This window comes from Choristoneura fumiferana, chromosome 22, assembly GCF_025370935.1.
Source record: "Choristoneura fumiferana chromosome 22, NRCan_CFum_1, whole genome shotgun sequence".
NCBI classification, from domain to species: domain Eukaryota; kingdom Metazoa; phylum Arthropoda; class Insecta; order Lepidoptera; family Tortricidae; genus Choristoneura; species Choristoneura fumiferana.
This window is the reverse complement of record NC_133493.1, coordinates 1,409,850-1,481,938: the sequence shown is the minus strand read 5'-3', so window position 1 is coordinate 1,481,938 and position 72,089 is coordinate 1,409,850. Positions and strand designations below refer to the sequence as shown.

The following is a 72,089-nucleotide window of genomic DNA, read 5'->3' as shown; positions in this document are numbered from 1 at the left end:
ACCTTAGCGGTTCTGGCACTTCGCACGCCGCTGCCGCGGCACGCTCGCTTCGCTCGCTCGGCTCGTGCGTTGTGGTCACAATTCATACTAACCACTCCTCGCTTGGCTCGTCGTATCTATTTTTTTTTTTCGGCATAATTATCACGATGTGGCCGGTAAAGAACTAGGAATATCAACGAATGCGTTACTCTAATCGATCTGCCGTATTGTTTCCCAGGCACATCGTGATATGCCAGGCCAACTTTTAGGCATTTCGTGATCTGGCGGATTTTACGATCGGCCGCCGAGATCTACACTAATACTATGAACCCTCTATATAAATAATGCATATTGTTTTAAACTTTCGAAATTTTGACACATACATAACTAATATTTCTCGCGATTTATCATTTCATATATATTTGTCATTTCAAAGTTCAATATGTCTAAATAGGCTGAACCGATTTTGCTAAAACATGTCTAAGAACTATTGCTAGAAAACCTGCTTTCAAATAAAAAAACCCGCGTTCAAATCAGTCCACCCGTTTAAGAGCTACGGTACCACAGACGGAAACACAGACACACATAGCGGTCAAACGTATAACACCCCTCTTGTTGCGTCGGAGGTTAAAAAATCACATCGAAATCGGTCCATCTGTTTGAGAGATACAATACCATAGACAGACATTGGCATCAAACTAATTAAATCTAAAAAGTTTACTGAACACAAAAAGAGGGGTGTTATAGGAGTGTCTGTCTGTCTGTCTGCCTGTGGCACCGTAGCTCTTAAACGGTTGGACCGACTTTTCAGGTGGTAGGACCTTGTGCAAGGTCTGCCCGGATTGCTACCACCATCTTGCTCGCTAATCCTGCCGTGAAACAGCAGTGCTTGCACTGTTGTGTTTCGGCGTGGAGAGTAAGACAGCCGGTGAAATTACTGGCACTTGAGGTGTCCCATCTTAGGCCTCTAGGTTGGCAACGCATCTGCAATCCCCAGGTGTCTATGGGCGGTGGTGATCTCTTACCATCAGGAGACCCACTTGCTCGTTTGCCATCCAGTTGAATAAAAAAAAAGAAAAAGTCATTTTCAAGATATTAAACTTTGAAGTGACAAAGTCGGGGGTTTTCCAGCTTTTTTGTTGGTTATCCTCCAATTCTTTTTAAATTGAGGAAAAACTTTCACTACAATTTTTACAGAACGTTTACAGTAAATGGTAAATATCAATCCAAACTGACAACACCCGTCTTATCGCATCGGGCGTCAATAGCTATTTGTGTCACAAGGGAGCAAAATGGTGTATTTACGGTGAGGGCGTACATTGAATCCAGAATGTAGCGAAGGATTCTACAATAGAATCCTGAGCGTAGTGAGCTCAGGATTCTAAAGTAGAATCCTGAGCAAGAATCAAGAATCCTGATTCAAGTGTTAACGCCCAAGATGAAAATAACTTTGCTCCCGAGTGGCTCATACAACTTTTCACACCGAGCATTAAGAAACTTGAAAAGAAAAATCTAAATCTTATTAAAGAACAACCCGCATAGAAAATGGCGTGGCTTTACAATTATCAAGTTCAAAAAATGGCATTTGCAATAAAACACAGAAAAATTGCACTTTGCTCCCTCTCGCCAGGGAGGAAAAGTTACTTTTCTGAAGGAGAGGTGTGAAAAAACCGTTTGTTGACAGACAAAGGTCTCTACCCACTACTCATCATACTATGACCGTAATCAGAACGTGTGTCGGAATGTAACCCGCATACATGATACGCGACGGCGACGGTTGGTAAGAAAACGTGCTAGTGGGCTCATAAATACATCAGTCATCATCATCATCATCATCCCAGCTTATATACGTCCCACTGCTGGGCACAGGCCTCCTCTCAGAACAAGAGGGCTTGGGCCATAGTTCCTGTGACGTTTTGTCATTTATGTAAGTAGTGGCGGGTAAACGTAGATTTTTACATGAATAAACCAGTCAGTCGATAGCCTGCGCCTTTCATTGACGTCACACTGGCGACGAGTCTGGATCAAATAACCGTTTTATTTTTGTGTTTCGCGATTAAATAATATCGTAATAATGCCAATCGGAAAATTGGAACCATTTAATTTAAGCTCCAAGCAGTGGCCGGCGTATATCCGCCGCGTTAATCAATACATCACCTTAAACGGGATAAAGGAGGAGCTGAAGGTGGCTATGTTAATAACGGTGGTTGGCGAATCCACCTACGCGTTAATGTGTGACTTGTGTGCGCCAGATTTCCCGGAAAACAAATCGTACAGTGATTTAGTGCAGTTAGTGACCGATCATTTAGAGCCGCAGCGGTCGGAAATCGCTGAGCGCCACATATTTAGACAGCGCCGGCAGCGAGCTAATGAGTCATTAACGGAATACCTACAAGCCCTAAAACACCTAGCGAGTACATGCAATTTCAGTACATGTGCTAATTGCTCCTCACTCGAAGATAATTTGAGGGATCAATTCGTCTCGGGACTTGCAAATGACGCAATGCGATCTAGAATTTTCGCCGAAAAGAAAATAAAATACAAAGAGGCGGTAGAACTAGCTCTGGCTCTGGAGGCCGCAGAAAAACACGCGGAGGTGAGCGGCGCTTCGGGAGCGGCGGCGGCAGCGACGGATTCACGAACTACAGTGGCGGGCGAAGGCCTGCATCATGCGCGTGCGCGCGGGGCGCCGCGGCTGGGCGCTGGGCTGGGGCCGGCGGGCCGGGCGTGGGCGCGCCGGCCGCGGCCACCGGCAGCGACCCGCGGCCGCGGGCCTGCTGGCGCTGCGGCAAGGGGCATGCGGCGGACAGGTGCCGCTACAAGAACTATAGCTGCGATGAGTGCGGCCAAAAGGGACATCTCAAGGTAGTGTGCAAACAGGGACGCGAGAAAGGCGGTCGGCATAATTACGTGAGTGATGAATCGGACGATGACGGTATGTTTAACATTAAAGTGTCGGCCCGAGGTACGAAGCCATTTTTTATTACATTATTGGTAGACGACAACAGTTTAGAGTGCGAGATTGACACGGGCAGTCGAATTTCAGCAATTAGTGAACATATGTACCGAAAAATGTTTTATGAAAAGAAAATTATAATCGATAACATAATGTTACGTGATTACTCTGGTACACAAATCCAATCGCTGGGTTACATTGAGGTAGAAGTGTGCTTGAATAATATCAGAGCAAAATCCTTACGATTGTATGTCATTAAAGGGGGAGCCCGCCCACTTTTGGGCCGGGAATGGATAAAAGCCCTTAAAATAACACAAATAAACCTCAATTTAATCACCAGCGAGCCATTTGTAAACCAGTTGTGTACCGAATTCCCGGAGGTATTTTGTGAAAAACTAGGTACGTGCAGGCGTGTTATTCGTTTACAGCTGTGTGATAACGAACCGGTTTACGTGCGCGCGCGGCCCTTGCCGCTGGCTTTACGTGAAAGGGTCGAACGCGAACTAGCCCGCCTGGAGGCGGATGGATCTATTTACCGGGTGGACTACTCGGACTACGGAACCCCGATAGTCCCAGTAGTTAAGGCCAATGGGGAGATCCGCATCTGTGGCGATTATAAGGTCACGATTAATCCAAAGCTTAAGCGCGACTTTTACCCTTTGCCGCGAATAGACGAGTTATTTGCGAATCTTAGTAATGGCGAGAAATTCACAAAGATAGATTTAAGACATGCATACGAGCAGTGTTTACTGGCAGAGGAATCGCAACCTTATACAGCTATAACCACGCACGTAGGTACATTCGCGTATCGCCGCACTCCTTACGGGTTATCGTGCATACCAGAAAAATTCCAAAAAATTATGGAGGAGACGCTGCGCGGAGTACCTGATTGCGTGGTTTTCTTGGACGATATATGTGTCACAGGTTCCAATGATAGGGAACATATTAAAAATATAAAAATGGTACTAGCGAGATTGCGGGATGCGGGACTTACTGTTAAGTTAAATAAATGTAGTTTTATGAAAGACAGTGTAAAATACCTAGGATTTGTTATAGACAAAGACGGCTTGAGGCCGGACCCAAAAAAATTAGATGCCATTTCCAGTGCACCTCAACCGAAGAACGTGACTCAATTGAAAAGTTTTTTAGGTATGTTAAATTATTACGGCCGTTTCATCCAAAACTTGAGTACGTTATTACATCCCTTGCACAATTTGTTGAAGAAGGAAGTCGACTGGAAATGGGACCTAAATTGCGAAAGGGCGTTTTGCGAAGCGAAGAGAACCCTCTTGAGCGAGCGGGTGCTGGCACATTACGAGGAGGGGCGCGAACTGGTGTTGTCGGTAGACAGCAGCGCGTACGGGCTGGGCGCCATGCTGGCGCACCGCTACGCAGACGGCAGCGAGCGGCCCGTCAGCTGCGTCTCGCGCACGCTCAGTGCGCCCGAGCGCGGCTACAGCCAACTCGACAAGGAGGCGCTCGCCATTCTGTTTGGGGTGACGAAGCACCATCAGTACCTCTTCGGGCGGCGCTTCACGCTGCGGACTGATCACCAACCACTGGCGTACATTTTCGGGGAGAAAGGGGGCATCCCCCAGACGGCAGCTAGTCGCCTGCAGAGGTGGGCGGCTCGCTTAGCAGCGTATGATTTCAAGATTGAGTTCGTTCGATCGGCGGATAACGGTCCGGCTGATGCTCTATCGCGGCTGCCGCTGGCTCAGCAAGGTTCCTCTTCAGAATCAGTGGATTATTTAAATATTGTGGAGGAGTACCTGCCTATTTCTTTCGGAGACGTTGCGAAAGAGGTAGAAAGGGATCCCCTATTGTCTAAAATTAAAGGTTACATTATGTTCGGTTGGCCATCATCGGGAGCACGTTGCGAAGGAGAAAACCCGTTTTTTAACAGAATGAACGAGCTAATAGTAGATCGAGGCTGCATTGTTTACAAATATAGGATCGTCATTCCAGACAGCTTACGCAAAAAGGTTCTATTGGAAATCCATCAAGGGCATTTAGGTATGAACAAAATGAAAAATTTATCACGTAGCTATGTTTACTGGCCTGGCCTAGACCGCGACATAGAGGAACTGTGCCGCGCGTGCGAGGCGTGCCGCGCCGTGCGGGACGCGCCGCCGCGCGCCGCGCTGCACCCCTGGGAGTTCCCGCTGCACCCGTGGCAGCGCTTGCACGCCGATTTCGCAGACTGTGCGGGGGTGCGTTACCTCATTTTAGTAGACGCGCACTCGAAGTGGATCGAGGCGATACCGATGCGGGCCACGGATGCGACGTCAACGATTGGCGTGTTGCGAACGATTTTTGCGCGTTTCGGTTTGCCTTCGCAGCTTGTAACCGATAATGGACCACCTTTTACATCTCACGAGTTTAACGAATATTGTAGTAAGAACTGTATTAAACATGTCACTTCGGCCCCTTACAGACCACAAGCTAATGGGGCCGCTGAAAACGCAGTCAAAACAATAAAAAAAGCGATTAAACGCGCATTACTCGATGGGGAGGATGTGAACGCGGCATTAACTAAATTTCTTTTTCAATATCGGAACTGTGAGCATGCGACGACGGGTGTTTCGCCGGCCGTGGCGCTGCAAGGACGGCGCCTGCGCAGCCGGCTGGACGCGCTGCGGCCGGACACGGCCGCCGTCGTGCGCGCCGGGCAAGAGCGGAAAGTCGCGCGTTCGCAGGGTACCGACCGTCAGTTCCGAGTGGGAGACGCGGTGTTGGCTCGCGACTATACAGCGAAAGGGGAGAAGTGGACCGAGGGGAAAATTATAAAAATTACGGGTCCACTCTCATATAAAGTCGATGTCGGACAGAAATCTGAATGGAATAGACACGTGGATCAGCTTATTTCAGTGGACGGTAAAAATAGATATTCACTTTCGCGATTGAGTACGGCACCCGAGGTAGAAGTGAACGATTGTGGAGATAAGGCGGCTGACGGTGACAGGTTTGAAGATGCGGAGGGCGGCGCGGACGACGAGGCCGGTGGGTCGGAGGAGCCGGCGCCGCCGCCGGAGCCGGGCTCGCCGGGCACCCCGCCCTCGCCCGCGTCGGACGCCGCATCTGCTCGGGCACTGCGTGCGTTCAACCGAGCCAAACGCAGTGTTATGAACTGGCTAGCGTAACACAGATTTATTAAGTATAAGTTAATATAAGTATTATAGTACAACTAGTGTAGTGTAAACTGAAGACGTGTAAGTTTTAGATTTAGAAGGGAGAAAATGTGACGTTTTGTCATTTATGTAAGTAGTGGCGGGTAAACGTAGATTTTTACATGAATAAACCAGTCAGTCGATAGCCTGCGCCTTTCATTGACGTCACAGTTCCCACGCGGGACCAGTGCGGATTGGGAACCTCACACGCACCATTGAATTGCTCCGCAGGTTTTTACAGGTTTCCTCACGATTCCTTCAAAAGACATCAATACAAAGAATATATTTTTGACTGACTCCTATCACGGCCATGGTACAGTGTAGTGAGTAGAACTTAAGAGGTCTTAAGTTAAACTATCGCGGGATTATAATCATGTCCATGTTAGGATTTCTGCACAAAATCCCGCCGAATTCATCAAATGGAGTATGGAACCTCAATAACACTTTTTATTCCTATTCAGTTGAGGGGATTAAAATTCAAAATGGCGCGAGTATTTTCGACAGCTGTCAATGGGTGAGGCTTTGATCTATGGTACTTGAGCTCGATACTTGGATATCAAATTGGATTTCGTTCAGTTCGGACCGATTGGGGCTTTCATTCGAAATATCAATAAATGAGTTGCAAATTAACATTCGAAACAGATTTTTTATCGTTTAAAAGGCTCCTAAGCAGAGAGCGATCGAACTTGTTTTGTGTACTTTTTATAATCCTACCGGCAAATTGTAACTTTTATGATTTTGCGATTGTGTTAATGTTTACGCTCGCTAGCTTAGATAATAGTTTATGTATGTAATATTTCTTTCTCAAGTAAGTGAATTATTGTTATTCTTTTGAGAAAATAAAGATCTTTAAACCGAAAAGGTTTTATTTGACCAAAATCATCGTCATCATCTCGACCTACATACTTCCTACTGTAGGGCACAGGTCGCCTCTCAAAATGTGAGGGCTTGGGCCGTAGTTCCGCTCCATTAGCAGAGACTGTCAGTGTCAAAATCCTACTTAATATTATAAATGCGAAAATTTGTGAGTGAGTGAGTACGTTTGTTACTCCTTCACGCTGAAACGGCTGGACGGATTTGGATGAAATTTGGTATGCAGATATTCCCACGGGATAGGGATTTACCCCCTTATTCATAAACGACAATCAAACCTATTTTAGTTAAAATGCCGCTAAAATTCGTTTGTCCTTATCTGTCACTTCGACATTTGTATTTGTTAGAAAGGGACAAAGCATTTGTTAGTTAACATAGGCTTGTTAAGTTTTATGAATAAGGGGGTAAATCTCGAAACGACAACTGCTGGGCTATTTTGAATTTTTAAATTTGAATTTTGAATTTGAATTTGCTGGGCTAGCGATAGCGATAAGTCTTGAAATTTGACATGATTGTTTTGAATGTAACGTCAATGAAAATCACGATTTAATTTAAGGGAATTACCGGGACAATTTTGAATAAACCTTAAATTTTAATTCAGCTGTTGGATCAAATGATTTACGTTTGCAAAGCCGTTTAGTAAATACTGGTTATAAATAATTATCACTCATCAACTCATCCCAGTCTATATACGTCCCACTGCTGGGCACAGGCCTCCTCTCAGAACAAGAGGGCTTGGGCCATAGTTCCCACGCGGGCCCAGTGCGGATTGGGAACTTCACACGCACCATTGAATTGCTTCGCAGGTTTGTGCAGGTTTCCTCACGATGTTTTCCTTCACCGCAAAGCACATTTGATAAATAATTATATATTATAATTATTCCTGAATTTATTCCTTTTGCACGATCTCAAAATCCTCTTTATTATTTCTTCGGGCAATCAGTTAAAATCACACCCCCAGTTTACAAGAGTTCAGTAATGGACATTTTAAACTTTAAAGGTTATCGAAAGACTTCGAGGACGTGTGGAACTAGAATCGATGTTTTATCGTTTCTCGAATAGCGAAGGAGAGCGCCTGGTTCACACGGAAGAGGTGTCTTTAAAGCGGACAAAAGTTGGAATAGAGCACTTAATTTTTACAGAACACTTCAATTGTAAACATATTTTCTGCCCAAAATAAACGGCGACTGTCTTTAATAAACTAAAAGAATTTCTTTGCTCACCCGCGACCTTTATGCAAGATATGCGTGTTCCTCCATCTCCAAACTGTAAGAACACACACAAATCACACAAGCCCATCTATCATCACCACCACACTAAACTGACGCGTTCCGAACTCAACCAGAGCTCATCTTCAGAGCAACACAACCGTACACCATGCTTCCAGATGTTAGAATGTGGATGTTTAGTCCTAAGTTTGCATACACTTAGCTATCATAAGGTCGCGGGTGAGCAAAGAAATTATTTTAGTTCACTTCAATTGTAAACATATTTTCTGCCAAAAGTTGCGACTAAAATTTCCTCTTCTGAATCTTTCTTAATCCTAAAAGTAGAAATATTCCTTCTCTGCATTTCACCACCGCCGCATCGGTCGGGCGAGCCGCGCGCTCCATCTATATTGTCGAAATACGGGACATGTAGTAATACGGGACGGGATGATCAATTACGGTGACAGTCCTGTATAGTATATACGTGACGTATAGCAACCCTAACTATCTTTAATGTGCTATTTCGACGCGTACCAGCCTGGGTCGACATTCCAATGTAATACAAGTAAGTTATTATCCTAAATTCTAATTAAATTAGTCCGTTCTTTAGATTATCAGAATACATTGGACACATTTTTTCTTTTGTCACAAAAAATAATGAAGATGCTGTTGCCCGCGACTCCGTCGGTGAAGAATTCAGATTGGTTGTTGTCCCATCAATGGGACAACTCAATGGGACTAGTGGGATAGACGGGGTTTTTTGGAATCTTTTAGTATTTTTTATTTCAATTCCAAATCACCGGGGTTCAGCTGAAAACCAGCGCTGCAGCTCTGGTTTCAGGGCATATGCTGGGAGTCACATCACAATTTATTTTCCTCTCTTCTCCTATTTATGTTTTTACTGTGTTTTTGTTGTGATGTAGTTGTTTTTCTTGTTTTTCTTGTCAATAAATGTTGTGAGTTTGAGTTTGAGTTTGAAATTTTTACTTTTACGGTCATCCCGTTAAACCTAAATTGAAAATACAAACTGAAATATAGATGCACAGAAAAACCAGAAAAATAAGACCATCACCGGGAATCGAACCCAGGTCCTCGGTATTCCGTACCGCGTGCTGTACCTACCGCTACATCACTGATGGTCAACGGTACTGCTTAAGTGGCTAAATAAGAAACAAACAAGCTGAGATATGGGGTGCATAGGGAAAATTTGTGTCGGTACCGTTGACCATCATTGGTGTAGCGGTACAGCACGCGGTACGGACTACCGAGGACCTGGGTTCGATTCCCAGTGATGGTCTTATTTTTCTGGTTTTTCTGTGCATCTATATTTCAGTTTGTATTTTCAATTTAGGTGAAGAATTCGTTTATTGATATCCCTCGGGAACTATGCAACTTTCCGGGATGAAATAGTTTTTAGGATAGTTCCCATTTCCTTTCCCGGGACTTGAACTATCTGTGTACTGAATTTCATTTCAATCGGTTCAGGGGTTTAGACGTGAAGAGGTAACATACAAACAGACTTAAGTACAAACTTTCAGGTTTGTTAATATTACTGGGATAGCCAGTTAAAGTTGCTCATTTCGTTACGCTATGCGACACCATTAAGTTTTACCATTAAAGCATGTTTTTAGTATTTTAAACTATATCTATACTGGTGTTTACCCACGGCTTCGCAGGCGTAAACCATTAAAACCAACAGTTGATTTGAAATTCCGGGATCAATTAAATTCCCACGGGAATTCCCAAAAAATACATCGTGGATTTCATTAAGGTTGTATAAAACACATCCGTGCCACATTTCATGATTCTAAAAACCCACTGGCCGAGACTTTATCCCTTTCCCCTGGGAATATCGAGATAAAAAGTAGCTTATAAGCGTCCAGCTATCTGTATACCAAATTTCATCTAAATCTGTCCAGCCGTTTTAACTCGAAGGAGTAACATTCACACACACCACCACATTCACAACCTTTAACATTTACGTATAATTTTAGTAGGATTAATACTCTACGTAGTTCGGATTAACTTAGTATTAAGTTAGCGTACAATTACAGCGCACAATCCGGTAAGTTTTAATTCCTCTTTTTCCCGCTCAACCGTATCTAGTGTCTGGCCATAAGCCGGCAACTTAGACGTGCCTTAAGACGGACTTAAGGCCAAATAGTCCCGGGACATGGCAAACGAGATAGAGACAGTAGGAATGTTAGTTTCCAGCGTAACTTGTGATGCTTTAAACACTTTTTAGGGTTCCGTAGCCAAAATGGCAAAAACGGAACCCTTATAGTTTCGCCATGTCTGTCTGTCTGTCTGTCCGTCCGTGGCTTTGCTCAGGAACTATCAATGCTAAAAAGCTGTTATTTTGCAAGAATATATATGTAAACTATGCCGACAAAAGGGTATAGTAAAAATTCAAAAAACTTTTTTTTAATACCTCCCATAGACGTAAAGTGCGGGTGTTTTTTTTTCACATCCAATCTTGTAGTGTGGGGTATCGTTGGATTAGTCTTTTAAAACCTAAAACGATTTTTCGATTGAAAATATTGAACTTTAAAGTGCAAATTTTTATTAAAATCGAGCGTCCCGTCCCCCCCTTTAAAATCTAAACTGGTGGGTGCTTTAAAATCTAAACTACGAAAAAACTCAGGATGGTATTACTACCATAATATATACCGTATATGAAACTTACAAGTAAAAACTATAACGGTTTAGTTTAAGAGTAAATAGCAGCGTAAGGTATAAAATATACCTAAACTTGGAATATTCCGTACAAAATACGAAATCCTTAGAAAAATATTACTTATTTTTTTCGTAATGGCTACGGAACCCTATTTCGGGCGTGTCCGGCACGCTCTTGGCCGGTTTTTTATATAAAAGGAGGAAAACGAGCAGATTATGAGTCAGTGGGAAGCAAGCAGAGCCGTTCATGGACACCAACGAAACATTGGGTGTCACAGGTGTGTTGGCCCTTTAAAAGACTGATAGGCACGTTTTTAATGGTCCCTAAGTTCGCTCTGGGAATACAGCAGCGTTTAATAACCGAACCAACAAAAAGCCTGAAAACCCCCGACTTTGTCACTTTAAAGTTCAATGTCCCAAAAACGGCTTAACCGATTTTGATGAAACATGTCTAAGAACCATCGCTAGCAAAGCAAATTTCAAAGAAAAAAACTGCATTAAAATCGGTGCACCCGTTTAAGAGCCACAGAAAGAAAGACAGACAGAGACACATAGCGGTCAAACTTATAACACCCCTCTTTTTGCATCGGGGGTTAAAAATGGTATTATGTGTAATTCATACTTGTAAAATCCTGCTATACCTTTCTCCACTATAGCTCAGTAAGCCTTCAGTTCAACATAACCACGACTCGGAACTTTGCAGGTAAATGAGATGATACTTTTCTGAACTTCGGAAGCTTAAAAAAGTTCATTATTGGCGTGGTGCGTCTTAATAGTGGAATAGTAGGAAGTTTGGAAGAACATCTTTACTAGCTACTTATATCTGTAGCAGTTATTAAAAAAGTTGTAGTATCTATACTAATATTACTAAAACTTTTAAACGAGCAATTCGGGGATCTCGGAAGTGACTCCAACGATTTCGGTGAAATTTGGTATGTAGGGGTTTTTGGGGATGAAAAATCGATCTAGTTTGGTCTTATCTCTGGGAAAACGCTGGTTACCGAGTTTTGGCCCGAGCGGAGCTCGGTCGCCCAGGTACTTATTATTTAAACCTGAAACTACTTTGAGACTCACTCATGTTTCATGAAACAAATTAAATACAAACAAAATAAATATATTGTTATTATAACCCTAAGAATAATAATACTTATATTTAATACAAAGCCTTAAATAACAAATTGCCCGTAATGTCTATTTACTTGGACTTGAGTAATTCACTTTGTCATTTCACTTTGTCGATCATAAAATCCTGCTTTCCAAGTTACAATGCTATGGATTAAGATGGATAGCATAGCATTTAGCTGGTTTGAAAGCTATTTAAAGGATAGACGACAATGCACTGAAATTGCTAAAATTGCTGTAACTGATAACACACTCACAAAAAACATATACAGATCGCAGTTTCGTACCAACAATTCAGGCGTTCCCCAGGGAGGTAATTTGGGTCCAGTGTTGTTCCTGATTTACATAAATGACTTACCACTAGCCACATCACCAGAGCGGATTTTTTTTCACACATAGCGGTCAAACTTATAACACCCCTCTTTTTGCGTAGGGGGTTGAAAAGCGATGACACCGCCATGTCCTATACATTGATTTAAACGTTGAGGATCAATAAATGATCTAAATTCAGGTTAATTGAAAATGTTACAAAACAAAGGTTTTTAAGTTATGTGAGTAGAATCGAGACGAATTAAAAGCCCCATGGTCAGAGCTAGACAATCTGTATTATATCGCTACAAAATCTGAAGCTAAAGCTTCAAAACTTGACTTTGATGGAATATAAATTCCGGGAACAGTGTTAATTCGTTGATGAGGGGACGAGATTAATTTGGCAAAGCTATTGTGCGAAAAAACAATTTCCCTTGTTAACTTAATTGGCAGTTTGATTTGAATTTGTGACAGGATCGTTTGGCGGCTTTTTAAATATTAACAGCGTGTATCAGAAGGAACTAATATTTTGAATTTGAAAGATTTTGAGTGTGTGTGTCATATGCTTGTTACTCATTCACGATAAAACGGCTGGACGGATTTTAATGAAATTTGGTATGTAAATAGCAGAGGTTGTGGAATGATACATAGACTGCTTTATATCTCGAAATGTTCAACCGTTAGGTTTAGAGTCGTGAAATTTGGATCCGTTATTTTATGTGCATCGTTTATGAAATCCACTTTCAATTTCAATTCAGCTGCCAGATTTAATTACTTATGCGTGCGAAGCCGCAGGTAAAATCTAGCCGGTCCATTAAATAGAGCAGGCAGGTGTTTCGCAGGTTTCGTCACGATGTTTTGCTTCACCGTAAAGCCTGTGGTGAACTAATATAATTTTGTACAGGACGTAAATAGTCTGAATTATTATTCTATCAAAATAAAATTAAAAACAGACAAGAACTTATTTCAAATTTAAATAGCTCTTCTGTAAAAACAGCACAACACCGAGAAACAATATTGAGCATTTCAAATTCAATTATGAAATTTGGCCGAATCGGAATGGTGGCGAAACGGAACAACATCTAATTAGACGCCGGACAGGGGTGGCCAAATCCGGTTGATTTAATTTGTGACGTTTGTGGTGTCGACAACATTTTCTCGTATTAAATAATTATCTTTAGGCATTGGTGGTTTGCTTGTAATGAATCAACATTTTTTTTGTAAGCTTGTTTAAGTTTTAAGAGTTTATTTTTGATACTCTTTGATAATATTACCGACGAACTACTTAGTTTCCGGGCATTGTTGGGACTGCCTCGCCACTGTAGCGCATCAGGGATGTTTGCGGACAGCCTTGACTGTGACTACATGTCACACTGTGAGGGACTGCATTCCCCTACCAGTGTGATACTGTGGTAGAATGAGTAAAGTTTTATTAATTTGTAAGTAACTACTAATTTTTAGAAACTATGCAACAACTACTAACATAATATGTGTACCAGTTACATGAAATAAATGATATTATTATTATTATATTTATATTATGATTATTATTATTTTAATATTTTGCAGGTGGTAGGAGCTTGTGCAAGGTCCGCCCGGATTGCTACCACCATCTTGCTTGCTGATCCTGCCGTGAAGCAGCAGTGCTTGCACTGTTGTGTTTCGGCGTGGAGAGTAAGACAGCCGGTGAAATTACTTTCACGTGAGGCATCCCATCCTAGGCCTCTAGGTTGGCAACGCGTCTGCAGTACCCCTGGTGTTGCAGATGTTTATGGGCGGTGGTGATCTCTTACCATCAGGAGACTCATTTGCTCGTTTTCCATCCAGTCAAATAAAAAAAAATAAAAAAATATTAGTTAGATATTATGTATTATTTTTTCCCAAGAAAATCCCTAATTTTTATGTGAAAATAAATGCAAATGTTATATGTAATAACGCGTAAATAACTGTCGAACGTATAGCAGGAGGCGGCGACCGTGACAAAACGTTCCGTTTATCATAGCGAGCAAAAAACAGAGAGCGGCTTAGTTCCGCGACGCGTGTAGTTGAACTGTACAAAAAGACAGTATAGTACTGTATCAAACGTTACATCATTACATAGGCCGAGAGACGTACACATAAAATACTAGTAAATTTATAAATGCCAATCCATCCATAGAAGCCGTGGTGGACCAGTGGTTCGATCTATTGTGAAGCAGAGAATCGTGGGTTCGCGCCCGGGCCTCGCGCCTCTGAATTTTTTGAAATGTATGTGCAAAGAAACACCTGCGAAAAAAATTTAATGACATGTAGGAAGTTCCAAATCCTCACAGGGCCCGCATGGGAACTATGGCCCAAGCCCTCTTATTATGAGGAGGACTGCTCTGCAGTGGGATGTATACAGGCCAAGATGATGCGTGCGTGTATGAGTGCGTGTGTGCATTCGTGCATTTTATAACCACGTGGAAACCGGTTTTTAGTCATCATTCAACAGCCTCAAAAAAGCCCCCCCCCCCTTAGAACGCCATCATTGTCCCCGCTTGCTAGTTTGCCATCCAGTCGAATAATAAAAATAATAAAAAATGAAGGGCAACTCGTCACTTGGATCCACCGATTCCCCACAACTCTGGCGACTCTTTTTAACAATTTATTTTTATTATAATTGCAAACAATTAAAAGTAAAACTTAATTACTTGTGGTTTGTTTCTAAAGAGTATAAGATCTTATCTAGATACCTTTCACACTATCTCTAGACTATCAACAGCTATTACAGATTGTATTTTTGGAGTTCCGTACCGCAAAAAAAACGGAAACCTCATCACGACACTCGCTTCTGACACAAACAACTGGCTCTGAATGTACAGAACCGAATAGGTTGAAATTTGGTATACTTAAGTATATGCATTTTGTCAAAAGTAGGTAAAAAGGGTGATTGTTTATTGAATATACATTCCTTTTAAGGGCATGTAGTACAACTTATTTGCAGCAAAAAATCTCATGTGGTACCCTGTCCGAAAATTATTACTTAGTTTCCGAGATATTGGCGATTTTAAGATTTTTCACAAAACTGCTGTCAGAAGAAAAAATCGTAAAAAAATAAATTTATTTTATTGCATTTTTTTTCCTATGCGTGAAATGTCAACAATTGTATTTCATGGTAAATAACTAAAAAAGCAACACAAAAATTCATGTTAATCAGCAAAAACCACTTGAAAAAGGCCCAAAAAAGTAGTCAATTCTATACAACCAAATAATTAAGAATAAAATTAAAAAAGGTACTTTATATTATGCGTATATTTGGAACCCTTCTTACTCGTCCAACTCGCTACCTGCTGGTTTTTAATCGCACCATCTCTTACACTATTTCACAAAGAACAATCGCTCCCATTAACCCATACTATACTCTTCCGGTAAAAGGAAATAGACCAATATAACTAGGGATGTGTTACGCAAGAAGTAACATATGAACTAGAGCTGAAGATACATTGGTTGATAGGTATTACATAAATCGAAAAACAATCGAGCGAAGGTTAATGACCCTGTAATTTTCAAACACAATACCTGTATTTTATTGAATAAATACTATGACTATGGTGAGTACATTATTTTAGACATGTTAGCTTGCTGTAGACATGATAAATAGTTTTAAACTATGAATTAATCTAGTTCTTTGCCAATGTAGGACAGTCATCTCATCTCCACATCAGTCTCCAGCATAGAGGTGGAAAAAGTACTATAGGTTCAGAAGGAAACTGACTTAAATCATTTGGTAAGCTCAATATACTTAAAGGGAAAATTACTTTACAGCCAAAGCTAAAACTTTGTCGGTCCCTTACTAGCTCCTCTCATCCACTCAGAGATTGATTGGTAGAGACCCCTTGAGATGATATCTATACATCACAAGTATTTAACACAACTTTATTTTTAACACAGTAGGTTCGCTATTTGAAGGGATCGCTAATGCGGATCGGACTTTATAATACGCCTTAGATATTAATGTCTTCTTGACAATAGATGTGATTTTTGTATCTGTTTTATTTTTAATATTTTTGGAATTTTATTACAGAAACGTATACAATCATATATCAAAGTCATAGGTCGGTTAAATCACTAGATGTGGCACTAATAGTGCATAAACTTAACAGAAAAATTGTATTAACTTTGTAACGTAAACTTTCATTTTGAACGCGATCCGGCAGTCTAGAAAATTGCCCTCTACGCTTGTCAGTCGCGCATTAAGCCGACTTTGTACAGTGACACAATCTCTGCCTTAATGGCACAACGCAGAGCATCCGTGTCTTTTCGGAAACAATTTGTACATGGTGAACATAGCGGCCAACAACTTCGAGTGTATCCAACGATAATAGTAGAAGAGCTAGAGCAACAATAACAACCTTCAGTCATCTGTTTAATAAATAAATAGTAGATTGTACAACAAGAGCATAAAACGAGCCATTTTACCCAAGACGTTCATATAGCCGAGCCGGTACGGAGAGGGTGGATAGACATGTCGAGGGGAAAATGGATTTAATGCTCGAGTTTTACACTCTGCTTTTCACTTAGATTGCGAGGAAATGAAATAGCAAAAATGGAAACAATTATTCACTATTTATGTACCTTTTATTTTTTATGCATTATTATATAATTTCATTTTTTTTATTTTACTGATTTACTTTGATTGATTTGATTGATTTTTAGTTTAATATAAATTAAAAATTACTAAAAAATATATGTAGAAACTTTTTTGTTTGTAACTGTTGACACCTGATTACCTTGGCCTTAGACGAAGATTTTATTTTATGCACTAGAGCATAAAAAGTCATTTTATGTCGCCCAGATACAGCATAAACACGAACTTTACTAGCATGAGAAGTGAAAAACGATGGTTCCAACGGAAGACCAGCGTCGGCCGCAAGGTTGACATCATGCTGAGTTGGGACCATTTCGTGACAATTTATTTCCTTTTTCTTTGTCTTTTATTTGTAAAAAATGTCACGAATAAATGTTTTTCTTTCTTTCTTTCTTTCTTTCTTTTCTAAAAAGCATTTTATCAACAGACTTCAAAAAAGGAGGACGTTCTTAATTCGTCTGTATGCTTTTTTGTGTTTGTTACACAATAACTCCGCCAATTGTCGGCCGAATAACAAAATTCTTTTTTTTCTGTGTACAGACACACAAGCTACGGGTGTAATATTAATTTTGTAGAATTTCCAAAGGTATTCTCTCATAAAAACAACTCTTTATTTATCAGTTAATGTGAGCATACCACAAAAGATGAACGAATGGAAAAGGAAAAAATACAACGGAAGTTTGAGTTACATTATGGTCTAGAATTACCTCACATATTGCGCAATGTATTATGTAGAAACCTTTCCAATGCATTGAGCAAAAAAGCCACCGTACGTCCATACATTTTAAAGTTCACTCTCCTCGAATCAGCTCATTCAATTGGGGTTCACTAGGTAAATAAACTAAAAAACCTACAAAAAAAAACCACGATGAACTCCCCTTGTACCACAAAACTTTCGGAACGTGCGACGTCAAATCAAGTTAGAAATCCATTGCTTTGTCAATTCAAGTAAAACTAAAAACATTCGCTTGCATCCCGGCAATGGATGCAAATCAAATATAAATGCCGCCGTTTAGTTCATCATAGCAAGAATTGATGATATAACTTAACCAAATTACATAGAACTATCAGATCTTGAATGGTTGATACGATCAAGGATTAAGATAGGTTGGTTTGATAGGAGTAGAGCAAAATGACCAAGTTACCTAAAATTGGAATGTACTATGATAGACTATAAAACGGCGAGTCGGGAATTGTGACATTACTTTCATTTTTGCAACCGTGGTGTGAGCAGCAAAATGTGTTCAGTACAAGCATATGTGAGTGTTATGTTTTTTTAATAACATAATTATATTTTAAACAGCATTTGCCCGCGGCTTTGCCCGCGTATAATTCGGTTATCGCGCGCTGTTCCCTCGGGAACTGTGCATTTTTTCGGGATAAAAAGTAGCCTATGTCACTCTCTGGCCCATAAACTATCTCTATGCCAAAAAGACGGACAAACATACATACAAACACAAACACTTTCGCATTTATAATACCTATCAAGTATGTATTATCAACTCAGTGTTTTGGAAATTTGTCCGACCTCTTTCAGAGAGCTTAACGGGAATTTAAAAAGTTTTTCGGAATTTTTGATTGGGATTGACCGATATTCCCGTCAACCTGTTTGATTCCCTGGCCACCACAGAACAGTGTCGTAATAACATTTAATGTCATTCAATAAACATTGATATTGACAAATAAAATTATTTACTCTGATATGATTCCATGTTGGCCTTAATAACTTGTAATGAATGAGCCCGTCTTTATTGTAGGCTTTATTTACCAAAAAACCGCTGAATCGATTTAGACGAAATTCGGTATAGAGATAGTTTGAGTCCTGAAGAAGGACATCGGATAGTTTTTATCCCGGAAAATTGCATAGTACCTACGGGATAGCGATAAATAAATCTTACACGGACGGAGTCGCGGGCAACAGCTAGTAGACGTTATAGCTTTTTATTGTCATCTAAGGGCCAGTACAGAAGGACTGCACTCCAACTGCAACCTAACCACAACTGCCGACTGCCCATACATTTTTCATTGCAGTTGGCACAACTGCACTCTGACTGCAATTGAAATACGTTTTTATAATAAAATGCCAAAAAATATTACAAATGAAACGGATACAAAATTGAGATCTATTGTCAAGAAGACATATCTAAGGTGTATTATAAAGTTAATGATTATTATCATGAACCGGGATATTTGGAAATAATTCCGATCCGCATTAGCAATCCCTTCAAATAGCGAATCTACTGTGTTAAAAATAAAGTTGTGTTAAATACTTGTGATGTGATGTTTAAAAGATATACCTCGTTGAGTTTCTTGCCGGATTCTTCTCAACAGAGGTTTTTTCCGAACCGGTGGTAGATTTTTTTTGACATTCATAAGTGCTTGTTTATAGCCTAAATTGAATAAAGATATTATTATTTTGACTTTGACTTGACTTGAAATGTATGGGCAGTCGGCAGTTGGCAGTTACGTTTTTTTTTTTTTTTTTTATTCGACTGGATGGCAAACGAGCACGTGGGTCTCCTGATGGTAAGAGATCACCACCGCCCATAAACATCTGCAACACCAGGGGTATTGCAGATGCGTTGCCAACCTAGAGGCCTAAGATGGGATACCTCTAGTGCCAGTAATTGCAGCTGGACTGCGCAGTCTGTCTGTAGGTACCGGACCCAAAGTTCTTTTTAATTGCATTTTGACATGAATTGGTTGGTGAATTGGTTTATGTAGTAGAGCCTCACTGTTACCACTTGCTGGCTGCAGTACGATGGACCGGCTCGACCGGGTTAGTACCACACTCCCACAGAATACCGGCGTGAAATAGAAGTTTTGCTACTGTGTTTCGTACGGTGAGTGGGAGATCCGGAGGCCCAACTCTACCTCGCCCCTTCCCCCCCCTCTTTAGGCCGGCAATGCACCCGCAGTCCTAATAATGCTGTAGGTGTTCATGGGCGGCGGTGATCACTTACCATCAGGTGCCCCGCATGCTTGTTTACCAGCTATTTGACTAAAAAAAAGAAAAAAAGTTGTTACAACCGCCGAATTTTTTTGCTGTAGTTTAAAAAGCTACGAACTCTAACACCTACGATTTAAAGTGCCCATAACGACGGCCGGTCGACAAAATATATCGTCCATGCGGTAAACGGTACGATATATAATGGGCAGTAGCCAACAGCACTATATCACGCTATATCCGACAATGTTAGCCAACTGCGAAAAGATTTATAATGCTTTTGTGATGTGACATACGGGTGTGTTTTCGTTTTGGAAACGCGGTGTTTTTTTAACCGCTTTATGAGTGGGTGTCTTGTCTGTGTCGTGGAGAATTCACCAGGAACAGAAATAGTCTACATTTATTGTTATTAAAATTACAATTTTATGAAAGAAATATGGTTTCTTGGATATGGTATAGTTTTCACTGGAAATTTATTCTTACAGGCAATGCGGATTCCGATATTCTGCTTTTTAATTTTGTAATCTCACGGTACCCGCTGACATTGTGATGTTCAGTAAAGAATATTTGTATTGCATTGTATGTAAATGTTATTGGTAGTTAAAATACTCTATCTAAGTTGTATAGTCGAGATCAAAGATAGCTTTTTATTTTAGTACCTTCTCACTGCATGTCACCAGACAATTTTATACAAAAATTCAAACATGAAGTAACAGCGATGATGTACAATGTTTTAGACTATAGCGGTCATTACTAATTTTATGATTTAAATTAGGGTTTTGTTCTGCGTACCTTGATTTCAAAGAAACTCGATATTACGGCACAGTCGTCGTCTCGTGCCGAAATATCAAGCTTCTCTAAAATCAAGGTACACGGAACAAAACCCGAATTTAAATCATAAAATTAGCGACAAGGTAGTAAATCTTTGCCCTCGACTGTACATGATCATTCCCAGTAGAAACTATTCAAATAGCTTGGTGGGTGAGTCAATAAGAAATGCAGAAGACGAATATGATGATGAAGTTTTCTGTAAACTAATTAACAATAGCTACAACTATGCATATTGGTCTCCTAATTTAAAACCGCCGCGTGACCATCCGCAATATGCACCTATATGTCACATAATCGTCGGCGTGAAATGACACGGAGCAAAAATACGACAAGCGTGATATACGGCGGTTTGAGATGCCATCTTAGTGGGTTCAAGTCCAGTAATGGCAATATTGTTATCATGACAACCTGTTAAATAATAATAATAGTTAGAAAAAAATGGGCCAATTGCGAGTAACAAAAAGTACGTTACTTATATGGGGACCCTTTTTATTTTGACTTTTATTTTACTTATGTAATAGCGGAGATAGTATTTCAGTTCAAAACATACAGACATACGGACGGACACATAGTGAAACTAGTACTTAATAGGATCCCGTTGACATAATTAAAAAAAAAAAAACTTTATTTTTAGTCAAGGGCAAAGATATCGACATGGCCAAAGTTGCAAAAATATGTATACACGTCGGTAATGTTAAGTGCATAAAGTCGTATATACATATTTTTGTAACTTTGGCCGTGTCGATATCTTTGCCCTTAAAGTAGCTTTTATTTCTCTATTCAATTCTATTCAAGCTTTTATTTCGCTCTTTATACAAGCTTTTTATTCTGCGTGATAATACTGAAAAGTCTTTAACCAACTGTGTTGCCAGTGATGACATATAGATCCGAGACGTGGTGCTTAACTATAGGCCTTATAAATAGGCTCAGAGTTGCTCAGCGCGCTATGGAGAGAGCTATGCTTGGGGTTTCTCTACGGGATCGAATCAGAAATTAGGAAATACGTAGAAGAACAAGGGTCACCGACATAGCCAAGCGAATTAGCTCGTTGAAGTGGCAATGGGCAGGCCATATAGCACGGAGATAGCCGTTGGGGCCGAAAAGTTCTCGAGTAGAGACCGCGGATTGGCAAGCGCAGCGTAGGACGTCCACCAACGAGATGGACGGATGACCTGGTAAAAGTTCAGTAGAGACCGCGCGATTGGCAAGCGCAGCGTAGGACGTCCACCAACGAGATGGACGGATGACCTGGTAAAAGCCGCATTTCATAATCAATTTCACTAATATTTCTTAGGCAGATGCACGGGATGTTTTTTCTCTAGTTTCTATTTATGAACTGAGCCTCTATCAAATTCAACGGAAAGAAAAATACGGTGCAAAGTTTAAAATAATGTTTTAAATAAATGCTACACACTAATGTTATATTGCAAAGGAAGCCTGCGTGAGCAAGATAGCGACTATTATAGTCACTCTGTCAAGAGTGCAAGACGGCGGTTAATAATGTCCTCGGCGTTGCGACGGTTAGATAATGTTCGTAACTAAATATGCACTCTGAGACTCACATTAAATAAACTACTCTCGCGTATTGGACTTATTGTCAGAAATGTAGACCATAATTGCCATTTAGGACCTCTTATATTTGCATGAAAGTGTTGCGTCTTGATGCTTAGTTACGCTAGAACGAGGGTTTTTTGTACCAATGATTCGTTTCACAAATGTTTCATTTGGCCAAATGCATTTTATTCTGAAACTGTGAACTGTTCGGGACTTATTTCAAGACGATTGTGAACCTATAATCCTGTAACACTTACAGTTTCAAAATAAAATCAATTTGACGAAATGAGACATATATGAAACAATCATTTGTAAAAAAAAGTTTTGGTGAGACATTAGTGAACCAACCAGTATTAAGAAGTAGGTACGTAAATTAAAATAAAAACAGCACCTTTATACAGTAGTATTACTAATAAAAATACTTAATTTATTTATAAATTTGACGACCTGCCAGTGGTTAATATAGCTTACGATAGGAGTTGGAGTACCAAGATAGGATTATTTAGTACCGAGGTAGGATTGTAGGACGAGCATAATATAATAATAATAATAATAATCATGGGACACTTGACACCAATTTACCTAGTTCCAAACTAAGCAAAGCTTGTACTATGGATACTAGGCAACGGATAAATATACTTATATAGATAAACATATAAATATCTTTAAAGATAAACATATTTAAATACATATTAAACATCCAAGACCCGAGAACAAACATTCGTTTTATTCATACAAATATCTGCCCCGGCTGGGAATCAAACCCGGGACCTCAAGCTTCGTAGTCAGTCTTCGGTTCTCTAACCACTTGGCCATATATTATAAATGCAAAAGTGTGTGTTTCTGTGTATGTTTGTCCGTCTTTCACGCCGTAACGGAGCGACGGATCGACGTGATTTTTGGCATAGAGATAGTTTATGGGCCCGAAAGTGACATAGGCTACTTTTTATTGCGAAAAAATGCACAGTTCCCGAGGGAACAGCGCGCGATAACCGAATACCACGCGGGCGGAGCCGCGGGCAAAATCTAGTATAGCTATATAGCTTAGTGGTAAAACCTGACTACGATGCTTGTGGTCCCAAGTTCGATCCCCGGCCGAGGCAGATATTTGTATGAAGAATACGAATGTTTGCTCTCGAGTCTTGGATGTTTAATACGTATTTAAGGGCTGCTTAGGTCATTTCCCCAAAATCGTTATTTACCTTTAGTGTAATGAGGGCTATCGTTTTTTGTCTCACTAGATGGCGCACTGTTGCGTGAGGTTTTTAAGTATGGCTTTCAAAGTCTGTTATTACGGGCGTGAAAACAAAGTTTAGATTAAAATCATATTTAATACACCTTAAAACCGTACCATGAAAATATCGAGCATGCCACAGTGTTGCATAGTCCCCGTTTTGTTCGGAAAAAAGGGAGGACAAAGGTTTACGAAAGACAAAACTGTCTCAAAACACAGACATTCATTATTGCCCCGGAACGCATATTTGCCATAATTAATTTCAGATATTGCAAAATATTCACAAAATTATTCTAATTATAAATAAACCCGCGTAGCTCACCTAAAAACTATGAGATTTGACATTTCGGAGACCTCACGCTACACTAGCGCCTCTAGTGGCGAATTCATACGCGATAGCCCTCATTGGCGTCAAATCTCCCATGACATTATTTTTTTTATTTTCTCGTTACAGCTACTCAGCGCGTTGGTGGTAGCGGCGTTTGCGCAAGATTCGTGGAACCCCTACTACAACCATTACGCGCGGTATGCTCAGATGCAGGCCCAGGCGCAGGCGCAAGCGAGGCAAGACCAACAGGTATGTTGTACTCAGGGTCATATTGGACGTTCAGGTAGCCCAGTAGTCGAGAACCTGACTACAAAATTCTTGGAAAAATAACCTAACTATTTTTTTTTAATACAAGCTTTTTATCCTCACTGTACTTTTTGTTGACTGGACTTGCATTGTCACCCAAACTACATTTGCATACCAAAGTTCAAGTCGATGCTATTAACCGTTGAAGAGTTCCGTCCCGCGGAGACGATCCTGGTAGGCTGTCACTACTAGATTATGGTATTGTCACGCGATTTACATAAGTATTCCAAATTCCAAGTCAATCTGACTACTGAAAGTTGGTCAAATTTAACTTGCAAGATTTCATTACAGACAGATAGACAGACAACGGGACAGGTGAAACTAAATAAAAGCTTGTAATATTACTTGTTTAATACGAATCTAGTATGATTTTCTCGTAGAGGCTACGGAACTTTATCCTGGGTGTGTCCGACACGCTTTTGGCCGGTTTTATTTAAGTATGTACAGTCACCAGCATCAATATTCTGTCTGACACAACAAAGGTGCCTAAATATCTGATACGACTCTATTTCTACGCGTCAGATATTTTTGCATACTCCGCACGTAAATCAAAAACAAGTAGGTCGGAATGGTTAACATTATGGACATAACATGGTTAATATACTTACCTATTATATAATTATGTCGGCGGCCGATCGTAAAATCCACTAGATCACGAAATTCGCATATCGTGAAATGGCGCCATTTCATGAATTGGCTAAGGGACATCCGCTATATCGTTCAAAACTCACCGTTTAACGATTTGCCTAGGGACGTTTAGGCAGATCATGAAATTCCTAGGCATATCATGAAACGCCGCCATTTCATGATTTGGCCAGTTTAGGCAGATCATGAAATAACTAGGCATATAAATGAAATGTCACCATATCGGTTCTGGCACTTCGCCGGCCGCTGTCGCGGCACGCTCACTTCGCTCGCTCGGCTCGTGTGTTGTGGTCACAATTCGTACTAACCACTCCTCGCTTCGCTCGTCGTACCTAAATTTTTCTTTTTTTCGGTATATCACGTTGTGCACGGTATAGAGCTAGGAATATCGACGAATGTATTGCTCTATTCGATCTGCCGTATTGCTTCTCATGTTTGTGATCTGGCGTATTTCACGATAACGAATAAAATCATTCATATTTGTAATAATAATAATATTGCACAGGGCAAAGCGGCTTGTTCTCTGCGTAAAATGCAGTTTTGGAAGTAAATTTCGTCGCAATCTCAACAATTAACTGAATTCTCAATAATTTGGGTCACTTTTACCCACATTATCTCTCCAACCCAACTCTTGCTCTACGACCATGATAGACCACTTGCCACCTGGTGAGAATTCTAGGCAATTTTCCAAGTCAGGACCGACAGATACAACTAAACATTTATCGTGTCCGATTAGATCATGCTTATTCAGTCTATTAGAGCACGTTTCAGCTCCTGTCATGAGTACTTTAAGAAAAACGGTACATCCCGTGATCGCCTTATATCAAAGAAACTAAAATGCTTAGGTTCAACGACACAAACAAATAACAGTAACTACGTCATAGTTTCGAGTGCCAGTATAACCGTAAGGTGGCATCCTAAGGATTAATTTAGCACAATATTACTTAGGCACTTAGGACATTTTCTTTGTGAGTAGAAATAACACCCGCTTGTCCTTCATTTAAGAATTCATGAGGTATCGTTTAAAAAAACTGAGAGGGAACGGTCAAGAGTGTTCCTTACATTGGAAATAGAAGTATCCCGTCATACTTTTAACCTTCGGATTAGCAAGGCTCGCCGTTGACGGATACGTCAAAGAGAATGTCATCATCATTATCATCAGTATCATGACAGTTCCAGTATAGACGCAAAAAACCGGCCAAGAGCGTGTCCGACACGCCCAAAATAGGGTTCCGTTGCCATTACGAAAAAATTAAGTAATATTTTTCTAAGGATTTCGTATTTTATACGGAATCTTCCAAGTTTAGGTATATTTTATAGCGTAGGCTGCTATTTACTCATAAACTACTAATAATTCTCAAGCAAACTTAGCCGTTATAGTTTTCCTTGAAAGTTTGATATACTACCATCCTACCATCCTGAATTTTTTCAAATTTTTCCACCCACCGGTTTAGATTTTAGAGGGGGGGGCGCTCGATTTTAATCAAAATTTGCACTTTAAAGTTTAATATTTCGCAAACAAATCACTGAATCGAAAAATCGTCTTAGCAAACCCCTTATAGTTTAAAAGACCTATCCAACAATACCCCACACTATAGGGTTGGATGAGATAAAAAATCACCCCCACTTTACGTCTATGGGAGATACCATAATTTTTTTTTTTTTTATTGTACCATTTGGTCGGCATAGTTTACATATACATATATCCGTGCAAAATTACAGCTTTCTAGCATTGATAGTGCCTGAGCAAAGCCGCGAACGGACAGACAGACAGACATGGCGAAACTATAAGGGTTCCTTTTTTGCCATTTTGGCTCCGGAACCCTAAAAGGTTAGGTGCATAAAAGTAGATTATATTAGGTTAGAAGTTCCAACTTAGAGTTATGTAGATCCCAACCGTCACAAGAGGCCACCAAAACTATTATTAAGTATCAACAGCAGCATTACGTGTGGGAATAAAATCATAAAATGAGCTATTATGATCTTCTTTGTTTGTACTAGCAACAAATTTATTATGAACAAAAAATAATTATGAAGAGAAAAATTAGGAGGAGTAATTACTATAACTACAAACCAGTGGCAGAAAAAGGATAAAGAATTTTCTGGCGCCCAAATCTGTTTAGCTTTTTTAACGGGGCAGTGTAACGTAAACGTAAAGGGGCTCACAAACTTTCGCATTTATAATATTAGCAGGATAACTTTCGGCACGTCCGCGCTTGTCGCCATCTCCTGTGATAAATGCTTCGTCTCACCCAATGCTTTTAAAACAAACAAAAGGATCTCCAATTTATTCGCAGTACGATTTTCGATCCTTTTGATGTCCTAAAAGTGAGATTTTCCTATACATTAACAATTCAAAGGCCTTTACCTTTTTCTCTTAGTTGCATAAGCCTCGGTACCTACACTTTTGTTTCTGCATAGTTTCGACGAACGACTTTATGCTCAGAGTGTAATCTTCTAAAGTACATTAGATATTAGTTACTTATTATGTTGAGTTCACGAAAAGATTTTTGCCGGCGGAAAACAGACTTGCGGCCTGTCTTGTGGCAAAATCTAAAAAAAAGGTTTTTTTCTGCAAGGACGCCGCAAAGGGATCTTTTACATGTCAGTTTTAAACTGCCAGCGCTTTCGGAAAAACCATCATTGCCAAGAATAATGCGCCGCGAGAAGCTTGGCAGAAAGACATTTTATTTTTAAATAAAATACATACGAGTATAAATTACATTAAAAAAATACAGAACTAGTGACTTCTTAGGTAGGTTTGGCAAAGTCAAAGTCAAAATAACTTTATTCAATCTAGGCTATAATAAGCACTTAGTGAATGTCAAACAAATCTACATCCGTTTCGGAAAAACCCTCTGTTAAGCAGAATCCGGCAAGAAACACAACGAGGTATATTCTTGTGTCTTGTGTTATGAATAAATGTATTTTTTGTCTTTCTTTCTTTCTTTTTAGGTATAATATATTTATATTTTTAAAGATTTGCAATAATGCTATTTCATTACTTCTATTATATCCTTCTTGTTTAGTAGTATTTACAGTCTGCTCACGACAACCATTAGATCTTCTTCTACCAAATTCTTGGTGTAGGGCTCCTTCAACCTCTTCCACTCTGGTCTATTTTGGGCAGTTTATATCGTCTTTCCATCTCATTTGTGGTCTGCCCACTGGTCTTTTCTGTTCCCATGGTCTCCAATTCAGAACAGCTCTACACCACGAATCGATTTTTCGGGCAATACGTCCCGCCCATTGCCATTTGAGCTTCGCTATCCTTCTACCAAATTTCCCCAAATGTCCACCATTAGCTGATGTGCCACTTGAATTGAGGTTTTAAGTTTTTTTGGCGATTAAGTGTTTTAACGTGTCAAAGTTTAACGTTGTTTGCGCGTGGTATTTTAAATTGTTATTTTGTGTTTTTGTGCGTTAAAATGCCGAAGATTATACATAGCCTTGGAAGGAAAATAATTCACAATGTATAAAAGTATTTGTCATAGAAAAAGTCTGAGGGATTAGAAAATCCTTTAAATAACATCACCGACACCGTTGTCAATATGACTGGTAGGTATCCTATAGTAAGCGTGTGAAGAATGTTGCAATATAAAACGCAGGAGTGCTGCCCTCGCGTCAGGTTTTTTATATTCCTGGTCAGCCTTTAATATTTTTTATTTTATACGTCTTGGCATGCTTTCGATTAAACATATGCAACAACAACAAACAACAAGTATCTTAAAGTTTGTCAATTGTATTTTGTTAATTTTCTTTTGTACAATAAAGAGTTTACATACATACATACACATACATATGCACGTAGTAATATCCCCCTGTAGATAACCTCCGTAGTATCCTCAAGCTTAAATTATAATATCTCCAATACGGTTGTACTCTAAGTCCCCAGAGTTTTATGTAAGTGGGACAGCTTTATCGGAGCTGGCAAACTTTTGCCAATTGGGTCAATCCACAGACAATTGACTGGCAAAGTTCCGTAGTTAGATTACAGATACGCCATTAAACGCGTCTAGACTTGTCATGGGTAGCCAGGATAGTTAATTGGCACTGTTTACTTCTCGAATGGAAACCAAAGAATCTACGAATCTAAGAATAACGTGAAGTTTATCAAGGACTGGTGGAAATGGCCCTTGTCTATTTAAAACTTATGTTATCATTAGGATATAAAAACTAATTTATTGAATCAGGCGTTACTTTGCGGAGGTCCATATCAATGAACTAAAAGAATTTCCTTACTCACCCGCGACCTTACGGTAGCTAAGCTTATGCAAAATATGCGTGTTTATGTGTTGAGGTGGAGGAACTGCATGAACAAGCATATTTTGCATAAGCTTAGCTATCGTAAGGTCGCGGGTGAGCAAGGAAATTCTTTTAGTTCATATAAAAACTAGCTGTTTTCTTCGACTTTGTACTATCTTGTAGGAACTTTGTAAGTACTTTTCCGGGACAATAAGTTCAGTTCAACTACACATAGCAACTTATTACTTCTGTTCTAATTTATTGTATCTGGCGTTACTTTGTGGAGGTCCATATCAATGGACTATAAGAATTTCTTTGTTCACCCGCGACCTTATGATAGCTAAGTTTATGCACAAAGATATTAGACACAAGATCTGGTAGCATGGTGTACGGTTGTGTTGCTCTGAAGATGAACTCTTATTGAGTTCACAACGCATCAGTTTATAGTGTGGTGCTGGTGAAAGATGGGTTTGTGTGTGTTCTTACAGTGTAAGTAGAGGTGGAAGAACTGCATGAACACGCATATTTTGCATAAACTTAGCTATCATAAGGTCGCGGGTGAGCAAAGAAATTCTTTTAGTCCATTACTTCTGTTCTATCTGCAAGAAAGGCATTGTATTATTTTTTTTTAACAGAAACTTATTTATAACTTAGCAGATTATACAGCCTTAACATTGATGTAAATGGCTACTTTCATACGCAATAATCTATTTTTACAAAACAAGCAGCACTGTTTTAGCTTGTGATAAAAGTTCGTTCCGTGTCAGTCTGACGTAACTGCTGCGGTTATTCAATAGTCTAACTGGAGCGCAGATTGAAAGTGAAAAAAAAGGCAACTAAAAGTTTTCTTTTGAAGTGACGCGCAGGTAAAGTAGTTTTTGCGGTCGCATTTTACTTGACAGTTACGTGAGCAAGGTACTTGGAACTACAAAAGCCTTAATAAAGGAGGTAACGCTTTCCCCTATAATCATAGAATGTGACAGGTAACCACATAGGCCATAGGAAATATTTATAGGCCAAGAGCTAGTAGATATTTTGGCATGACATAAATATGATGATAGTTGTCGATTTTTTATATTATTTGAGGCAGCGTAAAAACTTGAATGCCTGTTACATCTTTTTCGATATGTAAATAAATAAACATAGAACTGGCTGAAGATTAATGGAGATTAACTGGACTTTTTACTTGTATCCTAACATTAACGATAACATGGCTATATAGTTCCTATGCCACACTGAAACAAGCTACTTTTTATTTTGAATATTGTTAATTTTCAGTTGCTAAAATATTCGATTAAAATTTCAAAGTTTGAAGCACTTTTTTGTATATTATTAAAATATCGTTTTCAAAACACTTGTAAGAAACTAATTATAAATAACGGCCGATTGTATCACGATAAAATAATCTCAACAGGTATTTTGAGTTATGATAAAAAAAATACCCCATTTTGCTTTTGTTACAGCTCCAAGCCTCGGACTACTCGAACGGTTATGGTCAGAACTCTGGATTAGATGGTCAATCTGGCCACGACTTTGGACAAGATCTTGGCAGCCACGACTTCAGCGGCGGCCACAGCTACGGCGGTCACGAACTAAACTCCCACTCCTACCCCGTCCATCAGCACGTGGAAGAAGAAAATCCTGAACCCATCAAGCATTACAAAGAAGTAGTGGTCCCTGTACCCAAGAACGTAGAGTTCAAGATTAACCAACCCATCCTCATCCCAGTACCGCACCCGGTACCTATCCAAGTACCGGTACCTAAAGCTGTTGTCATACCTATTATTAAAGAAGTGTCAATCCCCGTTGAGAAGTCGGTTCCTTACAAAGTAGAAAAAACGGTACATGTACCGAAAATTAAGGAGGTGCCGTTCGAAGTTGTGAAGCACGTTATTGTTACTGTTGACAAGCCCGTCCCATTCAAAGTACCGGTGTATGAAACGATTATTCACACTAAGAAGGGATCGCATAAGATTTAAATTTTTAATTGTTATAATATTTCTTTGCCCGCCTCTTATCTTATTCCAATGTGTGAAACCATTTGTTCATTCCTGGTCTGACCTTAACATAACTCGTAGAAACTTTCGTGTTATGTTTCTTTTTAGTTTTTTGGTACATATGGGTTATCTTTTCAAAAAGCATAAATTGCATAAGGACAATAGCAAGGTAGGCAAAATCTATCAAACGCCAGATCTGTATTTCTCTTAGCAAAATATCAATATAACCAGCATGTGGCTTAAAATTAAAACTGGTACTTGTACCAAAGGTATGGTAAGATGTGACAGTTTTGTTAATTATTTTATGTTGTACAAAGTTGTTGTTTGTTATGTACAGAGTGTTCTGAGTGTGTGAATGTGTGTTGTTGTTAATGTTATTTCGTTTTAAGGTAAATAAAAAACTTTTACAGATTTTGGTATTTTTCTTTAAAATCTTATTATTATTAAAAAAACAATAACAATATGTACAAATACTTAATTGCAACTACGCAAAGAATATTTCTAATGTACGATCAAGGACTCTAATAAATGAGCCACCATGGAAAGTTTTCAAAGGAAATGTCATTACGATTTTCATTGTCAATTAATGCGACGTCACTATGGTCACGATTTAAAGTCCTTGGCCGTACTAACGTCCTAATTTGTTTAATGTTAGCGAAGATTTTTACAGAAGACTGCTCCTACAAAAATCCTTACCGTTGTTATCAAAGAGTTTACAAATTTATATTCTTAATATTTCAACAGACACTTGGGTTAGTTTGATTAAACGGTCATGCATGTGAGATCTTAACACAGTAGGGACGAAATATTTAAAATTGAAATATGCAGAATTTACGTAGGTACGTATTTTCCTATCTTATTTATATCATATACAGGGTGGAAAGTTGAGATGGGGCAGCAATACTTTAGTTACAATGTTCAGTTTTTTGTTGTCTACATACTGTTTAAGGATTCATATTCGTAAAAAAACAACATGTGAAAGTTTCACTGCAAATTAGTACCCTACGAACTGTATGGAAAAAGTTTTTTTGATTTGTGGGTGTTCTAGTACTCTAACCTTAGTTGGCCTCAAAGAGTGTTTTAATCCTTGATAGAAATGGGACCGATTGGCATTTAAATAAAAGTCAAATCTGACGATTTTCTCGCTGACTGTACATTATATCAAAAATCTGTTACTGTCGATTGTCATCACTCAAAAAGTTAGTAAAGGTGCCCTTGCTGCCTCATCTCAACATTCCACCCTGTATCTACAATCACACAAGCCTTTATCTGACTTGTTTGTTTAGTAAAAAAACATCTAATTATGTTTAAACAAAACAGTGGTAACATTTTCACCATCCCACTATTAATATAGTTTTTCCACAGCCCCTTTAAATAATATTTTCACTTATTTTAGCTTTAAAACAATTAGATTTAGATGGAGTATTCCCAATTTGTACAATCGCAAACATAATGTAGGTACTTATTGATATAAAACTGTTGTAAAAAATTACAAAAGTATTTTCATGCGTCCAGGAAAACTAAACTGTGTGACATTAAGTATAGATGCACGCTGGACAAAAACGGTTTATTAGTGTTTTCTCCAAAACAAGCCGTGGTAGCCTAGTGGTTTGACCTATCGCCTCTCAAGCAGAGGGTCGTGGGTTCAAACCCCGGCTCGCACCTCTGAATTTTTTCAAAATTCATGTGCGGAGTTACATTTACCACGAGCTTTGCGGTGAAGGAAAAACATCGTGAGGAAACCTGCACAAACCTGCGAAGCAATTCAATGGTGCGTGTGAAGTTCCCAATCCGCACTGGGCCCGCGTGGGAACTATGGCCCAAGCCCTCTTGTTCTGAGAGGAGGCCTGTGCCCAGCAGTGGGACGTATATAGGCTGGGATGATGATGAGTGTTTTCTCCATTGACGAAATCATCGACACTACGACAGTCATAAGAAATGGATAAATTAAATCGTCATCATTATCAGCCATAGGACGTCCACTGCTTGGCCTCCCCCATAGACCTCCAGTAAACCATTATGTATTAAACTAGTTTGCTAATGTCGTTCAGAACTCGAAACCGAAGATCGGTTTTCTATTTATTTCTCATATGAATCTTCAGAAGAAAAAACCGAGCCCCGAGAAACAGTAACATTCTATATAATTATAGTTGTATCTTCTGTATAATAGTTGCGTCAACTTTTTCTTGGTCACGTCATTTATATATTGACCATTATCCTTTTCAATGCCACTAGCTGAACAGTAAAGTTTATTCAGAACTTATATTATTTCGTGAAGATCACTCTTACGCTGTTCGTGCTCACGAGAATACTTAAAACATTATGCGTGATTGTCTAATTCATTATAATTCATTAAATGCTCATTCATTAATGACTACTATCGACACTCATAGCCATTGACTAAAGTTAAGTTTATGCTACGACACTTTAAACGATACACTACGGTGTTTACACGAAATATCACTGTATGAACATAGAACACAGATAGTCCAGAAATCAATCTCCATACAAGAGTGCGCTCGAGCAACGCACACATAGACACTGCTCACGGACACGATATCTCGGACCGGTTGGGACCAGTGCGAGCGCGAGTGCCATCCGCTTGAGCCACGCGTCTGTGAACTTTCTTGTGTAATCAAAAAAAAAAGTTATTATAACTGTTCAGTGGACGGGTGTTTAAATTATATAATCGTGAATTTCGCCAATAACGAAATCGTCGCAGGATATTTTCTGTGACAAATTAATAATAATATAACAATGACATTAAAATTAAAATATTTCAATTAGGTACCTATTAATTTATATTTCCATTTTTCCGTTTCATTCTCAACCATAAATCAAACAACTAGATACGAGTGCCACTACCACGATAGTTTTTTGGTGCATAAGCCATAGTTGACAACCTTAGAGCGACCGCCGAGCGAAGGTATGAAAAGTGAAGTACATACAGGAGATTGACTTTTGAACTATCTGTGTTTCTGGTATGAACGTGAATGTCACGCGTGTATACACGAAGTATTTCTGTATAAAGTGTCGTAGTCTATTTGGGTCTTAATGTAGTCTAAAATAACAAAACAAACTAATTAACTTTATGTTTGTTTGTGTTATTTGTTATTTCTACTCCATTCTGGGTTCCATTCACCTTCTCTTTTGATCTGAAAAAAAAAAAGATACAGATAAACACAAACTATAGTCCGTCACATCATTTATATAGAGCAAGAGCGATCGACGGCCAGATCTTCGTTATTTTTCAGCTTTCATAAAATAACGAAGGTCTAGCCGTCGCGGGCTCTTGGTCCAATACAATAGCGCACTCCCCTACGCTTTCAGTTCTCCCTGAAAAATTTGCCCCCCCCCCTCCCCCCACTCCTACACCGATGACGATGATGAAGACGAAGAACTATTATCAATATTACTATTATTACTTATAATAACACAATTTATCAAAATTACATGTGATATAAAGATACAAATGAATGAGTTGAGCAAGAGTAAATATGTGATCTGTAAAAATGACGCACCTGGTGTCGAGATACTTGTTCGTAAAGTTGATGAGGGGCGCCTCCACCAGCAGCCACACCGTCAAACTCAGTATCAGCGAGGTCACTGCCAACCCAGCAGCTTCCACCACCTGCACAGAAATAATTCAGAGATACTAATAAAAACTAATGTCGGTTAAAATCGTCGTCGGGACGTAGTCGCGGAAAACAGCTAGTGAACCTATAAATGAAACTTGCGCGGTTCCAAATCGGCCAGGCTTGCGAATGAAGCTGAAAATAATATATACAAGGACATGCTTTAATTATTTATTTATTTTTTATTAATTTTATACTCCATATAGATGAATAAATAGCTGTTGTAGTGCTGCTGAGCCAGTGTCCGATTCACAACCGCAATGACACATAGGTACCATCTTACTACCTATCTATACTATCCTACTTAATAATATTGTTGTCATGCAGTGTTGTCTGTTGTTGTGTTGTGAATAAATGTATTTATTTCTTTCTTTCTTTTTAATTTGGCTTACTCTTTATTTGAGAATTATTAAATGGTGTTCCTGTGTTTTAAAATGAGCAAGACGGTGGAAATCGAGTTCCGTCCTCCGGTACTAACTAAAATAACCGACTGGTTTATCATTGCATCTCACTTTTTTGCAGTATAAGAATTGCTTTGGGAAACTTGCATCTTTTTACTTTTTTTTAGTCTTATTCTTCTAAATTTATAGTGTAGTAAACTATAATATGTAAATTAGAGTAAGCATCAATATTGTTTGGGCATTTAAATATTTTTTGTCATTCATTGGACATCTCTTAGACAAACATTTATAAATGTGCTGTAACTTTTGTATTGTATCGCATACACTGACAATTACATTTAATCTCTATGAAAAAAATGAAATAAGCAGTGAATTTTAAAAAAGTTGCAGAACCAAAGTAGCTCAATGCGTGTAGAATCGAACCTTGGATTTAAAGCGCCATGGTCAGAGACTCCCTGAAGTTCAATCTAACGATGGGTCAGTTAATCCATTGACGTACTCGTATCTTATGAAACTTACAACATCAAAGTAATGGTATCTCAGGGGAGCTCGAAGACTTGTCTTGGATCTGTACAGCAAGACAAGATGGATGACGTACACTCCGTACGACAGACGACTAAGCGGCTTGAATGGCGCCCAACTTAGGAACGAGTTGATAAGGGCTGAAAAAAAGATAAACATTCTATAGCTGGCATGAATGAATTGGGCGAAAATAATGTCACTTGTTACTGTGCGAAAGCCGATCATATACAGGAGTATGTTTTTAAAATAGGAATAAGATTTTTATTTGAGCAAATATGGACCCCAATAAACGTCCTCACGGCGAATCGTTAACCAATACGTTTGGTTAGTTTTCCCTCAGTATCGGTGAATCATTCAATGCAACAAAACCATTGTTTAATTATAACCCTGCACTTAAGTCTCCTATGACCACATGGCTACTGTAATGTGGCTTAAACGTCAAGATAATTTAAAAAATAGTTTGCACTGGAATGACACTAATTTTGTCAAATGTTTTTATACTTACGAACATCCCCGTAGGTGCAGAAGACAATGACGATTAGGACAGCAACAGCGAATGTGGTCCTGTCGAACACCAAGTAGAGCCAGGCCAAGGGGCCCATGACGCGGTAGGTGTAACAAAAGACGCCGGTACCAAGGACCACTCCCATCAGCAAGAGACCGACTCCGGCGCCAAGAAAAGATGTTGTCTGGAAATGAAAGTTCAATGAGGGCTATCGTTTTTTGTCTTACTAGATAGCGCAGTGTTCCGTGAGGTTTTTACGTGTGGCTTTCAGAGTCTGTTATTACGGGCGTTAAAACAAAGTTTAGATTAAAATCATATTTAAAACACCTTAAAACCGTACATAAAAATATCCAGCCACCACAGTGTTGCTTAGTCCCGTTTTGTTCGGAAAAAAAGGGAGGACAAAAGTTTCCGAAAGACAAAACTGTCTCAAAACACAGACATTCATTGCCCCCGTAACGCATAATTGCCATAATTAATTTCAGGTAATGCAAAATATTCACAAAAAAAATCTAATTATAAATAAACCCGCGGAGCTCACCCAAAAACTATGAGATTTGACATTTCGGAGACCTCACGCTACACTAGCGCCTCTAGCGGCGAATTCATTCGCGATAGCCCGCATTTCGGCAAGCTGTGGTAGTCTTGTAGTTTTGCTTTAGCCTCTCAAGCAGAGGACCGTGGGTACGATCTCTTGCTCATTCTTTCGATTCTTATTAAAATTTGCGTTTTACGTGGAAAGGACAGCTCAAAACCTCTCATTCTGAGATGATTGTGATCAGCATTGGAACTAATTGACTTAACTTATCCACTGAAATTATTGTAAAATATTTTGAAGAAATAGTCGTTCTTATTTAGCACCACGTATCGTCATAAACAGACCAAAAAAGGAAATGTACCTAAATAAACATTTTATTTTAACAATTGACGCAAATACAGTACCTATGCAACCGTGTTTGAAGTCATTTAAAATTCAGCAATAATTTAAAAAAGAGCCAGCGGCCGCTTTTGATATTACATAACCTGAAAATTCCTTTCGGAAGTTGTTAAAATCAAATTAACGTTTCAGCATAGCTATACAGCGAGGAAATGCTGCCAGCATCTTTGGGTCAATGCCGCGGGGGGTTCCATTTACCAATTTTTTCTGGGTTATAGTTTAGTTAATAGTTACTTTTTTTAACTTTTAGTTTAGTATAATTCAATATCTGGAAAATTTTAATTAACGTTCTAATTTTGTATTCGTGACTTAAATCCAGCACAATTTTTCATCCGCTGTCGGATGCTACTCTCCATAATTTTAAAAATCACGTGGAATATTAGAGGGTAAGAACAACAATGACTTATTTAATGATATCAAAGTGAGAGTATGAGGAATAGCTATAAGAACAGAGACATATGTACGAGTATAAGTAGATAACTGGGTTACTTGGAGGCGTTTTCTAAATGAAGACTAAATGAAATGCCTTCAAGTCCCCCATCATCTTCTAGTAAGAAATGTAGTGGAAGAAAGAATAAACCTTTACCAAACCATGTGGCATTAGTTTAAAAAAAAAACTTACTTTGGACCAAACTTTCTTGTAATCAGCAGGCTTGTATATAGACATCATATAGCCGACAATAAGTCCGACTACATACGGGCCCATCCTGTTATGTGTCCGTATGTATCCGTTGATGAAACTATTAGAGTTCCTAATGTTGATTTCCACCCTGGAAATTTGATATCATGATTTTTAAGTGCCTTCAAATTTTTTATACATTTATTAATACGAGTCCGATACACAGAAAAATAATATTGGAAGGAAAAAATAAATACAATATAAATTAAATAAATTGGGCCCCACTCAGCATAATGTATTAAGAGGCTGAGAATAGGATACTTAAATTAGAGAGTCCTTCTGAAGCGTCAGAAAGTAAAAGAACTCACACTAAGAAGAACGGACTGGAGGGAACTGTATTGATAATTACACTCTTAAATACTAATGATAATTTTCATTTGACAAAGTTGTTTTCTTCCAACTTACCCAAGGTTAAATGTCATAACAGCAGGCAAATTGTATATGTAAGCATTGATTCCAGGGCCTATGAAACCAAGAAATACAACTACGGCAGCTGCGATCTTGCCAACCTTCGGGTCTTTCCGGTAGACGTAGAGGAGAACCAACGTGATCAAGTAAAAGTGGAAGTCGCAAGGGATGTACCAAGTTGCTGGGTGACACTGGAAGTAAAGTCAAGATTTAAAATAGCTTCAAAGCTGTACAGTACGGCCACAACGATAACGGGAATGGTATCAGAAAATGTAAAGTAATTTTTAATTTAGAAAGCTAGAAAGGTACAGTTCTTAAGGCGGTGATTTCTTTAGTACGCACTGATAGTTCTTAAGTTAATAGTAAGTCCGTAGCATAGAACCACTTTATACTCAACTCAGTGCTGTCCTTGTCTTTGTCTGAGTCTGCTGGAACTTTATCATTTTCCAGGATATAAAAGAACCTATTGGAATCTGGATAGATTTAGATTTTCATCAGTAAACGGATTTATAAAATCGGTTAAGAATTTTCAAAAAATATATATCCTCTAAATAATACAAAACCTCGTTAATACATTTTGTCGCTTTACGTTGCATTCTGTAACCTTAGGACTGACAACGCGAAAAAGGAATAAAAAAAACCACAACCTGTTTTAAAATATACTGTACTCGATTTACTACTTCCAGTTTTTCAGTTATTTAATAAACTAGGGCCCGGAATTTTGCGTGCGGCTATTGACAGATTGTAGGGATAGAGCACCGCTATACATCAATGTTATCGATATTATCAGACTATTATCAATGCGGTTAATTTATCTAAATAAAATAACACTTGCAAGCAAATACCTACTTACCTTATCAACTCTTTATAGATACGAGAATATAACAAATATGACGTATTGACACTGGAAGGTGAGTATTGAAACCTCAATCAGTAGGTATTTTCTCTTTTATTTTATCAAAGGGTAGGCAAACAAGCTCTTTTCTCGAGTTATAAAATATAAAGGTATTCGTTATTATAGTGATTTCAATAAAGCAACTTAAACAGATTAAACTTTCCGATATTTCGAACTTTTTACATCATTGACCGCTGAAAAAAGTACGTATCATCGAAAAGTTCCAGGTTTTATTTAACCCTTAATAAGGTGGAGACGATTTAGCGACCACTTGCAGAGTTGGAAACTGTAGCTGCCGAAAACCTGGCTGCTGAAGTAGAGGGTTTTCTAGCGATGCTTGAATAAAATTCCGATAAAGATTCGACTGTAAGTATAATTTCGGAGGTAGCTGGTATAGGAAAGTGTCTAAAAAATGTGTGTCTTTTGACGTTTACATAGCTTTATATTCTAGTACATGCGAAGCTGTGATTGGTCAAAATTTTAACGTCATGCCCTCTCTAGTGCGTTTCAATTTTACTTTACAGCTTAGTAATGTTATGTATAAATTTAAAACATAAATTATAAAATAAAAACAGTTATTAATTTCGTAATACGTTACAATTTCCATTGTAATTATTAAAAATACGACTAGCTTTAAAAATATTCTTTGTCAGGTATGTATTTAATTCTGCTCCAATAAATGGGACCTATATGCCGTAGACAGGACAACAGGTGGGGTAGTCGGGTGCTTGAGTGGAGGCCTAGAGTAGGGCAAAATGTAGGCAGGCAACCGATGCGTTGGACCGACGACCTTGTTAGAGTGGCCGGAAAGGACTGGATGCGAAAGGCGCAAAACCGGGAAGAATGTCGTGCATTAGAAGAGACCTACACTCAGCATTGGGTGGTGAAAGGTTGAAAAGAAGAAGAAGAAGAAGAAGAAATGGGACCTTATTAAGAGTTAATAAAAGCACAAATTTTAAATAAACTCGATTTATCGATAACGTCGATAAAAACCGGTGCTCTCTCCCTACAATATGTCAATAGCCGCACAAAAATTCCGGGCGCTAGTAATAACACTGCAGCTCTCAAAAAGCATACATTGCTTAACGTGACAGACGTTTGTGGGAACAAAGGTACGTACCATGGCGTCGGTATGGAAATAGTTCCCGACCATCAGCAACGCCAGCCACCAGGTCTTCTCGCAAGCCTCCTGCTCAGTCTTAGCTGTCTTCAGATATATAGGCCCACTGTCCATTTCCATTAGCACGAAGCCCATAAAAAATACTGTCACTGCGAAAGGTCCCAACAGTCTGCGAAATAAATGTTTAAGATTATATATGTGTACATATTGAAATCATTTTAACGTTTCTTTTTTAATTTTAGGCCCAGTAATTACAGAAATAAAGGTGAGATAGTATTGAATAACTTCAAAACTTTAATGAAAATATTTATTTACTTTACATGTACGTCTGAGGATCACCGATAAACATATGTGTAGTAGTTTCAGAAGAAATCGGCTGTGACAGATGGACAGACAGCCACGCGAGTGATCTTGTAACTATAAGGCTGTCGTCTTTTCCTTTTAATGTACCATCAGCCAAATAAGTGGTCTATCAATTTTTAAACAAGTTCCTATCAAATGAATATGTCGCTAAAGTCGAATTTTCAAGTTGACAGACACGTCTATTGACTTTATTGTTTTATGACATGCAAACGATTATCAACTTTAGGGTGGTAGACCACATATTTGGCTGTTGGTACGATAATCTAAAAACATTTACCTTATATACCGCTTCGCAATCTGTTTTAGTATTACTGAAGGCTTCGATACATCCAAAGTGGCTATAGATTTTCCTAGCAGCAGGGCAGCCATCGCGAAAAATGTGTCCACGAACACATCGAAATGGACGACAGGAAAAGCAGAATAAAATTTTTGTCCTATCTGTAAAAGAAAAAACATTCTAATTGTTTCGACAGACAGACTGACGCATTTAAGAACCAGAGCTGACTGAGCAGAGGCCGGATTTTCTAAAGTTGCATTCACATTTATCTGTCGTGTTGTGTCGTAATGAGGGCTATCGTTTTTTGTCTTTTAGATGGCGCCACTGTTGCGTGAGGTTTTTATGTGTGGCTTTCAAAGTCTGTTATTACGGGCGTGAACACAAAGTTTAGATTAAAATCATATTTAATACACCTTAAAGCCGTACCATAAAAATATTGAGCAACCACAGTGTTGCATAGTCCCGTTTTGTTCGGAAAAAAAGGAAGGACAAAAGTTTCCGAAAGACAAAACTGTCTCCAAACACAGACATTCATTGCCCCGTAACGCATAATTGCCATAATTAATTTCAGGTAATGCAAAATATTCACAAAATTATTCTAATTCTAAATAAACCCGCGTAGCTCACCCAAAAATTATGAGATTTGACATTTCGGAGACCTCACGCTACACTAGCGCCTCTAGCGGCGAATTTGTTCGTTTAGCTGCCTAATTTTTAATTTACCCATTTTTGTTAAAATTTAGTGATTTAATCAAATCAATTGTTTGTACCCCGAATCAGGTTTCCACGTGTCAGGCTTAGCCTAGTGTGGAACCAACGGAAACCCTTCTTGTACTTAATTTGTTTTTGCTTTTAATAAACCATTTTGATTTTTGATTCATACGCGATAGCCCTCATTGTATGTAACGCATCAGAGCGGTATCGGTTTCATACATTTTATATGGTTGCGTTCACATTTATCTAATGCAGTGTATTGTGACGGCTTGTGTTGTGTCGCATCAAAGCTATGGAGAGAGAAAGAGCGAGACAGAGTAGAGAGCATCACAACATAACATGACAGATAAAATGTGAATGCGGCTTAACGCGCTTACGTTCGCGATCGCATTTACCATCTCTTTCAATCCTCGTCTTATGCCGTGTGACAGAATGAAGTGGTGAAAACGATTGTTATTCCAAGTGTGTTAGGTTTAACGACTACGGTATATTCGCCAAGAGTCTATAATGTGGACTGTCGTATTAACTTGTTGTTGTTGTCAAACGCCCGACCCGGGCCAGCAGCTGCAGGCGGATTTTTCATTCTGGAATAAACTTACACCTCTCCATTTCTTCCGTGGATCTCGTAAGGGGCGACCAAGGATAAGGTATACCGTAGCCGACAGGCTAGCAACCTGTCACTATTACCGTTTTTGTCAAACTTAAAACCTAAAATTGCTAAAAGTGACTCCGAAGCCGTAACGTTTCGTGTGCTCTGCTTACCCCATCTGGTAATACAGGCGTGATGTTTGTGTGTGTGTGTATGTGTAATAAGTTTCCAGCGGGAATTTCACGTGTTGCTTTCTGTTTTATACAGATAATAATTGTCAATTTTATCGTTAATTTTTTTTAACACAAAAACATATGTCTTACATTTTCAAAGTCCAACGCGTTGGTAACAGATGTGCCGTTTACAAAGGCGACGGTGTGGATGTATATAATGATGATAGCTGTCAAGAATCTGATGCCGTGCATAGAAGTTAGTGCGTCTTTATCATCCTTGAAGACTGTGTCCCAGTTCCGACGGAGACAGAACGATTTGGCCACGTGGTTCACTGAAAAATAATAGACAGATAAGCATAAGAAAGCATCAAAGAACAATTGGCACCAAAATGACCAAAGCCTGTAACGGGTACAATATATCACGCCGACCATAAAGTAAAATTTTGAAAACATATTTTTAAAGGTATTTCCCCTACACGTAAAGTGGGTAGGAATTCATTTGATATTGAGAATCAGAGAGCGGAATATTCGTGGCATTTTTTGACCTGTTATAGTGATTTCTCACTTATCGACTCTATGGAGTTATCTAAATTATGTCGATATATTAGACTTTAAATTCGATTGTCGCAAACTTATCATGTTACGAGTATGTATAGCGTTCTCATTTTCAACTGCTCGAAAGTTAATTGGAAGAGATCGCTCTTTAGCTTAAGGCCGCCTATTGTTTACCTCTACTTTTAATCTTCTTTATTACCTATGTTGTGATCGATATACTCGTACATATGTATATACATTACGATGTAGTCGATAAGTGAGAAGTCACTATGACAGCTCAAAAAATCCCATGAAAATTCCGCTCTCTGTTGATAATGATTAGTACGGAACCCTGCATTGCGCATAACCAGACGCACTTGGCCAAGTATTTAACATTGTTCAGGACATAGCCTTTCCAGTCTATTTAATATAATTGACACTATAATTATTCAAAAGAAACAAGGCAAGGAACTCCCACGGTTTCTTTGTTTGCCTTGAAATAACAATTCTGATTTATAAAAGATCACCACAAGCATTGGTATCAATCGACCGCAAAAAACGCTGACGCTTCGCTTACACAATCTCACTAATATTATAAATGCGGAAGTTTATAAGTCTGTTTGTTCTTTTTTTGTTTGGTTGTCACGTCTAGACCGCTGAGCCGATTTAGATGAAATTAAGTATACAGATAGTTGAGTCCGGGGGAAGGGCATAGGACGATAGTTCTTTTCCCGGAAAATTACATAGTTCACGCGCGATAGCAATAAACAAATTCTACGCAGACGAAGTCGCGGGCAACAGCAAGTGACATAATAAATGACGTGTTGTGTCTATTGTATCAATTTTTTAACATAGAACAATTTTTAACATAAATTAAGCTGCGTTACTTGAAAATGCATCTAGATCATACCGCCCCGCCATCTTCACCTTGGTCTAAAGTGGTACAGTAACCAACGCAGAGCACGCAAGAAAAAAAATTTTTTCACACCTCTCCTTCAGAAAAGTAACTTTTCCTCCCTGACGAGAGGGAGCAAAGTGCAACTTTTCTGTTCAAGGCTTTTCTAAGTGTTTTATTGCAAATGGCATTTTTTTGAAATTGATAATTGTAAAGCTATGCCATTTTCTATGCTGGTTGTTCTTTAATAATATCTAGATTTTTTTTTTCAAGTTTCTTAATGCTCGGTGTGAAAAGTTGTATGAGCCACTCGGGAGCAAAATTATTTTCATCTTGGGCGTTAACACTTGAATCCCTCATTACGCTCAGGATTTTACTTTAGAATCCCTCGCTACGCTCAGGATTCTATTGCAGAATCCTTCGCTACATTCTGGATTCAATGTACGCCCCCGCCGTAAATACACCATTTTGCTCCCTTGTGACACAAATAACTATTACGTTGTTCAGGTGAATATATTTTGAGAAACGTACCAAACGTATTTGCATTGGCAGTTACTGGATACTCGCTGATGTAGTATGTAGAAGCTACTGCCATAAAAGCCAATGCTGTGAATGTGTACCTGAAAAAGGTCACGCGACTTGTTAATGTGGCATAGAAAAGTCCTATCAAAAGGAAATGATAATGAACTATATCTTTCCCGATGATAGTGAATCCCTTGAGTTTCACTATTAGGTTAAAGTTTGGCAAAAAAAAGGTACAATGGTGACGGTTGCTAGCCTGTCGCCTACGGTATACCTTAACCTATATCCTTTGTCCCCTCTTACGACATCCACGGAAGACATGGAGAGGTGTAATTCTCCGACTCCACACGGGGAGGATCAAACGCTTCACTTTATTACATCACGTGACGTTGAAAACTTTCTATGTGATCTAGAATGCGGTCATTTTTCTGCAAAAGTATTTCGAACAGGAAAACTTCACTAAAAAGTGCCTATGAAATTATTATGAAGTAATTCCGTGATGTGAGTGAAATTTGCATTCAACATTGTGCTCTCTCAGATAATAAAGTCTCGACTGATCAGGCGTTACTTTGCGGAGGTCCAATCAATGAACTTTACTTTACCTTCTTTGGCTAAAACATAACAAACAGCGGAGAAGCAAGATAGAACAGTTTAGTTCATTAAATGCCTAATCCTTTTCGTCATTATACTCGTATCAGTCATGTCTAGAAAGCTATCACTCACATGTATGCATAGTAACCCGTACGCGGTACATGCGGTGCTCCCGCCTCCTCGCAATGATGAATCTTAACGTCAGCATCCCAAGCTGCTTGTAAATGCTGAACACTAAGGAGTGCCTTCACGAACTTTTGCACAGACTTAGTCTGGCATCCCGATGGCAGGCACACTCCGTATGCCATGTAGGAGAAACTACGCCCGAAATCTGTGCCAGACTGAAAGAGAGGTTAAGGCACGTTAATCGATTATGGTAGGACTTCCTTGTGTCCTATCTTTCTAAATTATACTGACATAAACAAATTGAAATGAGAAAGGTTAGCTGGGGCTAGAAATCGAATCCAGTTCCTAATAATCCGGTGATGCGTGCATCATCATTATTTTATGAGCAATATACATATAAAGGGTAGAGCAGATTCTCAAATTGAGAATATAAAAATAGATCATATAAAAGCAAGCATATAAAAATATGCGGTAGTACCACATCTGTACTATACGGATACATATTCTCATAGAACAATTACTGTTTCATTCGGAACGATAGATGGTGGTGTCAAATAACTTTAAATGCTTATTTAATTATTTTTATCTAATATATAAAATTCTCGTCTCACAGTAACCAAGCTGCTCCTAAACAGCTTGACTGATTTTTATGTTTTTTTTTGCGTATATCCGGTAGGTCTGACATTAGGACGTACCTAAACTATTTCCCGACACCGACCAAGAAGAAGAAGACAAACTATTTCTGATACTTCCACGCGGACGTTGTCGCGGGCAACAGCTAGTTTGTTTAAGTCTACCAATGTTCAAGCCTGCAGCCCCTGCGGTTTATGCTGTACAATGTGTGCCAGTCAATCAGTCGACCGGTCCTCCTTCTTTTATTGATGGGATCAAGACAAAATATCACTAGATATGCCAAAAGTTAAGGTTGAGTACTTACGTCAACATAGTACAGCTCCGCTTTCTCATAAGGACCTGGAAGGTCCCAGTTCTTTTTGGCAGGGTCTTTACTCATCTCTACGTCAGCGAGGCAGTACTGACTCCTCAGTTCCGGGTGTTCGGAGAGCCAGGGCGGCCGCAGGCATTGATCGTAGTTGCCGAGGTGGTAACGATTGCCGAAGAAGGTACCCAACGGGGCTTGTGGGTTGGCGTTCCAGACTGGAAAAATTAAAGTAAAGATTAAGCAATGGCATGTAGGTAAAACTCAGGATCAGTCGTATCGTCACATCGACCAGAAGACGTTCTCTACTTTACATCGTGTTTTTTTTATTCCCGTTAACTTGGACAGATGGCTTAAATAGTTCATTGATAGATTTTTTCATACTTAAAATTACTTCACAGTCGTTGTGAAAGGCAACAAACTCTTTATTGTACAAAATAAGTAAAGAAACAAACTTGACAAGCAATATAACAAAGACTTATGAGAAAACATTGAAGACAATTTTTTTCAATACTAGGTCAGTCCATCCGATGGATCGGAGTTTAATGATGTGTGCCTCGAATGCACATACTTGTGGCTCGTATATTAGACAGATAAACCGGCTGTGAGTGAAGTGGGAGAATACCAAAAGGTGGGCAGCAGCGTCTTCTTGGCAACCTAGCATCCTATACTAATATGCTCGCCAACTCGCTTGCCATGTGTGGCTAGTATTCGCAAACCCCCCATGATAAACTGAAGGGCTATGTGGGAGACCTATGTCCAACAGTGGACGTCCTACGGCTGATACGATAATGATGAATTTAGGCAAGACGTAGGGGAGGGGACGTAAGCGAACAACATCTGCCCTTGAGCTATTTTGACTTGGTTTTTATAAAGTTTACTCATCATCATCATCATCATCATCATTCCCAGCCTATATACGTAACTGCTGAGATCTCTCAGAACAAGAGGCCATAGTCCAAGTGCGGATTGAACTTCACACGCACCATTGAATTGCTTCGCAGGTTTGTGCAGGTTTCCTCACGATGTTTTCCTTCACCGCAAAGCTCGTGATAAATTTCAAACGTAATTCCGCACATGAATTTCGAAAACTCAGAGGTGCGAGCCGGGGTTTACTCACAACTAGTGAACGACACATACAAAATCATAAAATAAAGAACCAAGTTGTTCCATAGTAAAACGGTAATAACTCAAAGATTTTTTTTTCTCCTCAACTAACACATATTTTTGAGTGGTTTTCAGGTATATAGTTCTACTGCTGTAGATGCGTAAATGAAGAAATGGTGGCTACGCAATATCCGGGAATGGACGGGAGTTAAAAGCGCCGCGGAGCTTCTAAGACTGGCAAAAGACCGAATAAGATATGCGGAGCTGACTGCCAACCTTCACTAGCGGAGAGGCACTTGAAGAGAGAGAGAGAGATCTTAAATGACTAAAAAAAGACCACGGGCCATTGATTTTTGTGATATAAATCAGTAAGTCAAATTTTCATAACAAAAAAAAATTTTCGACAGAGAGCAACCGTTCTAAATTAAATGAATTTCAAACCTTTATTTTTTAAAGACCCTTAAACCAAAAACCACTTAAAAATATCCATTAGTTTAGGAGATTTTTTTTTTTTATTTATACTGATTTACTACGAAACCACTTCGTTTTTTATTTCAATACTAGCTTTTGCCCGCGGCTTCGCCCGCGTGGAATTCGGTTATCGCGCGTTGTTCCCTCGGGAACTGAGCATTTTTCCGGGATAAAAAGTAACCTATGTCACTCTCGGGCCCGTAAACTATCTCTATTCCAAAAAATAACGTCGACCCGTCGCTCCGTTTCGACGTGAAAGACGGACAAACAGACAAACACACTTTCGCATTTATAATATTATAGTATGGATTTTGTGTGTTAAGTAAACTATATAAAAAAAATCAAGTCAAAATAGCTCAAGGGCAGACATGTTGTTCCCTATTTGCATTCTGATTAAGAATAGATGAATTTCAAATCAATGAACCGAACTTGACCCCTTTGTTTTAGTGTATTGTTCGGCCCTCTGTCTCAGGGTTGAACCAAAGTGTTTACTCATTACTTTGACGTAATTTAATGATTAATTATACATTTTGTACTTGACTGAAATAATGGCAGAATTATTTAACCTATTGTATGTGATAGTTTTAAATAAGTTTTTCAACTCGTTTGTAATACTTCTTTTAAAAGGTCTCTACCCACTACACCGTATCATGCCATGACCGTAACAGGAACGTGTCAGAAACGGAATATCGAAAATACAAACTGAGACATGGATGCACAGAAAAACCAGAAAAAGAGACCAGCGCTGGGAATCGAACCCAGGTCCTCAGCATTCCGTGCTGCGTGCCATACCCCTACACTACCACTGGACAGGAGTACAGACATGAATTTCTCCTATGCACATATATCTTAGGTTGCTTTTTTTTTCTACGCTACTTAAGCAGCAGCACTAGCGACATCTATGTATCGCTCTCATCGATAGACGTTACATACATTCTTTCGTAACGTACCGCTCACCCAGACAAGACATGTCGCTACTAAGCAAATAATAATGATTGGTAATTTGGAATATCTTTTTGTAAATTTATTTCAACTCCAAATTTGTTACTTTGACGGTCATCCCGTAAAACCATATCGAAATGGAATATCAAGCGACGCTCGATTAAGAAATGTGCTAGTGGGAATAAATAAATAAAATAAATATTAAATAAAATAAATAAAATATTTTATTTCCTTTTACAAGTAGGTTTATAAATGACAGTTTCCGGGACCTCCCTTTAGGCTTACAGAGCCTGTGTTGGGACGTCCCGCTCTTCCTTTGCTTGGGTGATAGGTACTTGTAGGAATCCAGAGGTGTCCAGTGTGTCAGCCAGGTTCATTACATAACATAAGAAATCGTATATCTAAAAACATAACACATAGTAGTAGTAAAAATAACACAAGTAAAACAATACACATTAAGTCCTTTAGGTGTGTGTGTGTGGGAATAGTCTCATACTCACTACCTACTCTACTCTCATACTTACTTTCTTACTTAAAGAACATATTTTGGCCTGACACGTTGCTAATACGGTCATGGTATGATACGGTGTAATGGGTAGAGACCTTTACGTGCCACTCCATTACTAGAGGTTAGCCGTTATATCTGAAAATCTATCCCTGTCCTACGCCATCCAGAGAACTGTTGCTCTACACTGCTAATTTCGGTGATCCCTTGCAAGGGTGTCGCCAGCCGGTGGCCCATGAGGGGGCAAGTTGATATGGAGAATGAGAAAAGTATGAATTGTAGGTATTGGTGAATTCATTCGAGTTTCGGTTTCGACGTACGGGAATGATCGATCAAGCAAGTCAAGTCAAAGACTTTGGTTGGGTTGCTTTACATTTGAAACTCTTGCAGCTGCCCCTCCCTGCCCACCTTGCTTCCTAATATTCCGCAGCCATAATTTCTACCACCTTTCAGGTCGCCATTTAATAACATAGACTATTTAATTGTCTGAATAAAGTGTTTAATTAATTACTTAATTATCGTTGTCACATTTGGCTACGTCAGAACGTTCCCTAGATAAATTTCAAGTCTCTAGCTCGAGTCATTTTGCTTGTGTTGTCAGACAGTCAGAAGAAGTTTGAGTAAAGGTTTTTGCCCACTTACTCCAGTAATGAACTAAAACAATTACTTTGCTCACTCGTGACCTTATTATGAGAGCAACACCAACGTACACCATGATACTAGATGGTAGTAGTATAGTGTACGGTTGTATTGCTCTGAAGATGAGCTCTGATTGAGTTTGAAACGCGTCAGTGTAGTGTGGTTGTGGTGATAGATGGGTTTGTGTGATTTGTATGTATTCTTACAGTCTGGAGGTGGAGGAACTGCATGAACACGCATATCTTGCATAAGCGTACGTAGCTATCATAAGGTCGCGGGTGGCAGAGTAATTGTTTTAGTTCATTAATATCTTCTTGCAGTGCCTCTCCACTACTGGAGGTTTTTTTTATTCGACTGGATGGCAAACGAGCAAGTGAGTCTCCTGATGGTAAGAGATCACCACCGCCCATAAACATCTGCAACACCAGTGTATTGCAGATGCGTTGCCAACCTAGAGGCCTAAGATGGGATACCTCAAGTGCCAGTAATTTCACCGGCTGTCTTAATCTCCACGCCGAAACACAACAGTGCAAGCACTGCTTCTTCACGGCAGGATTAGCGAGCAAGATGGTGGTAGCAATCCGGGCGGACCTTGCACAAGGTCCTACAGCCTGCAAAAAGCTTCAGCTTAAGCAGGTTGGCTGTCAGCTCCGCATATCTCTCCTTATCTCTCGCCAGAGCAAACAGTTCTTCCACACTGGCGATACCGGTCCACTCTCTGATGTTTCATTAATATGGATCTCCGCAAAGTAACTCCTGATTCAATAAATCACTTACTCCAAGACGCCCATAGTGTAGAGTTCTTAACATTGTGCAGGACGTTGAGTATTTTGCCCCGACAGGCCGCTTCGTCGTCATCCCATTGCTGACTTGACAGACTGCTGATCACGTTGTCCACCTCAGGTACTTTTACTAACTCATTTGCATAAGTTGTAACTGTAACAAATAATCAATTTTGAAGTAAAACAAACATGTATTTCATTCTGTCCTATTTGCTTTATTTATAACCTAAATATTTCCGTCTTCATTATTCCAAAAAACCGGCCAAGTGCGAGTCGAGCTCGCGCACTGAGGATTTCGTATAAATATTTTGATTATATGATGTAGCTAAAAAAATTATGCTTTTCGCAATTTTTCCTTTATCTGTGCTGCAAGATGTTGCTTCGTACCAAATTTCAAGATTCAGTTCACGGGAAGTACCCCGTAGGTTTTGATTTCCTTGCAAGTGTCGAAAATTTGCAGCATACATGGCAGTATCTTTTGATTGCGTTGGCTTAGAAGTTTGATTTTTTCACAGCTCCAAGGAACAGTAGAGTTGAGTATTTGATATGAGTTTCGGCTTGATACGTCCACGCATTCCTGAGAAAAGGGTCTTGACAGACAGACAGACGGACAACAAAGTGATCCTATAAAGGTTCCGTTTTCCATTTGAGGTGCGGAACTCTAAAAGCAAGCATCTAACTCGACGCAATCAAAAGACATAGTCATTAAAAAGGGAGTTACCATTTCCATGCGAATAACAGGGGAATCAAAATCTGTAAGGCACTTCCAGTTGTTCTAGAACAGTGTCTTTCAAACTTTTTTACGTCGCGACCACTCTTGATTTGAAAAATATTCGGTGACCCCCCTGCTTACCTCTACTTACAGTTGTATTATTTTACATTGATAATACAAACATTGAATAATCATGCACAATAACGGTGAGAGTAGGTATTTTAAAGGTACGGCATTCGCGACCCCATCCTCAGAGTGAGAAACAACGTTCTAGAACAGGTGTTCTAGAAGCTTAAAATTTGGTATGAAGGTAGCTCTAATAGTCCAACTTAAGAGAACTCTGATAACCTAACCAACAAAATTTGGAAAACCCCCGACCTAGTCACTTCAAAGTTCAATATCTCCAAAACGGCTAAACCGATTTTGATGAAAGATATCTGAGAACTATCTGTAGAAAACCTGATTCCAAATAATAAACTCGGCATTTTGCATTCAAATCGGTCCACCCGTTTAAGAGTTTGAAACCATGTCGTTGACATTTAGTTGAGGCAGATGAAGTAAAACATGAACGTGACCTTTTGTGTTGTGATGTGATAAACTTATTTACTGCGAGACTCGAGTATTATTGAAAAATGAAAAACAGTTGGATAGTTTCCTGAGTAAAAATAGTAGATTGTACAACTAGAGCATAAAACGAGCCCTTTTACCCGAGACGTTCATATAGCCACCCGAGCACCGGCTCGGCCGACCGTACCAACGGCGAGGGTGGATAGACACGTCGAGGGGAAAATGAGTTTAATTCTCGAGTTTTACACTCTGCTTTTCACTTCGATGACGAGGAAATGAAATATCGACAGTGGAAGCAATTGTTCACTTACTATGTACCTTTTATTTTTCATGCATTATTATACAAGCATTTTTAGTTTTATTGATCTATTTTGATTGATTTGATTGATTTTTAGTTTTATATAAATTAAAAATTGTAAGAAAATATATGTATAAACTTCTTTGTTTGTGGCTGTTTACACCTGATTGCCTTGGTCTTAGACGAAGATTTTACTTTATGCAATAGAGCATAAAAAGTCTTTTTATGTCGCCTAGATCCAGCATAAATACATTATTCAAAAATATTGGACCGGTTAAAATGACGAAGGTGAAGTGCGTCAGAGTCCGAGAATGACGTCACCCGCAGCTATAACGGGCAATATTTTTTGTTTAATCCAACATTAAATATAGAATCCGAAAACATTTTAACAATTTAAGTCTTTAAAAATAATACATACTACTTTTTTTTATTGAACTGGGTGGGAAACGAGCAAGTGGGTCTCCTGATGGTAAGAACACACCACCGCCCATAGACACCTGCAACACCAGGGGGATTGCAGATGCGTCGCCAACCTACCTCAAGCCAGTAATTTCACCCTACTATTTTCCTACTAATATTATAAATGCGAAAGTTTGTAAGTCTGTTTGTTTGTTGGTTTGTTGATTTGTTTGTTACTTCATCACGTCTAAACCGCTTAACTGATAAGATGAAGTTCGGTATACAGATAGTTTGAGTCCCGAGAAAGGACATAAGATATAGGTTTTATCCCTGAAAATTTCATAGTTCCCGCGGGACAGAGTCGCGGGTAACTGCTAGTATAAAATAAAATTGACAAAAGAAAAAATACGTTTCCTATTATCTAACCGACAGACTAATTAGGTAAAATTTTGTAGGACACTAACCTATTATCAAAACTGGCTCTATACTACGAAGTGCAAAATTCCAACTTCGTAATCTGCCGTCCTGCTAACGCTTATGTTATTTAATACGAGAGTGAGAGGGACGTTACGATAAGAACGTCAAATCTTGTAAGTTAAATTTGGCGCTATTCCAGTGGTCGGATTGACTTAAAATTTGGTAAACTTATATTAATCAATGGTAAGGTTCTCGATTGGCGTCCGCGGACCGGGAGACGAGCTGTCGGTAGGCCTCCAACAAGATGGAGCGACGACCTGGTTAAGATCGCGGGATCGCGGTGGATGCGAAAAGCACAAGACCGGTCTGAGTGGAGAGCCTTGGGGAAGGCCTATGTCCAGTGGACGTCTTTCGGCTGACATGATGATGATGATATTAATCAATGGCAATACAATAACCTGGTAGTTGACATCCTGGTAGTCCGGCCAGGATCGTCTCTACATGAAGGAACATCTCAACGGTTAATGGCATCGACTTGAAATTTGGCAGTTAAATGAAATTTAGGTTACAATGCAAGTACAGTCAATAAAAAGTACAGTGAGCAAAAATGCCTTGAACTAATATTTTTTTTACTAAAACTTTAACGCTTATAACTGGGTGGTAGTCTCTATTTGAAAGGTTTGGGTAATGAACTAAATGTCAACAAAACAACGTCAATTAGTGTCTTAAATATTGAAATATCCCCGATTAAACAATCTAAGCATTTACATATCTGTATTGAAAAACATTAGATAGTTTGTATTTTGTTTGTTTTTGTAAGCGAAATGTTTAAAATCCTTGAATGTACCAAATCCGGCAGCTGAAGTTTGTTTACATTTAGTTAATTACCTAAACCTTTCAAGTTCAGTGATTTGGCCTATGGCCTCTCAAGCAGAGAGGTGGGACTGGGTTCCGACCCAATCACGCCTCTTATCTGAGTTATGCGCGAAGTCAGACAAATAAACAAAACCGAATTACTTTTTACATATATAATATTAAGTAACGATGTAATGTATGAGGGCATGCATGTGCTTTTTAGATATTTACTTTAGCAAGATCACCTTTATCTACTCGTATATCGAACGCAATGGCTCTTGTGCCGAAGCACAGTGTATGAAAATGTAGACTGGCCGAAGCATCGGACCGCGACGTTTCGCGGAAGTTTCAAGTTCCTGGCGTCCAAGTGCTGGAATGATATTCCTCCCCTTATCCAAGGAGCGTCTAGTGAGTACACCTTCAAGCGCTAGCTGAAGAATTACATTGACGCTCCAAAAATCTCTTCCCTAAACCAGCACTTTGGCGTACCATCCACATTGGTATTCCGTCTTGTTGTTTTTTAAACAATTTTTACACTTATCCCTGCTTTTTGCTTTTTGTTAATGGTCATTTATTTATTTATGATGATGATAATGAAGTGGTTTATTTCTTTCATTATAATATATTAATATATTTGTGGCGGTGGTCTGGAAGGCAAGGGGTGTCATTGACGGCGATAAAAGGTTGACAAATCTTCGTTTCGCCGACGACATAGTCCTTTTTTCTTCTACGGCCACAGAGCTCGAACAAATGCTGCAAGATCTCAGCTCTGCAAGCCTTCGGGTTGGACTTCTGATGAACCGGACGAAAACACAGGTTATGACCAACAGCACAAAACGTAGGATTGAGGTGAACGGGCACGTCATACAATACGTCGACGAGTACATCTACTTGGGCCAGATAGTATCTTTCAGCAATAGGCAGGATAAAGAAGTGGAAAGACGTATCGACAATGCCTGGAAGAGCTTCTGGTCCATGAAGAAGCTATTGAAGGGCAACCTTCCACTGTCACTTAAGCGGAAACTGGTCGACTCTTGTATACTGTCCATCTTAACCTACGGTGCCCAAACATGGTCCTTAACCGAAATTCAGAAGTCCAAGTTGAAGGTTTGCCAGAGGGCTATGGAGCGCAGCATTTTGAGTGTCAAAAGAACAGATCGGATTTGGAACACCACACTGCGCTCGAAAACGTGCATAGCAGATGTCGGGAGAGAAACCGCCAGGCTGAAGTGGGACTGGGCTGGCCATATCTGCCGCATGCACCCGGAGAGATGGGCACAGGTTACTACCCAGTGGGCGCCCCTAGATGATCAACGGAGGCGCGGCAGACCGAGACGGAGGTGGCGGGACGACTTGGACGCATTCAGAAACGACTGGAAAAACTTAGCTGCCGAGTTGGAATTCCGAGGGAGAGGCCTTTGCCCAGCAGTGGGAGATAGAAAATGGCTAATAAAAAAAATATTTGTGCATCGTTCTGTGACTCACAGACGATTCTGGCAGAAAATCAGTGCTGCTGGCGTTTAATGCCTCATCATAATGCTGACTCAGCGACCGTTTCACTTTTGCGGGGACACACAAAATTGTGTATTATGTTACTTTTTTCATGTGTGTTTTCATGTATTTCTTTTGGTTTATTTGTGTAAATTTTATTGTATTTGTATTTGTGTGTCTTCCGTATTAGTGAATAAATGTCTTCTTTCTTTCTTTCTATTTTAAAATAGATAAACTTTATTATTTTAATTTTTCTGATCTACTGTTAATGCACCACCTGCTGTGAACTAGTCCTTCCTTCTTTCTGTAAAAAGGTTGCCTGGAAGAGATCGCTCTTAAGCGATAAGGCCGCCTATTGCTTACCTTGTAATTTTCTCTGTGTACCTGTTTTCTGTATCGCTTACTATTTCTGGTGTACAATAAAGAGTAATTGTATTGTATTGTATTGTATTGTATTTTTCACTGGTCATGACCCGCGGCTTCACGCGTGTAAATCATGAGGTCTCGCATTGAACTGAATTAAAATTCCGGGATTTCGCTAAAATTCTCTTGGGAATTCCCTAAAATTACATTGTGAATTTGGTATTGCAAAAAAATACCCCCGCTTGATTTCATGTATCCATCTCAGCGGTTGAAATGGTGGTCTTTGATCCCGATCCCGTGGGATTTTTGGGATAAAAAGTAGACTATTATTATGTTATTCGAAGACTTTCAGCTATCTATGTACCATATTTCGTCCAAGATTCCGGGAAGACAGACTATTGGCGTCAAACTTATAATACGCTTCCCTTTTTGCGCCTGGCGTTAAAAAAATCGCATTTTTTAACCGAAACATATGAAAGTATGTTTATAGGGCTCCAACCGCCCTAAAAGTTTGTAGTTGCAACAAAAATACACGCTGTAGGTATACAGATGTAATTCCTGGAATTTAACTTGAAAAATTATACTATATATTTTCAATTATTTATCATTAATGAACTAAAATAATTTCTTTGCTTACTCGCGACCATGACCCTAAGGGCCTTAAGGTGGACCTCCGTAAAGTAACGCCTGATTCAGTAAATTATTTATCATTAACACTATTTCCTATCTATAGCATTCAATGGAACTACAATTAGTTTTTTAGTCAGGGAGGTCATTTGTGGAGGGTTTTGTTCTACCTTGCACAAGGAAAATGCTTTTTATCACTGATAATAATACCAATAATTGGATTCTGAAAGCAATTTAATTGCTTCCATCATCATAAGCCGGAAGATATCAACTGAACAAAGGCCTCTCTCATAGATCGTCACAATGTACAACAACACGCCATTTGTATCCATCGGCAACCAAGTGGGAGGCCAAAACTTCGTCTTTCGTTTCATCGTCGCCACTTGGGGACCTTTCTTCCCCACGGTTATCTGTTCATCCCGTGACTCTTTTGACTCGATATTGATCCCGTGACCCGCTACTTCAACTTGCATATTCTTCGAGATATGTAGGTGACTAGTTCTTTCGGACATATCCGTATTCCAGATTCTATCGCGCGAAGAATCTTCGAGCATAGAGAGCTCTCTCCATAACTCGTTGCGTGGCCTCTCCAAGAGGCCAACAGTCAAGGACCACGTCTCAGAGCCATATGTCATCAATGGCAACACACACTGGTCGAGGACTGTACATATATCTAGTCTTCAGGCACTGTGGAATTTTAGACGAGAAGACAGCACGAAGTTTATTTTTAAAAATTGTATGTTAGTCGTGTCCGCCTTGTTTTTTTTCTAAATTAAGGAACCCTTAATTATAATCCAACCATTCATAATTAAAAATCTTTAATTATTTTCACTTTTATCAAGTCAGTGGCCCACAGATAACCGTTTGGTGATAAACAAATATCATGTTGTCGCCGCAATACGGAAAGATTATAACAGTAATTACGAGTAGGTACATACCGGATGTGGCCTGTAATATGAGCAAATAATTATAACATCGATCATACTGTCAAACTGAACAACATTAGTTCGGCGAGTTTTGAAAAGAATTAGTTTTTTTTTATTTAACGTTTAAGTTTATTCGAAGAAGCAATGTAAAGCAAAATGCTTGATGTTTGTAGGGTGACAGGCGACGTCAGTTGTGTTCTAGGAGGGCGTCCATTATTAGCAGTTAATTAATACGAAAAAAGGAAAATTCAAAGACTCCGTTATTTTTATAAGTCGCTGAACTAATGTTGTTCAGTTTGAAGAAGACGATCTACGTTTTAATTGTTTGCTCGTATTACAGGCCACACCCGGTATATTGTTATATTAATAGTTCCAGTACAATAATAGCAATGTAAAAAGCCGTGATAGTGTATTGATTTGACTATAGTTTGTCAAGCAGAGGATCTTGGGTTTAAATCCTGTTCCGCATTTCAGAATTTTTGAGAATTGATGTAAGTAGGTACCAGTGGTGTGGCGTCAGATATTTCCGTGGTAAAGCCGAAGCAAAGATCGCTTACATCTTTCATAAATCCTGAATGTCTTGTCTTATTTTGCAAATATTGGGCAAGCCGCTGCCGGTGGGAATGGGGTTCTATGGACACATCGCCACTGGTAGGTACAGTCATCACCAGAACTAGATGAGCGGTTACGGTGCTCAAAATGCAAGATACTACTCTATTGCCTAGGTAATAAGACAGTGTTTAGATCATTTTGACCACCGGGACTAGGTACTAATCTAATGGTGCTGAGTGTACAAAAAAAAATTGAAATTTACCATGAGATTTTCGCTGCAGGGAAACAAGCACCAAGAAGAATGGGCAAATATGGCCTGGCCTCTGATGATATTGCTTTCACATGAAAGCTTGGATTGCCTAATTGTTAATAAATAATAATTGTTAATAATTATCATGGGACACTTGACACCAATTGACCTAGTCCCAAACTAAGCAAAGCTTGTACTATGGATACTAGGCAACGGATAAACATACTTATATAGATAAATACATACATAAAACATATTAAACACCCAAGACCCGAAAACAAACATTAGTATTATTCATACAAATATCTGCCCCGGCCGGGAATCGAACCCAGGACCTCAAGCTTCGTAGTCAGGTTATCTAACCACTTGGTTAGAGTCGTAATGCCGCCGGTGTATTGGGGTCTATGCCGCAGGAGGGCCTCTTAGATGGTGTTTTCTTTTTATAGTTAGGTATATAAACTCTGCGGCGGATAAACTCTGTTGAGTTTTCGCCCGCTGCTATGAAATTCTCTTTTGTAAAATTATTATGGTTTATAAATAAATTTAAATAAAAAATATGTAGCTTTTATTTATTTGGTTTCCTTTCTTTTATTTTTATTTTAGTCATTGTATGAAAAATGTATTATCCTTAAGTCAATAAAAATTGTCCAAGAACATGTAAATTACTGAATACTTCAGTTTGAGATCCTTAGGTCATCTGTTAAGATTTCCTTCTTAATTACTGAACATACTTCAATAAATGGGAATAATATGCAAAGTATTCTAATAGAAAATCGTCTTTGATTCGGGTTACAATTATATTCACCTAGTTACTAGTATGAGTGTTCAGTGTGACTACATCGTCAGATATATTTAAATTATCCTTGGCCACTCATAGATTAAGTTTCATATAAATTTGCCCATTCTTCATCGCATTTATAATCGTAACAATATCTTATCTATATCCATATCATAACTTCCCTATAATAATGTTCAGAGACGATAAGCAAATGACCTACATTAAAATCTTCTACGTGTAGTTGCATCTTAATGTTTACAAGCGGCACTTTAATTACATTCAAATTTCGAACATCTTAAAAAAAAACAAAAATCATGTTTGGTTGAGATAATCGAATTAGTCGATTTGTAATTTCATTCGTTAAAATTGTTTTTTTTTTTTTTTAATTGCGAATATTACAATCGATTTGAGAATCAAAATCGACTCAAGTCTAGATTGTTTATGAATTTAAAAAAATATAACTGTCACTGTCAGTCATTTATTGATACTGGGTTCTATGCCTGCCTACAAACAAGAGCCACTAACTCGAAAATGCAGGTATAAAAGGTATAATCTGAACATACTTATTGTAGAAAACTTATGATATGCATGTAGATAAAATTATGTATTACTATACATAATTGGCATTAAAATACTATCGCTCGTTGTATAAAAAACCTCACTCTTATTTTAATATCACGTAAATAACTATTAAGAATCGATAAGAAAATATTATAATAGCCATGACCAACATTCATTTTGTAATTAAATATTTTTTTTATCTACTAATCAATACTAATCCTAGTAAATTTCCCGTCCTAATAAATCAGATAAGGAGGAAGCGAGTTTAAGAATATCTTAGGCAATTGATATGCATTGAAAGGATTTCCTTGGGAGAAACGAAATGATTACGCAGTTTATAAGGAAAATGGGAAGGCTAAACTCATCAGACACCACGTTACGGGCCAGCCGTGGTTTTTTTTACCCGACCGACCGAAGAAATGTTATGCTTTGTATGCTCGATAAACAGTGTGTTACCGGGAGTCAGGCTTTTTTTAGAAAAGGTTAAAGTAAAGTAGTTCTTTAACAACTAAATTATTATTATCATTACCAGTAATGTACAGCAAAGTAAATTGACAAGTAAGTTTAAATGACAGCCGACAGATTTGATTATTTGATGACTTGTCAATTTACTTTGCTTTACATTGCTGGCAATCATAGTCTTGTTAGAAAGTTAACAAAGTCTGAGTTTTAGATTATTTATTAAACTAATGGCATGGTTAAGTTACAGAAATACTGCAGCAGCCGCTTCCAACCGTAGCAACTGGAGAGAGAGAGAGACATTTAGTTACACATATTCGATACACAGAAAAAACACGTTAGGATGAAATAATAATTAAAAAAAAACATCGAATAGTATAAATTGGGACCCACTCAGCATAATGTTGCGGCAAGCCACAACGCTGGAGGTTTATGGGGGGGACCTATGTCTATTTGAATTTAATCAGACTATTGAAACTATGTGAAAATCAACATGCAACATTTAATTACACATCTAGCTAAGCGAAGCTAATTTGTACTACCGACCACAACGTATGGAGCTAGCCTATTTGGTTGCGGAAAAATGTATTTATTTTGTAAAGTGAAATAAAAATAACATAATTGTTATTATTAGTACTCCAAACAGGAGGATAAAATATTATTCAACATTTGAAGGTCGATTTGCGAATACGCGACAGGCGCATTGCTCCGTTAAGGTAAACAAGTTGTTGCAAAATGATTATTATAGCTGTTATTTAAATAAACTTTACCAACTTGAAACTGTGGTGGTCTAGCAAGCCGTGGTGGCCTAGTGGTTTGACCTATCGCCTCTCAAGCAGAGGGTCGTGGGTTCAAACCCCGGCTCGCACCTCTGAGTTTTTCAAAATTCATGTGCGGAATGACATTTGAAATTTACCACGAGCTTTGCGGTGAAGGAAAACATCGTGAGGAAACCTGCACAACCTGCGAAGCAATTCAATGGTGCGTGTGAAGTTCTCAATCCGCACTGGGCCCGCGTGGGAACCTACGGCCCAAGCCCTCTTGTTCTGAGAGGAGGCCTGTGCCCAGCAGTGGGACGTATATAGGCTGGGATTATGATGATGAACTTAATATTAGATGTTAGATATTTTTGCATAAAACTGGCTCGTAGCATGTTGGCTCCCTAACTCACCTGAGGAAAAGAGGAAAACTCACTGGTTCAGTAACAGATAACAGCCTATTCATTCCTGCCTTGAAGAGCCCTAGATTGTATTTATTTGGAAATACAGACGATGGGAGCGAATTCCGTTATTTAGCAGGTGGCATTGTAAATTGAAAGTTGAAAATTGTAAGATGAAAGGAACCGCTTCGTGCTGACCGAATAAGGGCGAGATACATCAGCGCCTGGATGGCCGCTGGTAAAGTGGAGACGGATGGATTAAATCATTTATTTTTTTACAAAAACACTGAAATATAGAGCCAAATATGAGTTTAGTATTTAGTCCTATTGATAATACTAGTCGTGCTTATATCATTGTGAGTGTGTGCGTACGTAGAGAAGGTAACACGGCATATTTACTGGGCTTCTTCTTTGCTCTTCCCACTTTTTACAGAGTCTCCTAATAAAGACAATCTGTCCTGGGTGTCGGGTTGGATAGTTTTTTTTAATATTAATTTGGCCATGCTGGTCAACCGGGTAGGGGGCCCTCTACTTTTTAACCTACTTCAAAAAAGGAGCAGGGCAGGCATAGTGCTTGACCACATGTACAGTCACCAGTATTAATATCTGCCACAGCGGAGCGTGCAAAAATATCTGACACTTCCTTCCGGCCCTAGAAAAGAGTCGTATCAGATATTTATGCACGCTTGTTGTGTCACTTGTGTCAGATATTGGTGCTGGTGACTGTATCTCTTCCCAACGTGGCCGTCACTTAAGGCATGAGTTACCTGGCATTATTACCACTGCGTTAGGGATTCCTTATACCTACCCCTAAGATCCCGTCTTTCCGTGGAATCGAAATAGGCTCTAATATACAAGATTTTGATTAAATAACTGAAAACCAGAAAGTAGTTTGCTTAAAATCGAGTTCAAATATGTTTGATCGCGCGTTCGTACGAGTAGAATTCGCGCGAACGTTCGATGATGATTTAGGTTAGCTTGAAAAGATCCCTTTTAGGGATAAGTTCGTCTTTGTACTCTTTTGTTTTGTTGTTTTCTTTTTGTGTTTTATGTACAATTAAGTATTAACATACATTACATACATACATGATCACGCATTCGCGTTCTATTAGGACGATGCCTGCAGGGCTACTGCGAAACTCGAAACTCGAAGTTCGTGTCGTGCGGTCCCTCTCGCTCTCGTATTAAATATTAAGTGTCAGAGGGACCGCACGACACGAACTTCGAGTTTCGTAGTAGCCCTGCTGACACACGACGGTGAAGGTTGGTTACGAAACGTGCTAGTGGGCATAGTCTCTTTTTCGATACAGACAATATATTTTTGCCTGACACGCTCGTATTACCGTCATGGTACGATACGGTGTAATGGGTAGAGACTCTAAATCTCTTTTTTACTGTACCCAGTCTAAAAGTTACGAATGCAACATGCGCCAATTAAATGTTTTAGCGAGGTTGCACAATATTTAGTTAATTTAATGCTGGCCAGTAGTGATTGATATTTCTAAAAACGTCAAAGTCAAAGTACTTGGTATCACTATGTTTCGCTTACAGGCATACAAATAATTTGCAAAAATTATGAAACTAATATCGTCAAAAAAAGGTACAATAGGTACATTGATATAATTGAAAAAACAAAACATGGCAAACCGTCGAAACGCAACTGAGAAATGCAAATTTTGAGTGTTAAAAAGTAGACTTACTAATTTAGCGAAACACTCGAATGTATTTTGAAAAAATGAAGATATTGGAAAAATATTGCAAATGTCTTGTATGTTGTATTAAAATAGAACTGTGCTACGTATCAGGAAGTCAGTTAGCTTTACATTTCCACTAAATGATTGGGTAGGTACCTAATAATCGGGATGTTGACACCATAAAAAAATAATTCCAAGACACGACTCCAGTAAAAAAACGCTTTATTTTAGCCCCGAAAACCAGATTAATTTTCGAATAACTGCAAAATTAGATTTTTGTTGCTTAAAACAAATAAATAGTTAGTTGATTGAGTGTGCGAACAAGTGACGTCATGAGTTGCTATTTCCATTCAAACTTTATGGGAGAATTGTGTTTTGACAGCTCATAAAAAGTACGTCAGTTGTCTGGTGGTGTCAACATCCCTATAGTGACCTTTGTAACTTCGTCCATTATTCCAAAACGGCATAAGAGTGCGTACGACTTGTAATTAATAAAATTGTTGATTACAATTCGACATTATCAGATAAATTTATTTGTTGCGTGTTTTTAGGGTTCCGTACCTCAAAAGGAACAAACGGTACCTGTATAGGATCACTTTGCTATCCGTCTGTTAAGATAATTTTTTAACCCCCAGCGCAAAAAAGGGGTGGGTCGATTTGAATGCGGTTTTTTTATTTGAAATCAGTTTTTCTAGCGATGGTTCTTAGACATGTTTCATCTAAATCGGTTTAGCCGTTTTTGAGATATTCAACGTTGAAGTGACAGAGTCGGGGGTTTTCCAACTTTTAGTTGGTGAGGTTAGGTTAGTCTCAAGAACGCGTTAATATATCAAACTGAAATTAGGCTTGCTACCACTAGAGGCAGTGAAAATATCAAACTTCTAAATTAACGCAATCAAAAGATATAGTCATTTAAAAATGTGCTTCCATACCAAATGCCGTAGGTAATCGAAAACCCTATACGGTACTTTTTAAACCCCTGACGCAAAAAGAGGAGTTTTATAATTTTAACCGCTATGTGTGTCTGTCTGTCTGTTTGTGGCACCGTCTCTTAAAAGGGTGAACCGATTTGAATGCGGATTTTTCATTCGAAAGCAGGTTTCTAGCGATGGTTCTTAGGCGTGTTTTATCTAAATCGGTTCAGCCGTTTTTGCGATATTGAACTTTGAAGTGACAATGTCGGAGGTATTCTAACTTTTTGTTGGTAGGGTACGTTAGTCTGGAGACATATCATTTTACACGGGTGTTCTAATGGCAACGTAAATGAAGATCACGATACTAATAATACAATAATAGCGTGATAAGTCCCGTATATGGTATTTTGACTATGAGTGAGAATCACGAAAGCTTAAAACGTTATAAGATCACGAGATGATTAATTATTACAATAATCACCATCACCATGGAAACCATCCTCACATATGTATTTAATATGTGTTTAAGTACGTATCTATCTCTATAATTATATTTATTCGTTGCTTAGTACCCATAACACAAGCTTTGCTAAGCTTAATTTGGGACTAGGTCAATTGGTGTGAATTGTCGCGGAGTCTGTGGGCGGTGGTGATCTCTTACCATTAGAAGACCCACTTGCTCGTTTGCTATCCAGTAGAATAAAAAAAAGTGTACATATACGTACTTTTTTTAAATAATTGTGTGTCAAATGGTAGATTTAATCTAAAAATCACGAAAAAATTCTTCGGAGTTCCCATGGCAATTTATGGTTATCATGGAATTCTAATTGCCAAAGAGATTATTGGTTGACGTGAGCGATGCCGCGGTTACAAAGTAATATTATATAGTCTTACGTAAATATATAAACTTGAAGTTTGAAAGCGCAAGATCGAGTCAAACCAAGGATTTTTTTTAAACTTACCGGAAAAAAACAAAATCACAATATTCCTTAAAAACATTTTGCCCTATTAAAAATACACAGCGCTGCGTGACAAGCGCCGCGCGCGCAAAACACAACTGATTGTGGAAATTTGGGGTCGCCTTGAACGATTTACCGGCAATCATGCGCAGGGTGCTCGCAAAACATGTATTTTTAGGGTTCTTTGCGGAAAGCATGGCACCAACGTACACTTTTATTATCAAATCGAGATAAGAATACGATTGCTCACATACGTCGTTTTTGAATTATAACATGAAATGACTTTGTTAATGGTGCAGTATGCAAGTAAATGATAGATAATACTCATTTGATTCTCATTTTCTTATTATTATTATTATTATTTTTCCCTCCATCTAATGTATTTTTATGTGTATCGAATATGTGTAAATAAATGTCTCTCTCTCTCTCTCTCTCTCTCTCTCTCTCTCTCTCTCTCTCTCTCTCTCTCTCTCATTTCAGTACAAAGAAGTTCAAAATCTGAGAAAATAAATATAAATTGTTATTATTTAAGTTATATTATGAAGCCGAGACCTTTTATTCTGAGAGGAGGCCTGTGCCCAGCAGTGGGACGTATATAGGCTCGGATGATGATGGATTATGAAGTTAAATAAAATAAAAATTATGTAATAAATGATTTAATTAAACCAGACCCCTTAGGCAAGATTCCGAATATTAAATGCAGTGCCCGCGACTTCGTCCACGTGGACTTAGATTTATCTCATTCAGTTATTGTTTTGACTGCCTAGCAGCTTACAAAAAATATCGCCACCAAAATGTTTGTTATACCGATTAGTTTATCTAACGGGCTTTTCTGTGACCTTTATCCCATTTCGCTTTTCCACCGCACGACGGGTTGGTGGCTTTTGACGGCTTTATACCTACGCCTACATCATCACTAACGGACAGGAGACTTCACTCTTGGCACCAGCCTATCTGGAAGGTAGGGTCAGAATTCGGCGATCTGTGGGACGTGCGTAAAGTGGCTGTCGTGTGCTGAGTTGTCATGCGGTCATATCGCGAGCGGAGTGGCCGAAGAAGCAGTTCAGGTTATGCCAGAAGAGACTGCGTTAGATGGCCTGGACGGAGACAGGTGCGCGTATATTTTGTGATGAATGACCTGTTGATATGCTACTTCAATGGGAGAGTCCTTATTTGCTACACATGTAGTTTCACAGTGTATTAGTAATAACTGTAATGCTGTGTAAATAAATTTATGTGCAATAAATAAATAAATAACAAATAAGGAATAAGTAATATGATCAAAGAAGGAATAGTTAATAAGGAATATACTGTAACCTCAATTTACTAAATAAAGAACCCGTGTTGGAGTTGCTTCCCCAATTTAGATTAAGTGAAAAGATAGTTACAATAGGTGGGAACCCCAACCACGTAAACACATAAAGAAATAAAGATATGAAGGATAAAAGAAAGAACAGTATGATGAATGAAAGTACGTGAGGTATCAAAAGCGAGAACTAGTATACCAGAGACACAGTCAACATAGGCTCTGATCATGTTAGAGGTAGTAGACAAAAAAAAAGTAAAAAAAAATGGGAGCGTCCTGGCTACTGGTACAGACACTCAGGTCCTTTACGGTGCCTGAATAAAAGACCGTCTGAACAAAAAATCGGAGTACCGACGCTAGTCTTTTCTACTTCATGGAGATGTCCTTTGTTTTCTCTGTATTCGCCGATAATCTCTTTTAAAAGAGCCAGGAGAACCAGGCGCGCGGCGCCCTTAACACCCTCCAACCTAAGCTGAACTCTATTGGATATGCTTAATCATAGTAAAGTGAGATCAACTCAAGTTGGTTATGCATTTCATCATCATCAGCCGGAAGACGTCCACTGCTGAACAAACTGCTGAACTGCCTCCCCCTTAGAATGCCACAATGAACGAGAACTCGCCATTTACATCCACTGATTTTCTGCAGTTCTCTCGATGTCACCAGTCCACCCTGGTGGGAGGCCTGCCAACGCTTCGTATTCCGGTTCGTGGTCGCCACTCGAGGACTTTTCTCCCCCAACGGTTATCTGTTCTTCGGGTTATTTTTATATTATTGATTCGCTGTGTCAAGGGCAAAGATATCGACACGGCCAAAGTTGCAAAAATATGCATACACGGCCTTAATGTTAAGTGCATAAAGTCGTGTATACATTTTTGTAACTTTGGCCGTGTCGATAACTTTGCCCTTGACGTACCTATCAAAAATATATTTATAAAAATACATTTTTTATATTCAACTGGATGGAAAACAAGCAAGTGGGTTTCCTGATGATAAGAGATCACCAGCGCCCATAAACATCTGCAACACCAGGGGTATTGCATCTGCAACGCATCTGCGTTGCCAACCTAGAGGCCTAAGATGGGATACCTCAAGTGCCAGTAATTTCGCCGGCTGTCTTACTCTCCACGCCGAAACACAACAGTGCAAGCACTGCTGCTTCACGGCATATAATTGAAATAATAAGTAATAACAATTTATCATTATTTTCCCAGATTTTGAACTTCTTCGTACTGAAATGAGTATTATCTATCATTTAGGTACTTGCACACTGCACCATTGATTGACAAAGTCATTTCATGTTATAATTCAAAAACCGGCCAAGAGCGTGTCGGACCACCCGAAATAGGGTCTTAATATTTTTCTAAGGATTTCGTAGTTTCTATGGAATATTCCAAGTTTAGGTATATTTCTTACTTCAATAATTCTCAAGAAAACTTAACTGTTCTAGTTTTCCTTGTAAGTTTGATATATATACTCATGTCCATTTTGCCTCACTTCATAATGTTATCTGGTCTTGTATTGTATTTTTGGTTTGTGATGGTGAATAAAATTTTCTATTATTATTATTTTTTATTATCACTTACTGCCATCCAAATTTTTCTACCCACCGGTTTAGATTTTAGAGGGAGCGAACGCCCAATTTTAACGACAATTTGCACTTTAAAGTTGAATATTTTGCAAACAGATTTTTTTCCTCATCCAACCCTATAGTGTGTGGTATCGTTGGATAGGTTTTTAAAACCATTAGGGGTTTGCTAAGACGATTTTTCGATTCAGTGATTTGTTAAATATTTAACTTTAAAGTGCAAATTTACCCCCCCCCCCCTTCCAAAATTTAAACCGTTGGGTGGAAATCCTTAGAAAAATTTGACTTAATTTTTTCCTAATGGCTGCGGAACCCTATTTTGGGCGTGTTCGACACGCTCTTGGCCGGTTTTTTAAATATAACTTCTATTTTTGCACATCAAATATGTAATTACCTATCAATTTATTTTCAGCATGTATATTCTTTTTACATAACCAGCACAAGTAGGGGCCACGTTATTTCCTAAATAATCGCTCGCTTTGCTCGCTCGACTCGCGCGTTGTGGTCGCAATTGTACCTAATAAAACGCTCCTCCTCGCGCCGCTCGTCGTCGTACCTAATTTTCCGGTGCAAAATGGACAGTAAAAGTTATTTTTCTATGGGGATGAGTGAGTATCATCTACGCACGCTCTTGTTAATTTGCTGTGGAGTCTGTATTTTTGCTGTACAGTCAGTATTTTTGATGTGCAGTCAGTATTTTTGATGTGATTGTAGTATTTTTGTATAGTTTGTGTTGATGTATATTTTCAAATTATCTGCAGTACTAGTTTTGCTTAACATTTAATTTATTGGTATATAAATAATGAGAATAAATTGTTGTGCAATTAATAATATTCCAAAAAAAAATTACTCTGAGTTGAACTACAAAATGCTCTTACGCAATAACCCGTTTTTTAACTCTCACTCAACCCAGTGGCGCAGTGGACGTGGCCTCGCTATCTCCAAGGCTACTGGGTCAGTGTCATGATGGTTCAAATTATATAACCTTTTACTTTGACGACCAGATAGCCTATAGCGAGGCATGAGCCAGCGCGGGTTCACGGTGGATGCAAGCCGCTTTCAACCGAAGCAACTGGAAGACTATGGGGGAGACATGTCCAACAGTGGACGTCCTACGGCTGAGATAATGATGACGATGATGATAGATCTAGGTCTTGGGTTCGAACCCCGGCAGGTTTCATTTATAAAAACTAGCTGTTGAGCGCGACTTCGTGCGCGTAGAATTCGTTTATCGCTATCCCGCGGGAACTACGCAAAATTCCGGTAAATATCTTATGTCCTTCCCCGGGACTCGAACTATCTGTATGCCGAATTTCATTTTAATCGGTTCAGTGGTTTAGACGTGATGAGGTTATAAACAAACAGGCTTGTATATTTACGCCTTTTGGTGTAGAAACTCTGGGGCCTTGAGGGCCAGAGGCAAAACAGCTCCTCCGCCAGCTATCTTCTCGGCTGGTAGATACCTCAAGGGGTCGGCGGGCTGGTGCTTACCTTGCACAACGCATCAGCCTAGCTATCCAGAGAGGTAATGCTGCCAGCCTCCTAGGAACGGCCCCCCAAAGCAGCAGCCTTGAGGACATTTTCTATTTAGTATAAGTTTTGTAAATAGTAAGTAGATAGTAGTTGTATTTTTTAAAATTTTGTATATGTGTTATAACTCTGTGCTTTTCTGTTAATAAATTAAAATAACAGGCTTACAAACTTTCGCGCTTACAATATTAGTGGGATGAATGAATGTTTGTTCTCGAATCATGGTTGTTATAAATAATATGTAATCCTTTTTATAATAGTAAAATGCTGGCATACCTCTTCACGCTACCGCTAAAACGAAGACAGTATGAAGCCCTGGGACGGACACAAGATAGTTTTCATCTTTTTCATCATCAGCCAGAAAACTACTGAGCAAAGGCCTCACTCAGGTGGTGGAGGCAACGTGAGGAGACGAGGCGAGACGATGTCGTCTCACATCGCCGGTGCTGGTTAGAATTCACAAAACGAAACTATTGCATCTAGGTTTCGCAATTCTCGTGTCAGTCCACTAGTGACCTGCCACCTTCTTCCGGTTCGTGGTCAACTCTGAAAAATGATCATTTGTCTTGCATGTTGCGCCCCGAGTCTAGTTTTACTTTTTTTGTAATTAAATCTTTATTTCCCGATGTGGCCCGATAAGGATATTCGCTGAATAATTGCAAGGATAGCGAAATGTATATAACGGAGAAAAAGCTAGTAATAAATATTGCAAAAACTCGTTATGTTCGAAAAACATTGGGTCAAGTGTCAAGAATATTCACCATTGTTCAAGATTGGGAAAAACTCAGGCGTCAATAAATTTAATGTGTGTTTTGAATGTGTGATGGCCCGATGCACTTTACTCTATTTTGGCCTTGTTTGGGTTATTAAAGTCAAAGTCAAAGTCAAAATATCTTTATTCAATTTAGGCCATAACAAGCACTTATGAATGTCAAAAAAAAAACTACCACCGGTTCGGAAAAACCTCCGTTGAGAAGAATCCGGCAAGAAACTCAACGAGGTATACTTTTTTAAAACAGATTTACAATATTATTAAATGATATGTATACATCACAAGTATTTAACACAACTTAATTTTTAACATTGGGACCGTGCACGACTAAAGCGCCACATAGCGGTAGCAGTTGGCATTATTGGGCATATGTCTGCAAGCGAGGAGTATAGGTAGTGCCACGAGAGTTGAAGTGAACGATTAACACAGTTATATATATGGGAGAATTGTGTTTTGACAGCTCATAAAAAGTACGTCAGTTGATTCGTGGTGTCAACATCGCTGTTGACGTCACCTGTCACGCGGCAAACATCAAAAATGTTGCTTTACATTGCTTCTTCGAATAAACTTTACAGTGAAATAGAAATAAAAAACATATTATTTTTTAAATTCGCTGAACTACTGTCATTTAGTTTGACGAGTACGGTATATATAATAAGTCCGGGAAAATGTCTATGACTCTATCCTATTGCTCATAAAAACACACTTATGGATGCTCTTAAATTGCTTTGAAATAGGGATGTTGACACTACCAATCAACTGACGTACTTTTTATGAGCTGTTAAAACACAGTTCTCCCATAGAGTGTCAATGGCAATAGCGACTTATGACGTCATAAGTCGCTATTTGTTCGCCAACTCAATCATCTATCTATTTATTTGTTTTAAAGCAACAAACAATCGAATTTTACAGTAAAACGAAAATTAATCTGGTTTTCAGGGCTATATTTTAATAAAGCATTTTTTTACCGGAGTCGTGCCTTCGAATTATTTTTTAATGGCGTCAACATCCCTATTCATAATAATACAGTTCAATGACCTCCCTTTGACAGTTACCTAACTTTTAAATTTAGGATTCCTAACCTCTACTTCGAATAAATACAGTATAACCAAAACCAACATTACATTGAAATTATTTCATAATATTTTTAATCAGTTAGTAAAAAAAAATGTATCCATATTTTGTAAACAAAGAATATTATATTTTACTAGGTACTGTTTAGTTCTAAATTGAGCATTTTCCATTCATTTCAATTGTTGTTTGGTTGTTTGTCATAAAAGTTTTCAAAGTGATCGCGCCACTGGCAAGTTAGCGTAAATAAAAAACAACTAACCATAAACTAAATAATTACTTATGACAAATTTAATTCCCGGAATTAGCGGGAAACGTATAAATTTCGCTTCATTCATATTTATTTTGAGTACCTAACGGATCGGTCGCGCTGTCATCGTTCATCCACCATTACCTCTCATATTTCGTTTTCTAGAATTTTTTTACCGTACAACGGCAAAAACTACTAGACACTGGCAAAATTGTCCTCTGATGGACAGAGCCATATTTTTTTAAAGAAACAACAACAACATATTTATTTTCATTTCATACTGTGTTGAATGTGTCAGATGTGGTAGAAATGGAAGTCTTTAGCCTGATGTTGATGATTAAAGTAGTCGTCGAAAAAGTATCGTATATAACGTTGCATATTTTGGTCTTATACAACAGTTGTATAAAATACTATTAATTATTTGCTTCCGTTAAAGGGCCCAACCTGTACATCGTTGTTTGCAAAATTTATTGCTCCTAAGTTATTTACTTATTAGCAAACAAAGTAAGTTTATTATGAAGAGAATTGCTTTATAGCTTCAATGTTTTGTAATTAAAATTTTAATGGCAATTATTTAGTCATCGTCATCATCATCATATTATTAGCCGGAAGACGTCCACTGTTGGACATAGGCCTCCCGCCATTATTAGTATGCTTTCCGAAACCATGGAAGCCCAGTGACTTAGCCTATGGTTTCTCAAGAAGAGGGTCGTAGGTTCCAACCTGAGCTCGCAACTCTTAAGTTTTTTGAAATTTATGTGTGAAATCACACTTAAAATTCGCAATAATTCGGTGAAAAACATCGAGAGGAAAATAAACTTTAACCCCAAGCTCTGTCTATCTGAGAAGAGGCCTATGTGAACCAGTGCGTTAGGTAGAGACCGAATTCGATCTATTATTACTCGATACTCGTATATAGCTGATAGGTATTTCAAAAGAGCTAGAAGCTTTCCCACAAACCGTTATCCGTAAAAAATCAGGAGTTTGGGACCAAGACGACCTTAAAATGGTCCGTGTGTAAAAACTACCCGCAGTAGCGGCCCGGAAGTTACGAGTGCGGGCAGAAGGGTTTCGACCCTTAAATGAGGACATCGTCAGGCGCCGGGACGGGAACGACCCGATTTGGGATTCAATATGAACGGAAGATTTGAATATAAAAAAATAACTCCAGAAGTATTATCCCCTTGGTTGGCATCCGCCATGTTTAAAAAGTTCAATAGCTGAAATGATTTTAGTGAAACATACTTAGCTAAGAACCACTGCAAGGAAATTTACTTTTACACAGAAAACCGCATTGGAATCGGTGTGTCTGTCTGTCTGAGATCTACGATGT

The 72,089-nt window shown here is 38.9% G+C and overlaps 2 protein-coding genes across 2 annotated transcripts; one reads left to right on the top strand and one right to left on the bottom strand.

The window, feature by feature from the left end:
- Positions 1 to 18,108: 18,108 nt before the first annotated feature.
- On the top strand, positions 18,109 to 31,401 carry LOC141440202 (uncharacterized). Its single transcript, XM_074104667.1, has 3 exons — positions 18,109 to 18,161; positions 23,923 to 24,045; positions 30,456 to 31,401. Exons 1-3 carry the CDS (start codon positions 18,141 to 18,143, stop codon positions 30,969 to 30,971), a joined length of 660 nt encoding a protein of 219 aa, XP_073960768.1. The 5' UTR covers positions 18,109 to 18,140; the 3' UTR covers positions 30,972 to 31,401.
- LOC141440199 (nose resistant to fluoxetine protein 6-like) lies at positions 31,392 to 64,351 on the bottom strand. Its single transcript, XM_074104664.1, has 14 exons — positions 64,243 to 64,351; positions 50,254 to 50,412; positions 45,813 to 46,030; positions 44,882 to 45,090; positions 44,168 to 44,256; positions 42,358 to 42,539; positions 40,732 to 40,892; positions 40,092 to 40,260; positions 38,074 to 38,267; positions 37,612 to 37,759; positions 36,053 to 36,236; positions 35,545 to 35,687; positions 34,511 to 34,620; positions 31,392 to 34,144 (listed from the first exon to the last, which is right to left on the bottom strand). The coding sequence occupies exons 1-14, from the start codon at positions 64,277 to 64,279 to the stop codon at positions 34,069 to 34,071; spliced, it is 2,079 nt and encodes a 692-aa protein (XP_073960765.1). The 5' UTR covers positions 64,280 to 64,351; the 3' UTR covers positions 31,392 to 34,068.
- Between the last annotated feature and the right edge of the window lie 7,738 nt (positions 64,352 to 72,089).

Coding starts and splice junctions, on each gene's coding strand:
- LOC141440202 (XM_074104667.1), top strand. CDS start 18,141: ATGTGTTCAGTACAAGCATAT. Junction 18,162..23,922: donor TGTGTTCAGTACAAGCATAT/GTGAGTGTTATG, acceptor TTCTCGTTACAG/CTACTCAGCGCGTTGGTGGT. Junction 24,046..30,455: donor AAGCGAGGCAAGACCAACAG/GTATGTTGTACT, acceptor CTTTTGTTACAG/CTCCAAGCCTCGGACTACTC.
- LOC141440199 (XM_074104664.1), bottom strand. CDS start 64,279: ATGTTTTTAAGGAATATTGTGATTTTGTTTTTTTCCG. Junction 46,031..50,253: donor TACACTATGGGCGTCTTGGA/GTAAGTGATTTA, acceptor TAATTTTTCCAG/TCTGGAACGCCAACCCACAA. Junction 34,621..35,544: donor GATACCATTACTTTGATGTT/GTAAGTTTCATA, acceptor ATTTCTGTGCAG/GTGGTGGAAGCTGCTGGGTT.